This window comes from Haemaphysalis longicornis, unplaced genomic scaffold (assembly GCF_048455015.1).
Source record: "Haemaphysalis longicornis isolate Haplotype H1 unplaced genomic scaffold, Haemaphysalis longicornis Haplotype H1 scaffold_6, whole genome shotgun sequence".
NCBI lineage: Eukaryota > Metazoa > Arthropoda > Arachnida > Ixodida > Ixodidae > Haemaphysalis > Haemaphysalis longicornis.
The window spans coordinates 202451386-202523474 of record NW_027526407.1 but is presented as its reverse complement, the minus strand read 5'-3'; the positions used below and the strand labels follow the sequence as shown (position 1 = coordinate 202523474).

General features: G+C 45.5%; 1 protein-coding gene across 1 annotated transcript; it reads right to left on the bottom strand.

Annotated features, from left to right (window-relative positions):
• Window positions 1–13049: 13049 nt before the first annotated feature.
• LOC144143440 (arylsulfatase I-like) lies at window positions 13050–50987 on the bottom strand. Its single transcript, XM_077675195.1, has 9 exons — window positions 50955–50987; window positions 50135–50294; window positions 38238–38350; window positions 34690–34800; window positions 29208–29333; window positions 27931–28054; window positions 21265–21546; window positions 14454–14896; window positions 13050–13195 (listed from the first exon to the last, which is right to left on the bottom strand). The coding sequence occupies exons 1-9, from the start codon at window positions 50985–50987 to the stop codon at window positions 13052–13054; spliced, it is 1536 nt and encodes a 511-aa protein (XP_077531321.1). The 3' UTR covers window positions 13050–13051.
• Window positions 50988–72089: the final 21102 nt, after the last annotated feature.

Below are 72089 nucleotides of genomic sequence, written 5' to 3'. Positions count from 1 at the left end.
TTAAAATAATTTTTTTTCTAAATAGGTAGTCGAAAAATCACATGAAGTAACATAGTGCAGGGCATGAACATAGTGCAGGGCATAGTGCAGGGCAGAGTATATTCTGGGGCCGTACGTCGGCCGGTATCCTTCATAACACCGGTTGCCTGAAGAAAACAAATATTCTACCACCGGACGCGCGGTTCACCGTTGAAACATCGAATGCGCGGCAGCCGCGCTCCGGCCGGTCTCCTTTCGAACATCATTTGCCGCAAGAATACGCATATTCTGTGGCCGGTCGCTTGCCGTGATTCGGCCGATTACCGCTTCCCGAAGAAAAAACGGATGCCCTAAGGCCGTACTTCGGCCGTTCTCTTTCTCAACATCGGCAGCCGTAAGAGAACTGAATATCTGGCAGCCGGTTAGCTGCCGTTGTGCGTCCGGACACGGGCGGACGGAAAAATACCGAAGCGCTGGTTGCCGAATGTTGGCCGTTCAACGCATGATCAGTGGCTGCCAGAACCTGGAAGCTGGCCGGACATGCCAGAAAGCGGCCATAGACGGGCCGGTCTTGCGGCACACTTTCTGTGCCGCCTGGGGATGCAGTGGTTGCCTGTCTCGTTGCTTCCAAGCCATACATACCGCCTCCGAAACCCAGGAAAGTTTATTTCTTTGATAGTGGAAATTACTCCCGTATTTCTGAAGCGCTCGAGTCAAGCTTCGATATTTTCTCAGAACAAAGCAGCAATGTATCTGTTTCTGAGTTATGGCTGCGGTTTAAAGAGCAACTTTAAAGCTCATTGACTTGCATATCCCCTCTAAGCTTCTTTCTTCGAAACACCGAAAAAATAAACCTTGGTTTGATAAACCTATAAAGGTTCTGCTTAATAAGAGGAATCGTATATTCAAACGGTATAGAAAAAATCCCGATCCACTGCAATTTTCTAAGCTTCGACAGCTTGGTTCCGAAATCAAGGTCAAAATCTCCGAAGGAAAAAAGCGGTATTTTGACTCTCTTCATTCTAGAATTAAAGAAAATCCAAAGCAACTCTGTAAATTGGTGAAATCTAACAGCAAAGACGATGTTGGTATCCCTCCGTTAATCCACAATAATGCAGCTGCTACCAATGATAGAGACAAATCAAGCTGTTTAATGATTACTTTGTCTCAGTGTATTCAAGGCTAGTACCTCCACATCTCCCAGTCTTCTTGAGCAACGCACTTGATGATATGCCGGATATTGCTATTCACTACTCTGGAATAGGCAACCTTCTCCAAAAATAAAACCACACTCGGCACCAGGTCCAGATAGGATACCCAATCTTGTTTTGAAATCCTGCGCACATGTCATTTCAAAGTATTTGGAAGTACTGTATCACAAATCTCTTGAAACCTCAAAATTAACTGAAGACTGGAAGATGGGCGACATTGTTCCGATTCATAAAAGTGGGCCCCGTGACAGTGTCATGAACTATAGACCTATATCTTTAACATCTGTGTGCTGCAAAACCCTGGAGCACATAATTTACACTAACATCATTACCCACCTTCAAAACAACAGTTTCTTTGTTTCTTACCAACACGGGTTTAGAGCTGGTCATTCATGCGTAACTCAGTTAGTGGAATTTACCCATGACATATTTATATCATTTGCTAAAGGTTTACGAACAGTCTGCATACTATTAGATTTCCAGAAAGCGTTTGACAAAGTGTCCCATGTTATCTTACTTCATAAGATTTCACTTCTTGGTTTACCAGATAACATCCTTTTTTGGCTCAAAAACTATTTCACAGGTCATTTACAAGGAGTAGTAATTAATGGCGCAGAATCTGAATATGCATGCGTATCTTATGCGGTTCGGCAGGGTTCCGTCTTAGGTCCTCTTTATTTCTTATATACATAAATGACATTGGCACAGGAATCACTTCGAAAATCCGGCTGTACGCAGACGATTGCGTCATTAACAGAGAAATTAATAACGACTCTGGCCGAGTAGCATTACAGACAGACCTAAATAACATTTTTTCATGGTGTGACAGGTGGGTGGCTAATGTCCCTGAACATATCAAAATGCAGGCATATTTGCTTCACGCGCAAGCGTCAACCGATCGGTACACAGTACTGCTTGAACGGCCCCCCATTATCAGAAACAAGCGAAGCAAAATACCTAGGTGTGACGTTTTCCGCCGATCTGACATGGAATCGTCACGTTTAAAGCATCACTTTAAAAGAAGGACGAGTACTAAATTTCATTGAACGGAACTCTAAGCACGCGCCAATAGATGTCAAGAGAACACTTTACCTTAGCAACGTTGGCCCGATTCTGGAATACGCGTCCGTTGTGTGGGACCCGCACACACAAATTCTTGTCAATAGCTTCGAAGCGATACAGAAACGTGCAGCGCGATTCATAACCGGCATTTACTCATTCACCAGCAGTGTCACAGAAATAAAACGGCTGATATGTTTGGAAGACCTTTCACTGCGCCGTGTTGTTTCCCGCCTCTCTTTCCTTCGAGATGCCGTCTTCAATCGCACACCACTAAACAAAGAGACTTTTCTACAATCACCAACATACATATCCGGGCGCCGTGACCACTTGCTTAAGATAAAAGAAATGTGCGCGCGCACAACCACATACCAAAACTCCTTTTTCCCCGTACGATACGCGAATGGAACCTGCTGCCTCCTAAACTAATCGAAGTTGCTTTTCATGTGACGTTCCCCACTGTCCTTTCAAGAATATATTTATAGATAAAAATGTACTCGCCATTTGAAACTTTCTTTGATATTTATGCTTTGCAATGTTAGCCAGCGTGCTGTGTAAATGAATGTATCTTGTTAACTGGCCGATACTTGTTTTTAGTGCTGTCTCATGTGCTCCCTCAGAATGTACCACATGTGTGATCAGTATTGTACTCACGGTCTGCAGTGTGTGGCTTACTAACGCAAACCTTGTATGTTTTCTTACAATTGTTTTTTTTTCAACCTTTCAAAGAGTGTGCAATGTTGTATTTTATATCGAATATTTGTCCCCCCTACTATAATGCTCAACGGGCGAAGCAGGTATGCAAATAAATAAATAAATAAATTGCGACAGTTGCGGAAACAGTCGGAACTCTGCTTTACACAAACAGTAAGATGCTTACGACGCGGCAGGGACACAGGCATTTCTATGTTTATCTGCAAGAACAAATCTTGGATCCGTCAGAGGGTCATTCAGCTAATGGCCTGGGAAATATGCTCCATCGCAAATTATGACAAACGTGTTTTGTTTCGTGCGCTGTGTGGACTGCGTCCAGCTTTGCAGGTCATCCTTCTTCACAGAGTAGAAAAGCACTAACGTTTTTTACTATTTTTTATCTATTTACGTGTAGATGTGTCAACAACGCGACAGCAACGACGGCTTATCTACTTTTCTTCGCGACGTGTCAGTGGGTTGAAAGAAATGGGTGCTTGCTTGACGTTTTGCCTTGTCAGGGGCGAACTTTGCGTCCCCATGAGGCGGAAAATGTAGATCTGAGAGGAGCGGATGGCTACAAATTTTCTCAGTAGACCCTTTTACAATGACATGCCTACTATAAGCTGTGCAAGAAGTCAAAATCGCCAGCACACCTGGTCCGCACGGGATCACATACCGCGCCATTCGCAACTTAAACAAACCTCCCAAAGACCAACTCTTCGACTGGATTAAAGGGAAAGCTTCTGGAAAGCTTCTGTGTCACCAAATCAGTGAAACGTATCGTGTGCGGTTCGAATACTTAAAAATGGCAAGCCATTCACGCAAATAGGCAAAGTTTGATCTGTCTCTTATGTCCAATGCTAAGAATCAAATAAACAGAAGGATTCTCGCTTTATACTGTGGCATTTAGAAAAAACGGGCACACTCTATGCATGTAAAATGGGCTTACGAAGAACGCTGCGTACACTAGACAGCCTTAAATCACTGTCTGAAGACGTTATCACTAAGGCCTCAACGTGCCTTATTCAAGGAGGAGGGAATCGCTTACCGGACGGGGAGCCACCCGCTGTTTCCACGATCTACGAGATCCGCACAGACGTTGAACCAGAGCATGGCCCATACAGTCCAAAAATTAACTCCATGAGAGTGCCCGAAAGTGCTGTCCTATCACCAAACTTATTAAATATTGTCATGGCTGATCTACTCTCACGCCTGGCCTAAGTTGAAAGCTTCCGTTGCTTGAACTACAAGGTTGATATTATGATCTGAATGGATGGTGGTTTGATCGGCAAACAAAAACAAACAATGCAGCAGGACCTAAACACGGTATTTTCTTTGCCCTCCGTTGTTAGGTTTGCTCGGTCATGACAGAAGATCGTGCCACCAGTTCTAACGAAGATAAGGTTACGACGCAAGCAAAGCAGAGAAAAAACCAATTTAAGCAGACCATAAACTAAGCACCAGTAAAAAGAGACCTAGTGGTGGCATTCTCGATGTGGGTATACATAGGAATGGCAGTGCCACCTTGTGGCCAAAGATAATGACCGCTATATTGCAAAGCACCCATACACTGATCTTCCGGGTTGCGCTAGAAATGTAGGGTGCCCATATACGCGTTCTTCGCAGCCTAATAAATGAATTACATATTGTAAAAGCGATGAACGGGTATAACTTGAACAAAGTAAAAACCAACCCTTATGGTAGTGTGTAGAATACCTTATCCGCCTAGCCTATCGCCTTGTATTTGTTTTTCTTTTTTGTGATGATTTACAAAGCCCACCTTCACGCAATTATACCACCGAATGCAATCGAAAAAGCGTCAAAGTCAAAGCACACATACTGGGAGAACCGTTATTTGGCAACTTAGCGGTTCGGCACAACAGCTCCACTTTGCAGACGTTCTTAACCATGAAAACACGTACACATTGTTTACCACCGGAATAGGACCAGAACCAGAAGCACAGCTCATCCAACAAAAAAGCCAACGAGCACCAACCTGCGTGTCGTGTTTTTTTTTACCTAAACATTTTTAGCGTACCGCGGATAGTGTGCACAGACCGGGCCCTTCAGAAAAATCAGGTTGGCGTTATGTGGTACTTCAACAAGGCCAAAACAAACGGAACCAGGAAAGTCCGGGTAATGAATCCGAGAACCAAAGACAAACTGAGGGAAACTCTACAAGCGACGAGAGAAGCCTACTGAATAGCCGTGAGAAAACCCATTGAGGCGCCAACAACTTTATGCTATATCCCAGCTGCAAGAAAATGGTAAGTGAATGTGATAAGTAGAAAACACGTAGTGTGAACATTTCAAGATTTTCCACACCACAAGAGATCTCGACAGCACGGACAAACAAATACTACACAATGGGTTTGCGGCCGTAAAAAGATCCTTGGTAACGAGGAGGCACATAAGACAACGCGACTGAGTCTTTCGAAACCATATAATTGCCTAAAGTCGCCGAAGCTACGGATCACCGTCTTCACTGCTATCGGCACCTCCAGCTTTGGTGCCTGTTCCTGATCCTGAAGTATAACGAAAGGAACTCGACTGTGAATACGAGGGTGCGTTTTACAAAGTACACGCCGACTGACATGCAGAATTTGTTCTTCGAGTACGTGAAGAAAATTAACCGATCCGATCGGCTTATAGTGCGCGGGTGTGGGTATTTTGGTTAGCCACAGTAACAAAATGCCCCAAAAGGTGTCGCAGCCGCACTTAGAGCCCGGGAAAATTGGATTTCAATAATGAAACATTCACGCTGCTGAACATGCAGGACCCAGACAGGAGAGAAACAGCGTGAGAAGCGCGAGTGGTCGGAGGAGAGATAGGCAAAGCACTTACAAGGCCAAGCGGCGGACGAATATTGTCTTTCCACGATATTAGCAACGATGCAAAAAGAGGGACAACCAATTTTTGCGGATGCTTCTGTGCATCACTTTTTGTTAAATACAAGAACTTTCAGGCAGTTTGAATGGAATCAAATTTTTCAAAGACAAAGAGCTAGTCTCGAAACGAATCCATTGTCGGAATTAGAAAATTGCATTGATGTAAAAGCATTCCTTTCGATTCATACAGTAAGAGAAGTCTGACGGTTGCAAAATTGGACTAAATAACTTCTGGTCCCTGCTTCTTTTAAGACGTGCAGCTTTCTTGTCTTTGAGGAGAGTTAGAAACGAACGGAAACACTGAATTTCTCTCCTAGTCAATCGCCCGCATGACCAAATTTTTTATATGCGGAGCATCTTGTGGTCGAGGCTATAAACCTCCCTCCGCGGCGCAGCGCCCACACCCCCACTGCGCATGCCTGGCCAGGCACCACTGATGATGATTGTGGCAGGATTCCTCTAGGAATTGGCCAAACAAAAAATCCATCATGAGGTAGCTCCGCGATCAACCACCGTCGTCATCTGCCCGTAGGGGAACCCTGAGTACCACACACCAATTGCGCATGCCTTGCCAGGCCCCGCTGATGATGATTGTGGCAGGATGCCCCTAGGGTTTGGCCAACTAAAGAATCCATCACGACAGACAGACTAAACAGACAGACAGACAGACAAGCAGACAGACAGCAAAAGAACTTTATTGAGGTCCAGAAAATCAGTGGCAGTCTTAGTGACTGTGTCCTACGGACGCGGGCCGCACTTGCGCAGGGGGCGTAGGTCCTTGTTTCTCCGTTCTCTCACAAGCAATTTGGACAGCCCTGAGTTGAGTCACGTACTCTTTACTTTTTAGGGCTTCTTCCCACTCTTCTTTTGTTATAAAGTCACCGCGCGGTAACGCAGGACATTGCCAGAGCAGGTGTTTTAAGGAGCATGTGGTGCTACTACATTTTGTGCAGTGCGGTTGGATGTCGTGTACAAAGTAGCTAAATCCTCTTCTCAAGAGGAATGTACCCGTTTGGAGCATTCTAAAGGCAGTGGATTGTGATCGCTGAAACTTTGTGTGCGGAGCTGGGTATTTCTTTCTCTCTAGTTTGTAGTGTGCCGCGATCTCATTGAAAGTTTGTAGCAGATCTCTCTACTCTTCCCAGTCACTGGTCGTCGAGCGTCCTTCACTGCGGCGGCGGGCGATTTCACGCGCGCAGTCGTGGGCCATCTCGTTGGCAATGTGGATGTTCTCGTGTATTTCTTGTCCCATGTGGACAGGGAACCACGTAATCTAGTGATAGTCATCCTCGCTTCTGCTGTTAATGATTAGCGCTGCTTCCTTGGCTGTCGTTCCTTTGAGTAACGCACGGACTGCTTCCCTTGAGTTCAAGTAGTAGTTCGGTTTCGAAGGGTCGGCCATAGCCAGGGCAATCACAACTTGCTCTGCGACAGCGGGTTTGTGGGTAACTACGGATGTTGCGTTCCGTAGTTCGCGAGCAGGGCAGTCACGTCCGCCATGTATATGTTGGAGCGGCCGTATCGTGCTGCATCCACGAACTTCGATGTTCGCCGCACTTGTTGTGCAATTTTCAGTTGCGCCTTGGCCCTGGCCGCCTTCCTGTTTTTGTTGAATTGCGGATGTATGTTGCGAGGGATGGGCCTGGTTTCGAAGGTCTCCCTCATCTTCCCGTCGAGTGTTACTTCGTATGCTTCGCAATCTTCGGGGAAGATCCCGTAGGGCTCCCGTAGGGGAACCCTGAGTAGTATGCGAGGCATTCATCCTTTCCACTCCGGAATTCCTCCTCTCCTCTCCGAAGCTCCTCTCCTCACCGGGATTGCGCAACGAATGTCAACACCTGTGGTAGCCGCTCCATACCACGCTGGGGGCGCCATTGTAGCTCCGCGGAATGAATGACTCATTCCGGTCCCCTCATTCTCCTTCTGGGCAACAGCGCGAAAAAAGACGTGGACGAAAGAAACGGACAGGACGAGCGCTGCGCATGAGACAGCGCTGCCAAATACATGAGACGGCGCTCGTCCGGTTCGTTTCTTTCGTCCACGTCTTTTTTCGCGCTGTTGCCCAGAATGACGCCATACCAACGTTCCCAGCTCACTCTTCTGTTACCCTCATTATCCACCCGTAACACCGTGACGAGTCAGCGTCAACGCCAGTGTCAGCGCCGCGGATGGCGCCACGGAGAAGAGGGCTCGAACCGATGTCACGAAATGGCAGCGGCGACAGGCCGATCCAAAACTTCGGGCTCGCGAAGCCGAAAGAAAACGTCAACGCCACCTAGAAGCTGCTACTTATGCAACGAGGGCTCGCGCAGCTGCACTAAAGGGAACATGACTCGACCCCATGGCTGCTTCGCGTACTACTCAGGTTTCCCCTACGGGAAGATGGTGAACTTTTTTCAATTGGGTCTCTTCGACATTGCTTTTATATGCTTTAAAACAGGTGCAGCCAGTTTCAAACAAGCATCATCGGAAAACAAACGGTTCAAAAAATCATACATCGAATGTTGAGAATCATACCATGAACCCGCGGGTATTATTTAAAAGAAAAACAACCAGAGCGGGAGAAGATAGAGCCACTACCAAACTTGAATTCAGGAAAGACTGTAACAAAGGCTGGCGCATTGTAATTCCATGCGGATGCAAGTTTTTAGGATATTTAAAATATTATATGAACAGAATGTTGTCTCTACGAAGCTCGGAGTGAAAGAGAAAATGTAAGCTTAAAATTCCCAGCGCACGTAACTGTACTTGCATCATATGAAGACGAAAACATCTCCATACACGTCAAGGACTCCTCAGTGCTACATCGCGTTTATGTATCTTTCTTGGCATCGTTTCTTCCTTTTTCAGTGGGAATTAATACGGCGTGATACTAGGAAAATTCGCGCTGCTGCTTCACCAAATTTAGGGTCTTCGCGGTAAGTTGCGCCAAGTCTGCTAGGGTGTCGTCACGTTCACGTGTCAGACAATATAATGTCAGCGTTGCACACACTACAACAAATCTACTTCCGCCGCACGTAACGTGCTGATATATATTTCGAGGTACTGTTGGCCGATTGGGCCTTTACAGGGGCAGGGTAGAAATCTGACAGAACAACTGTCATATCAAGGATACAAATACATGTATAGCCGATATAAAAAAAGAATACATCTCTACATTACATTCTACTTCTTCCATGCTCTTTCACATACATCACAAAATACACTTCACAATACTACATCCTACAACGTACATGAGACAAGTACATGAGAGGTAGACATAGCATGTGTTTGTGTGTGATCTCCAATGTTCTTTTTTTTTCACTCTTTACAGCGCCGGATATTTTTGCACAGGTCACCAACAAGGCTACTATTAACAGAAAAGCTCTTTAGGGGCTCGTTATATCAGGCGATGAGGACAGTCACGCGAGGTGAAGGTACCCCGCTGGGCTGAAAGATTGTGCCACCGCCTCGACAGTCGCTCATGCGTGATCTTGGCACGCGTCGAAGTTCAACCGCCCTATATATGCACCGATGAACTACCAGATATCCGCCTTAGCTTCGAGTGTGTACTTACCACGGCGAGTAGTGTTGTCAGTGACGGCGGCCCCTGCGGGACGTGGCTGCGGGTGCACCAAAGTCAGGTAAGCTGCTTTATCAGATTTTACAGTCGTGGAACTGGCTTTATTTTCAATAATATGGCACTTTTATTTTGGGTGCAGTCGGTTGACCGTCAACTCTACGGTGTCAGTTCGGCTGTTTGAGCGTCTCGTGACACGGTCTTTCGAGAAAGCTTCACAGCATATTTCACGTCGTGTGACTTCGGCGCCATTACGGCATATAGACAAACTTACGTCCCCCATTTGAGGAAAGTCGGCACTTGAAATGTTAAAGCCAATGGTGTTACCTTTCGCCTCTATGAAGCTGTATATTATTTTCATTGTAGCCACTTGGTCGGAGATTTCGTGAGACAAGTTTGACTTACACTCTTGGTTCTAATGATCTCATTGTTTTTGCTCAGCGAGATGTGATGCATATGCCACAATCATCTTTAGTTATCTGCGAATCACCCTGATCAATAACATCGTGCGAAATATCCTGCGGCCACGTTCTACTGAAGCGGACGTTCTGTGGCCCGTCACATCCTCCATAGCTGTTCATGTAACCATGCTGAATTCCATCCTTCGAGGTGAGCATGGTGTTCATACGAAATCTTTATGACGCATAGGATGTGGCCGCGCGTGCTCTTGCGCCTCCAGCTGGATATAATGCGGTGACTGCTCTTGATTGTTTGGAGCACGCCACACCGTGTTATTCCTAACCGTTTTCTTGCAGCTTTATTGATCGATCGCAGATCAATATAAGCCCCTTAGATTGACCGTGCTCGCGAAATTGGGCTCTCACCTCCTCTTCTTCCCTGACGACGGATAACCAAGATAATAGGTCGTCAAGAAAGAATCGCTAGGAGGCCACCTGAGGTAGATTTTACGGAAGGGGTGATGTTAACAGAGTAGCTTGAAAGTGTAGGGAGACGCCATCTCGGATACCAAGCTCTTGGACAAAGCTGGAGAAAGGCTAATTATGATTCGATTCTGCGTAAAAATGAGGGCAAAGTCGCTAGCTACATTTTTGGCAGCCCGTGTTGACAACGTCTTCAGTGAGACCCCAATGACGAGGGCAATATTTGTGGGGGCTGTAGCTACTGGATGTTAAAACTGGGAATTTACAAACGTTGGTATAGGAGTCGTTTCTGCGGTTTCTGTGTACGTTCTCGTGGGTCTAGCTTCGCATTTGTCGGTGGCGAAGATGGAGGCGAAGGAAAATGATTTGTGTTACGGCACGTAACTTTCGCAATTGGTAAATGAGGGAGCGGCTGACATGTATTAGGTTCCTGACATAGAACATGGCAACTTTTCAGCAAGGTTAGGTCATCAATTGTTTGAATAGGATGCTTTGTCAGAACAATTCGGTAAAATATTGCCAAAAAACAAGCAAGATAATCACATATTTCAGAGCAGCACTTCTAAAGCATGTAAATATTTTATGTGTGGAAGTTGGAAATCGATTGTCGTTGCTAAACTGCATAAGGAAAGTACTCCAAAATATTAAGTGGGTAGGTACAAGTTTCTAGCATCAATTCTCCCCGAAAAAGCAAATGTCTATCTCAATGAGACTAGGAAATAGAGAAATTTATTCAATCAGAGAAATCGAGATCCACCGTTTCAGTGGTTTTTTGGAACAAAATCTCCTGATACGTTTCTATGAGCGTAAAATTTCCCATGAAAAGTAGATTGTATGGGTAAATGCGACTAAAATATATTGAGGGGCAGATAAAAACACGTTAAATCACAAGAACTTATATACGGCTCAGTTGATACTGCTTAGTGCTGATACTGCTGCTTGATTCTGCTTTCGCCTCTGCCATTTCATGACAGCAGCTCGAGCCCTCTTCGGCTTAATACTGCTGCTTGATACTGCTTGATACTGCAGTGGATCCTGCATAGTGTACAACCTTGACGCCAGATTTTCGACATTCGTAAGTCTTCCCAATATTTGGCAATACTGTGCCAATACTTCTGAGGAGAATGATTTAAAATTAATAAAAAAATTGCTCCCTAAATTACGCTTCCTGAGAAAGTGATAGAAAAAAATTCACCATCTTCCTGTTGGGGAACCCTGAGTAGTATGCGAAGCAGCCAAGGGGGCGACTCAACCTCCTATTATTCAGCTGTGCGAACCCTCGATGCATCAGTAGCAGCTTCTTGGCGGCGTTGACGTGTCTCTTCAGCTTCGCGAGCCCGAGGTTCAGGATCGGACTTTCGACTCTGCCAATTCGTGACAGTGGCTCGAGCCCTCTTCTCCGCGGCGGTGTCAGCGGCGCTGACACTCGCTGACTCATCGTGCGTTGCGGGAGGAGCATGAGGGGAGCAGAATGAGTCATTCATACCGCGGAACTACAGTGGCGCCCCCAGCGGAGTATGCAGCGGCTACCGCAGGTGTTGCCATTTGTCGCGCTATCTCGGAGAGGAGAGGAGCTTCGGAGAGGAAAGGAGGAATGCTGGAGAGGCGAGGAGCATCGAATACTTTATACCCGTTAAGCGCAGAAATTCCCCGCATTTCCCAGAGGGGAAGAATGTGAAAGTGCGAATGCACGAGTTGAATTTGCGCGGTTCGGTAATGTTTGCGAAAGAGATCACACACACACAACTACAAAGAAAGAAAGATGCATTTATTCACAGACACCTATTTGTGTTGTCGTTGTACTTGATTGCTAGAGCGGATCTCAGCTTTGAAATTTCATGTCAGTACTCCTTTAAGCGGGTGCATTAGCCCTTCTCACGCCCGATTCCTGGTCAATCCCCCACGTGGGTATGTGCCATGTCAGCGGCCAGGCAGCGCGCGCCCATCTCCGCCCGTTGCCAAGGAAGACGAGGAGATTCCTAGCCAATCCCCCACGTGGGTATGCTATGCGGACATCGCCGGTGGACGCAGGTTCAGGGTCGCTTAAGAAGTGCATTCGCACTTAAAAAATAGGGAGGAATGCGTCGCATACGACTAAGGGTTCCCTTACGGGAAGATGACGACGGTGGTTGAAAGCGAAGCTATCTCGTGATGGATTCGTTGCTTGGCAAATTCCTAGGGGCATCCTGCCGTCATCATCATCATCAGGTACAACTACTCAGGGTTCCCCTACGAGAAGATGACGACGGTGGTTGAACGCGAAGCTCTCTCGCGATGGATTCTTTAGTTGGCAAACCCCTAGGGGCAACCTTCCACGATCATCATGTCCGTTTTCTGGCCAGGCATGCCCAGTGGGGGTGTGGTACTCAGGGTTCCCCTACGGGAAGATGACGACGGTGGCTGCACGCGGAGCTATCTCGTGAGCGATTTTTTGGTTAGCCAATCCTTAGGGACATCCTGCAACAATCATCATCAGCGTTGCCTGGCCAGGCATGCGCAGTGGGAGTGTGGAGGCCGCAAAGCAGAGGGAGGGACATAACCCCGACCATAATAAGCTCCGCATCTAAAAATACTCTACGTATTCAGGACGTGCGCCCGAAATTTCACAAATCCAAGTCCCAGAGCGTGGCTACGCGAGAAAGAATGTTGTTCATTTATTCCGGCAGTGTGCACACTCTGGGCGCTGCTGAAATTTTTGCTGTATTGTTGGTTTCAAACATATCAGAAGTCATTATCACATATTGTTGTAGTAGATTTATTGCTGCCAGGTTGAGTTGGCAATCAAACCGACACAGTATGAGGAATCCATGGAGCCCACACACCGTTGTGGTTTTCCGGGAAAGACTTTGGGTCGATTGGTCTGTTAACCATTGGGAGGACGGTCGCGCTGTATGAAGTGAGCTTGGCCAATAGTAGATAAAGAACCTGGAAGAATGAACAAGAGAGTACCAAATGATGAAGAGGCTTTTTTACAATGAGGTAGTCAGATATGTGAGTGGGAGGAAGGCAAAGAAAGAGGACACTACTAAATTTCAATTTGGGAACATAGGTGTATTACGGGCGCATTAATAAGTGCTTTGGTTGAAACGCACCCTTCGGTGCCAGGCTGCTTGATAGAGGCCACTTTCCGGTTTGCATTTGCTACAGCTTAATTAAGTATTGCTTGCTTCGGCAAAGCTTGTTCTGCGTGTGCATTAAGATGGAGGAGGGATATATAAAACAGAAAAACACCGCTCTCTGATAGGCGCACATAGAGCTGCTCTGGAGTCTCGAGTACCCAGTCGTCCCCCGGGGCACCAGCACCGAAGGTTTATCAACATAAGTTTCGACACTCCGAGCAGACAGCAGTACTAATAACATTAAAACTTTAGTGTCCCTACAATGGGAGGTGAATATTAGAAAAAAACATTAGGCGGCAATCTTTTAAGGTGGAGATAGAAATGCATCTGAAGTGCCAATTCTATTAACACTGCCCTAGTATTTCGTGTTGTTTCAACTTCTAGGAATCAGAAAAGCGCCAAACAAGGCTGTTACTGTGCAACGGGGGAATAGGATGCTGCAAGTTCCTCCTCTTTACACATGGACGTAATATAACACAGCATCCTAAATTTGAATGAAGAGAAAGTGTTGGAACTTATGGAGAGCATAATTTAGTTATGTCCGATAGTACGAAAATTTACCGTTTTTTTGGTATTAAAAGTGTTAGAATTCTGGCAGAATTTTGCTGTTCGGTTACATCCTCATCCTAATATTACCACCATGTGGCCACTCATCATAAACTAGATGTGAAATGCCGGTTGCTAAAATCCAAGTTGACTAATGCAAAAGTTATTTGCTTCGAGTCTATAGTAGATGTAAGAAAAGTGTGCTGCTGTGAACTCGGTACAGCTTTATGGTGCATAACATAACTGTGAGTCGCGCCGTACCTGAGTGTCGTTCGGTTTGGTGTTTGTTCACGAAAGCTGTGCTAGAGTGAAGTTGTGGAACTCCTCATATGTTTCTTTTATTTTCGTTAAATGTTCTCGCAATTTCTGCAATGGAAGCTTTTGAAGATAAAGGCCGCCTTGAAATGCGGGTGAACGAGGTTTTTCATTAAACCTGTAAAGTAAATTCCACTCTACATGAACTTCCTTCCGGCCTTTCATCAGAGAAGCTTGGACATAAAATAGATTTGTGTGCTTACCACAGGTCTTTTTTGAGCAAGGTTGCGGAGTTCACAGGGATCTTGAGAGACATCGAACAGGTGATAGTAATGACCAGAATCAACGGTGGTGCTGCAGCTCTCTCTGCAAGATATTGTTGCATTCTTCCTAAAGAAGCAGCCTTCGCCGTTCATGGGACACTTTGTTGTATAGAAACGTGTTAGCACAGATGCTGCTTTGGACCCATGCACAAGGCGATTCAGGTCATTGTACGGGTGATTTCCAGCGGGAATCTTGTGATGTGCGTCCCATATGTTCCCGCTTATGCCAACCATCAGCTTGAAGTCCTCGTAACGGAGCGCGGCTGTGCCACCAAAGTTGTCGATGTTGTGGAGGATCTCTGTGCGCGGTGAACGTCCACCTGTGGAGAGGGCCTGCCACATGTCCATGCCATCCAAAGAACCGAGTTCCGCAGTATCGCCTCCTGTACAAATAAGTAAGGTAAATGAGGAATATTTTACTGGCTGGATGTCTCACAGGACGGTTTTATGTTGTTCTTTGACCTATAGGGATTATTAGGAAGCAAAGGTGAAATATAGTAATTTCTTTAAAGACTTTCTCCAGAGTATACATGTTCTTCACCGCAATGGCTGCGGTAGCGTAACAGTTGCACCTGAAGGGCGCACATTTGCTGCGTATCTCTAGCGGTGGTTTGGGAACAAGTGTGGCCCCTCTTTCAAACTGTCCACCTAGATGGGGTTGAAGATGTAGCAGGCCCCCAACTTTTTTTGCTCATCAGTAAAAAGGAATGTCACACGTAAACTTCAATATCGAACTACCCTTTAACTGTACCGGCTTTAAGGTATGCTCTTGCCATGAGGGTCATTTTGCAGTACCTACGAAGGTACAGATACAGAGAGAAAATTGGCGGCATATCTGTTCACTTGGCTGCAAAATTTGTCAAAGGACCGTACGCTTCTCCTGAAACTGGCACGCAAGTGCCTCCCTTCGCGCGGCCGGCAGCCTCTCACTCGCCCCGAAGAATAAATAATGCTTAGGTCGATCATGCCAATTTAATTTTGTGCATCCGATGATGATTGATGATGATTCCTATTGGTTTCCCCTTTGAAGCGGGGTGATGACATGTCATCTTACCAAAAAGAACTAATATAACCATGTTTTACACTCTTGGTTTAAAATCCGCACTGCCTGCTCGTTCGCCATCTATTGCAACAATTCGTTACTATTGAACGTGGAGTACCGTCTCTATATCTTGGCTCAGGCGCGAGACCTTTTTGTATTTTAAGAGAAAACCGTGTTTTCAACGCTTTCTTTATTTACTATATTTAAACTCTAGTATATATTACTTCATATCACTGCTTGTGGGATTCTTTGTCTCAAATATGCCTAACGTTTCCTTATTATTCATTGATGTTGACAATTAAGAGGAATATTATCGGAGCTGGTTGTTTAAAAACGCTTTTCCCCTATCAACCACTTGTTCAGGAATTCCTTTACCTTTTAGCAGAAAAGTTAAAATGATAGGACAGTGAGGCATACATGCAGAAAAAGCAACATTTCCTATTTTCATTAGGTTAAGAAATACTACCCCTTTAAAGCTTTGTTTATTTCCGCAGCCGCCGTCTAAGACGCCACGCCGCGGCATTTTCTTAATGATACCTGCGGCCTTTACCTTGGTAAATCGGTTAAAGAATGAATATATGAAAGTATTTTTTGTTGACATGCTGATGTGCCGAAATGGAAGGTACGCTTATTTTCGACGACGGAAACAGAAACAGTGTGTGGAGAACGGCCACGGGTTCGCGCATTCCAGCAAGTGTTTCTGACGGTCAAGGGTTCAGTAGCACTGCGATTTTGCCAAGACGCCGTAGGAACCATTGCGCAACATGACACTCTCAATGCGCCTGGGGAGGCTAAGGGCGATTTTCACTCACGGAGCACACTGTAGATGGTGTGGCCTGAAGCTTCCTTCGGTTTTGTCGTTTGCTTTAGCGACGGAGTTGGTGCTTTTTTTAAGCAGCTTCTCGTTCATTGCGCGCTTTCTTTGCACGGCTTGATTAACTTGTTCGACTGCGCCTCCTGTGTACCCCGGAGCCGACAGAATTAAGTGATCGTACGGCATAGATGTGTTAGGGATTGTTTTGCACGGCGGGAAAACAAAATGTAGAGACCACCAACAGACATCTGGCTGCTTGAGAAAAGCCACCTTTTCTGCAGTGCTGTCACGAATGGGACTGCGAATACCAATTCCGTTGTGTTTTTACAGGTATTACAAAAGACGAATGGAGCAACTAGTTCTGATACAGAGAGACTATCGAAGTTCCGTAAACTTTCTCGTAATTATTAGACTTACTAAACTATTTAGTATAAATCTGTAAAAATGAGAATCACTAAGCTTGTCTTGCGCGGTGGTGTAGCTCCGAGCCAGGACATCGCGATGGCAGGGTTCTGCTGTCTCACCCTTTGAAACACTCCCCTCTGCGTATTCTTTCTTCCGACACACGGCTGGGCTTCAGCGTCGGAGTCCACTGGTCATGCCCGACCGTGCCCGACGGTGCTGCGTTCGGGACGGCGCGCGCGTTAACCCCAGGTAACGGCTGGCAGAGCCTCTCGTTTTACTCTTTCTAGAGGCACGTGTGTGAATTCAAGTGACGTCGCATGTGGGATTGTTGTCTGGGTCGTTCGCAGCTTTCCTTTCCAACCACATTCACAGCGTGGATTGGAGCCAATTTTGTAAACAGCGGAACTGTTTAGGCCGACACAAATTCGTCGGACTGAGACAGAAAACATAAAGTGCACGTCAGCGCGTGGCTTGCGGCGAACGCCCCGCGTGTCCGGTGCGAGGCGCCGGTCAAGACCTTCGCGCAGTGGCGTCACCAAAAAAAATCACGCCATATCCACGGAATGAATGATGATAAGTGGGGCGAAGCTCGAGAGGGGGAGATCATCGGTAACCTTAACTCTCCCGTGAAAGTTCGCCCAATTCATCATTAAGAAAGACGTAAGACTGCGTGCGTACATTGTACAAATCAGCGTTTATTTTCGGAGTCAATGCTACCAGGCCCAGACCTGGTGAAAGACCCTGCTCATCGAGGACTACCCCGCACCTCTACCACAATTTGTCACGTAGGATGGGACACAACGGTAAAGAAAGAACTTTTATTTAGGGCGAACTTGTGCCCGAACAAGACGAGAGGAAACGAGCAAAGGTCCTTGCGTCTCGTTCGATCTCCGAGAACGGCTGCCTGCGTTCGTGGCGTGATCACTTGCGTGATCTCCCCCTCGCAGTGCACGTGCGCTCGCGCCTCCGTTGGCGAACACAGACAAGCTCGCGCTCCCGGTGCCGAGTTTGCGCTGCCGGTTGCAGCCGGTTCTTGCGCGTGCAACGCGGCCCGCTTTGCGACATCTCCGAAGGCATGCGGCGGTCACGTACCACGAGAAACAAGGGACGGACAGACCCATGACTTAAGGAGCTTCACCCCTAAAAAAAATTACGGAGTGCACGTGCGCCCGTGCCTTGAATCTTTGCAAGTAGCACTTAGTAGCCACCACGTTACCGTTAGCGAGTGTGGTGCAAAGTTGTATTATTTTATCAATAATAATACACCGTATCCTAGTGCTTTGGTGCTTTCATGACAATGCTTTTACTGAAATGGTGCGCGTTTGTTTCTGTAGTGTGCTTCACACAAATACAATATGGTGATCTTCTCAATGCTACTTATAAATGGTTGTTTTATAAAATACAAAGCCCCTGAACAGCTTCTCGGAACTGCATTTACATCTCACGATGAGGATGCAGTAGTCATCACATGTCACTAGTTGGTGGAAGGGAACTTTGCTGCGTGGATATACATATGATAATTACGATAATCACGCAAGTTACACAGACTACATGACAAAATGTTCAACCTCTGACTTCTTCTGCACCATGTTGTTACTGAAACAGCGCATTGATTGTATAGCCTTTCTTTCAGTGAATTCTCTTATGTGTGGTTAATTACTCTGAAATGTTGTTTAAGTCGTCTCTGACCCATACTAAATTCCTAATCTGTTTTCCTTCGGCCGCCTTGGTCACAAACTGTCAACATGATTGACATATTTATATTTCACCACTGATACGATTTCACTGCTTTTTCTCAAGGGCGTGTTTTCCGCGTTCACACATATCCGTTCTTTAAGTATATTATTATTTATCCTTGCCCTATGAACTCAACTTTCCGCCTGGAGTTCCTCCCTTATCTTTTGATGGTCTTCTCCCATTTGTCTTGGTAAGATGCGGTCACCCGCGCAGCATTTGTGATATAAAAATCCCATTTATTCATATCGCTGATTCTTCCAATCAGCTTCCTTATTTAACACACCGCACCTGCTACCATCCCCTCCCCCCCCCCATACCCCAACCCCAGACCCGGCGTTTAAATATTTTCACTGAGATGGCGTTTTTTGCACTACGCCCTTGAAACAAGAACATCGCACCGCTCCGAGTTTTGCCCATCCTTGTTACAAATTTCTAATGGCGTCCAAGAGCTGTACGTACATAGTTAAATCCTGGTGCATCCTCACTTCTTCCTTCATTGAAGAAGATTTCACCTAATTCTATCTTTTCTTTGTTCTTTGTATAAGGCCAGAAAAATGGCTTTATTTCACACCAGGTGTGTGTGTACTAAGACGTGTATTGAAAAAATGTGATTCCGTTCCTGAACCAGCCCATTGACTCTGGTGTATGAACTCTCAGGGGCAGCTGATACGGTCAGTTAATACCTCTTATAAACCCATTGAACGAGATAAAGAGTAGGCTTGTGGGTCGGTAATAGGTGAAACAAAGTGAAGTAGCTTTTGACCTTTTTTGGGCCAGTGGTTGCTCTGTTTTGGTGACGTATACTGAGTGTATTTTTCCAAGGTTTCTTATAATCACGTCCCCCCAAGCTTTTCGCGGGTGTGCGGTACTCCACCAGTTGAGTGTTTGTCCAAGTTAATTCTTTTCCACACCTTTTCAACTTGTGTTTACTTGATCGTGGAACCTCGGGACTAAAGGTAGTCATTTACGGCTCCTCTACTGACGTTGGCGGTTTTGAAGTGGTCACAGAACCTTTCCACACTCTTTTATTCACGATGTTATTCATGGTATGGGTTCTATCTGAAGAATGAGCAAGGTTGATTTTTTTGTTCTCACATTCCCAACTTTCCTTAACGTTTCGTTAGTCCTTGCCGTGTTGTTCACAATAATGCCACAGATCCCGATTATTTTATTGATGCCTGAAAACTTGCGGAATTTTATTTTCTTTATTGTTTTAGGGGTGTTCACATTCTAGCACTTCTCATTCAGACCCTTTGTTTTCTAAGGTACTGTACCAGTTCTTGGTTTAATTTTAAGGTCTGCGCCCAGCGGTGGATATTTAAAATGGACGACATTCTCAATCGCAATGCTGAGATCACTATGCCCAATCCACACACTTTATAATATTGCCGCAAACCATGCATTCGGTTTGTTTGTTTGCTTAGGTTTTGTTTTTACTGCCCGGCCGCGCCCGGCTGTGTTATTAGTGTCCCAAGAGAAGTCCGTGTTCCATTATTTTATTTTTATGCCGCACGCCTTATCTCGTTCCCATAAGGATAGCTTTTCGCTCTAACTTCATCAGCCTAAATGAATCAACGGTTATTAATCTTCTTTGATCTACAATGTTCTGGATGTATATCGACGGTTCTAGAAACAGTCACGTTGGAAGATAAATGTGTGCACAGAAGACGCCGCCATATTCGAGTCCCCGACGCTCGCTTGCGCACGGCACTTTGTTGACTGCTGGTGCGCCGCCTGTATATTGTTTAAGTTGTTAGGGGAGCACGAGTTCGTTCTAATAAACTTGTTTTCCTTGAAGACAAGTGCGTCGTCTCTGCCTTCGCTACAATATGTGAGTTGTCTGTTAGGAAAGCTACAAAGAAGGTGAGATTTCATTCGCAGTATGGTTTGTAAGCTTTTGGCTATATTCGGTTGGTGCAAGGACCGTAATGAAACATTTTGGGCCAAGTAAAACCTGATAATCGTTCCCAGAACTTCATGGACACAAATGCCGAGCACACTGAAGACACGCGTCTTTTACTTTTTTGTGTTGTGGTACAACTTAAACATGGGAAGGAATCAGTTCTCACGGCATTTGTGCAAGAGTGGATACATCTGAACATGCATGGTTGTCCCCCAACTAAGTTAAAGAGCGCTACAACAGTGTTTTTATCTTTTACTAAATCCGACATGGTTTCAGAACTTCGTCGACAAGTGCCTCTACAATTCAGAATAGGTTGTCACAAAGGACCTGAGACATAATTACTGCTCACCAGATGACGTAATAAATACCCAAACCATTTTTATTACTTTCTTAGTATGAGCATTGCTCACCCGGTCAAGCGATGCCCCTCAGCTATATAGCGGCTATTGGCAGGCTTCCTTTAGGTTATAGCAACGATGCACTGGATAAGCGTATAATAAAAACTGCACCAAAAGCAAATCAGAAACTTGAAAGTGCATCTCCTGGGTGTGGAAATCCCGCAGTGACGCTCTCTACCGAAGATTATTATAGCTTTCGCAGTGCCTTCAAGAAGGAAGAAAGGACTCAAAGTTCTTGTTCGTAATCTTGCAGTGATTATATAAACATAAAGCTCGATGCTCTTACTTATTGTTGTGATAATTAGAATGGGTATTTTAGAATAGGTGTTATTAGAATGGTAACTAATTAGAATGTTTTTGAAAACACCATTACCGCTTCATCCTTCTCTTTCGGTATAAACACATCGCCATTTTTTTTGTGTAGGCCCAGAACTGAAAGAAAGCCTCCTTACCGGCTGACGTGTACAGTGTTGGAAGCCAGTCCGTGATGTGCATCATCTGCTGGGAAACCCTCCTGCGTTTCACCAGACGCGGACTCCAAACAAAAGCCGCTGCGCGCACGGCGCCTTCCCAAAGGGTTCCTTTGATTCCACGAAGAGGCCAGTTGTACCCGGCGGCAGGAGGAAACCCGCCATTATCACTGGAGAACACGATCAAAGTGTCTTGCAGCATGGAAGCTCTTTCTAACGCTTCCATGAGTCTACCAATTGACTCGTCGAGGGCGTCCACCATGCCTACAAAAAAGCAAAGTCGATGTTGTGGGGTCTCGCGGCTCATTGCAAAACCATAAAACAAAATTCAACCTTGTAGAGCTTCCTAGAAGTAGAATTTCGGAGCTTACTCGGCGCTGGTCAAGCAACCAAATACGTTTGAAACGGAAAAACCGCAAGAAATACTACTTTGGAAATTCACTCTACAGTGAGGTATAATAGGCCGGCAACATAATACTTTGATCAATGCGGTAAGTACGCCTTAGCGCCTTGCGCTGCTTAGCGAAAATAGAGGCCCCTCAAATGTCTCCCTAGCCTTGTTTCTTTGCGTTGATTTGGGTTGGCACTCACAAAGCGCAAAAACAAGATTCTGTTACCAAAGCACGAAAACGCGGGTTCTATTCCCGGCCGTGGCGGCCGCTTTATGATTGAGGCGAAAAGCGGAAACGCCCCTCTGTACGAGATTTTGGCGCACGTTAAAGATCCCCATGTGGTCAAATTTAATGCGGAGCCCTCCACTACGGTGCGCCTCATTGCCTGCGTCACTTCGGCGTGTTAAACCATAGAATCAATCAATCAATCAATCAATCAATCACAGAGATCTCACTGTAATCTTTCCAAACATTCGCCACGGTTTAATATGTTTTGTTCAATATCACAATATCTTGTTTGAAGTTTATATGAATATGATATCTTTTGATCAGAGAAACTTTAATTTCCATGCATGGTTCCTAAGAGTGAAAAGAAAATGCGATGTGGGGTTGAGTGAGCACCTCCTTTAGCAACGCACCATTTTATGCGGTGAAAAAGATTTGTCTTTTTTTACACAAAAACGTCCGCCGCGCTGCAAAGTCTTCCGCCTTAGAGCCTTGCAATCTTGTACAGAGATTAAAATTCTTGCTTGTTGTGACGTTTGCGTATGATTGAGAACAAGCGAAAGTTGTATTTAGTTAAAAAAATACTCTTACAAAATGGCGGTGGGCGGTGTGAAAAAAAGTGCTCCACCCATTCACTGGAACCTTTTAATGTCCGCTAATATTCAAGTACACTGGTAATGACACTTGCGTCCGTATCCGCCAAACGCACAATGCAATGAAATATAATCTTAAGATAGTTGTTTTATTTTTTTGTAGTACGTACTGCCAGCCACATGTTGGCAAAGAAAGGAATGGTGCATTGTGGTTACTTGAAGTGGTATAACACACTATAAAAAGCAACGACAATCTACGGCACATAAGACTCAAATTGGCCTCGTGCCTGCACGCTTAGCTGCAAATGACGCGAAAGACGACATATCGGCAGTCCCTCTCACCTACCTGAAATTATACTCTCCCCTGCCAATCTTTCACGCTGGGCCCCTCCTGTTTCTGCCCCCTAAATTGAAACAGTAGAGGTGTGTTAAATTGAATTCAATTCTACCGCGTTTTCACTGATGGCGCGCTATCTTTTGGAACATTTTGTTACTGTTGGGCATAGCGATTTGGTCACGAGCTCCAGCATTGCGTTCGACCATGTTACGTATTTTGTATGTAAACATTGTTTTTACGGGTTTCTGGCTTTTGCTCTCTAACGCTCTTCGACTTGCCCAAACCAAAGCAGGCCGCGCGCTCTTTGGAAATATTCAATGGTTATACCCCGACCAGACGTACCTGGTCACCATCCCCGACACTTGGCGCCAGTCTATTTTTGTGCTCCCCATTTCCAGAAATATGCACCCGGATCTCCACCCTGGTCGTAGAGAAGCCCGTAGCAAAGCCCACGAAAAACTTTACAGCAGCCGATCCGACGTAATTTACACAGATGCGGGCAGTTACCCAGTTAACCAAACTATGGTGGCAGTGGTAACATCTAAGAACGCCCTCATCACCACCGCTTCAATTAGGACAACTTCCTCCCTGGACTCTGAAGAATTAGCTATTGCGCTCGCCCTTACCCAAACCACCTCCAAGATTATATTGACGGATTCGCAAGCCGCCTGCCGCAGGCTCTTGTCGGGACGGGTGGCCCCCGCCACATGCCGACTTCCGCCTACCCGTCGGGTGGACATTGTGTGGACTCCCGCCCACTCTGCACTGACGGGCGAAAATTTTGCTCATCAACAGGCTCGAGACGTCACTCACCGAGCCGCTGAGACCGGGGCTGTTTCCGCACCTCTCCTCACCTACCAAGAAATCACGCAATACTACAGAACCACGACGCCGACGTTCCCCAGTCCTCACACACCTTTGAACAAAAGTCAAGAAACCACACCCAGACAAATTCAAGGAGGTACTTTTCCGCACCCCATCCGTATGCATTTACTCTTTCCCACAGAGTACTCTGATAAGTGTAAATTCTGCCACGAACCAGGAACTCTGACACACATATTATTCGACTGCACAAAAAACTCGGACCTTGCGTCCCTGAACCCGTCCCCTTCCCCTGAGCAGTGGTACATACTGCTGTCCAGCTGTCGACCTGAGGACCTGCTCTTGCTTGTGGTCAGGGCTACGGCAGCCTGGACAGGACATGGGCTCCTGGACTGAGGAACCACTCTCGCATTATTGCGTAATAAAGTTGTCTCTCTCTCTCTCTCTCTCTCTCTCTCTCAAAAATTACGTCCTCGACTATTTTTACTTAAGAGAGCGGTACATGCATAAGCTATGTTTTTGTGTTTTGCTTCAAATAAGCCTTCTTTCTTTTCTTTTGCATTACAATGTAGACTAGTATCAAGCATACAAACAGATTTAGTAGTTTCGGAATGTTTGCCTCAGGTGTTCTTCAAACTTTTTAACGGGCAACTGAAACGAGGCACTGACAGACAGAATGGCAGAACAGACCAACAGGCTTACAGCTGACATACAGGCGAAAATATTTGCGTGTAAATATCCGAAGGAATACTATTGTGTTTTTAATATCGACAAAACCGGTCATAATAACAGGACTGCGCGAAACATGTACTATACTTGGGCCGCCAGACTGCAACCGATGTGAATTCAACATACAATTGAGCGCCATGACACATCCCTAACCCGTACAGCACAACAAATGTATTAATTGGAATCCCGTACACTCGCCCCGGCAGTGTTTAGTAAATGTAGGCAGCGACGTCTGAACTGGGTGTGTCTGTCCATGCATTTTTTGCTGCATCATGCGGAAGTTTATTCAAACCAGACAATCGCTTGCGGAAGAAAAGAATATCGAAGAGAATTTGTTTGCGTATGGGGCTATCAAATAGTTTCGGTTTGCGCATTCCTTGTTTATTGCGATTTAATAATCTCCTGCATTGAAGTTTAATTCAAATTGAATTGAATTGTTGAAATGAAAGGCTTCAATTACTGCAATATACTGCAACTGTAAGCTGTGTAACGTTCTATGGGACTCTAATGCAGGAAGGATAGGCGTGTCGCAGAGTTTAGTTTCTGAAGCGTGTCTTCCATATGCGGGTAAATAAACCAAAATTAATTCTGTTGGCTTTGCTCAAGGCTGTTTCTTTTCGGTTGTGGTGTGAGTATTACAAACAACGTTTGCATATTTGAAGAAGGGCGCCATCGACGTATACAAGTTTTTCTTTGGTTTTGGTATATTTATGCGACCGAATTGAAGACAGGCAATTGCATTGTTACAATTTATAGCATGAAAAATTTTTTCAACTTCCTTTGCACAGACATTAACTGGCTTCCTTAATCTCCTTAACATGGCTTTTGTGCAAACGGATGCTTATTCGTTATAGGACTAGAGCTCTGGGTGAGACTGCTCCAGAAACGTTTAGGTCTGTATTGATACGTGAAGAAGTTTCCAATGATCATACTGGTAATTATTGCTGTTCAAGAAAGGTGACAGGTACTAAGAACAAGACCGTATCTTTTTGTCTTGCAATAACGACATCATGTGAATAAAACTATAATTTCTACAAGAAACTTGGGGAAAAGTGGGAATGTGCATGTCGCAGCAGCAGCAACAATTTATTGTAAACTAGAGTGAACTGCTTTTTTCTGTGGACAGCATTAGTTTTATAGTGGTTCCAACCGTCACTGCAAATCCAAAGCTTTGCAAATATAATGTCCATAGAAACTTAGAAAAATGGCGAATGTGCGATTTGGAGAAAAAATTTGTTGTAAATTCTAGTGAACTGATTTGTGCGCTCGACATCAATGGTATTATGCAAACGTCAGTGGAAATCCAAAGCCTTTTTTTGCCATCAGGCGTTTTCCAGGACAGCTGTTTAGGCATTTAGTCCCGCCATAAAGCGTTCCAGAAAAATTACAAACAAAAAAGATCAAGCGCAATTGACCGTGCGCCTAGTGAGGAGCAGCCGGCGTCGGCAAGCTACACCTCCGAGAACACTCTTCCCAGCATACGTGGCGGAACCTGTCGCGTGCTCTTCTACTCGCGAGATCACGTGCTTCATGCGTGAAAAGTGGAGAGTTCGCGCTACAGACTCCAAGTTTGCAAACCCGGTTACCGTGGGTTTTAGCTAAGGTGTTGATGTAGTCCACTTTGGGAGATATGTGAAAGGCTGCGGCCAGAAAGATCCGGGCCCGACAGTAATGGAGAACTTTCATGGCCAAGTTGGTAAATCCACCCGAGGTGCGACAGCTGGGTCTCCGACGAAAGAAGAGGGGACGCAGTTCCACTGTTTCTCTGTCGTTGCAGCACTAAAGCCAGCTGTGCCAACTTTTGTAGAGTGCAGTGTACATAAACGTGCATATTGAATCACCAGCAGGCGTGGAATTGAATGTGACTTTTGAAACGGATTGTGATTTACCGGTTTATTCAAAAGTTGCCTAGCTGCACCAATTGTGCCTTAAGCTCCTAAATTCATGACGTCAGATATTTGTGTATCGCATCTCCGCCTTCATTGCCCACAATACAAGTAATGGATAGATAGACAGGATTTTATTTGGTTCCAGTAAACAACCGATGGGCCTACTAGACCGTAAAGCTCGTCTTGTTGAACACTGGAGAAAGAAAATAAAAAATATCGCACCCCTCAGTGAAAAGACGACGGTTGTTGAAAGCGAAGCTTTCTTTTGACGGTTTTCTTAGTCGGGCAATCCTACACGGCGAGTATGTGCTGCTCTCAAGCTACCAACCAGTTTTCTAGTGTAGAGCACTTTTTTATAATTACCGCGGCAACTCTCCAGTATCACCTTTGTAGGCCTGACGTTTGGGTTAAGGGTCTACGGCATGAATCGCTACCGGCTGCTTGGTGTAGGCTAAGTACTTTTTTGAGTAGGTGCTAGTTCAAGGTGTTAAACAAGGAAATTTTATGACTGGTATAACGTCCCGAACCTGGAAATGCGAAGTAATACCTATCCTCCTTCGGGTAAGCCTTGCCGCATGTGTAGCAACGTTATTTTCATCACACCACGAGCTGTGAGTAACAGCTGTCGATATTCACCTCAGACTGTGACTTTAGGCCTATATGCGTTGGCCATCGCGCTCTTGCGTCACGGCCTCCCTCTGCTGCTCATCAACGTTCCGAATATCGCCTAGCGGAACTGTTGCCAAGCTTCGCAACGAAGTGTAATAATTTTGCTACACTTCACCCGCGATCATCATCAATGTCAGGGAAAGCTCGACATCCTGCAGTGCGTTTTCGAGTACGCACGCCATCAGTAAGACGCAGAAAGCTTTGCTTTAAAACACAAGATAGAAAATATAATTCTACAATGTACAAATATACATTTACATTTCAGTCACAAAACAGCAAATTCGGCTATAAAAATAACAAGAGAGTATGAAGCAATTGCCACTGCAAAAACCGTCATTCGCTACAGACATGGGACTGTAAGTTTCTTTTAGATGAGTCATTGGAGAGGGTATAGGAATGTCAGCTTTTTAAAAAAGGTAATCGACCACTTAAAGGATTATCCAGATGGGGCGCGTGACTGTAACGCAACTGTAACAAAACTCATAACAAGCAGCGCATCGCAATTCTTTCATCGGAGCATTAACACCAATAATAATTTCGGTCAAAGAATACAAGACCTACATCTGAAGCGTTTCAAAGCGTCACAGGAAAAGACATCATTCTTACAAACCCAAAAATAAAGTGAAATGTTGATCAGTACTTGGAAATTGCATAAATGTGCGCAGCAATTTCCACGGTGTTACTTTGTGACATTTTTTCTGAAGAAATATTGTTTACTTCTGTTGTAATCACTGCCGGTGGCATAGTAAAGTGACATTATCAGTGCAAATGCAAACGTCAATGCAACGGGGACAACTCGGGGGCCGGATAAGTTGTGTAAGTGAACTGAAAAAATACGGTTTTATGACATGGGTGGAACACGTGTGTTTAGTCACGAAGCGGTTCAAACCACCCACTATTTCATCCTGTTTTTATAAACATCCAATCTTTTAACAATTTGAGTTAGTGAGAGAAATTATTACACCAACAAGAAAGGAACGAAGCCCACTTACCGGCGTAAGCCCTCCTCTTTTCATCTCTAATGTAGAAAAACTTGTCGATGTTTTTCCGTGGAGCAGCGGGTGTCTTACCCGGGACCCCGTGCGTCGCTTGGTGGGCTAACAGCAGAAACAGTGGCTGCGTGGAGGAGTAAGGTTTTTGGCTTGAAAAAACGGCGCAAACTGATTGGTACTTCAAACTGTAAAAAACAATGTCTAGTGCAGAAAAAAATCTCAGTCCCAAAATCGCAATGATCACATTTTATTTTTTCACATCAAAGCCCGAATAAATAAACTGCTTTTTGCGCTGCGGAGAAACCTGTTCCGGAAAGTGCGATACAAGCAACGACGCCGTCAGGGCCAACCCTAGGAGAGCTCCTCTCTTTAAAGTGGTCATTCTGCTGGGTTTTGGGAATCATCCCTGTGCTCTGCGTCTAAGCTATCGGAGATCCGGAGACATAAGCCAATGTTATTTAGCTCCATGGCGCAACCATCCACCATCAAAAAATCACATTGGCAGTGCAGCTCCAGGTCCTGAAGTGATAGATTATCTTCGGTTTCTTACAAAGCTCAAAAGATAAGACCTTTTAAGTCGTGATTTTCGTGCGTCATGATGTCCTGAAAAAAAAAAACGCCTGATATACGCTGTAGCTGTCGTGTATCTCTTCGTGTGTCTTCCGCAGCTAATGGCCATAGCCGTGGTCCTCATGGTTAATACGTTTAACAGCCTTTCTAGAACAATATGCTCGGACGCTCCCTCGTATGCTTGTGAGTGCAAGTTATTTATTGATATAGAAAGTGGAAAATAAGTGGACTGTGGATATTTTAAACTCATTTTGGAGTTCACCAGTATACAACCAGCATGGGGGAAGGGAGAGGGGAGTGAAAGGTGGTAGGTGAGAACAAATGGGCACAAAGAAAGAGGGAGAGAAAGAAAGAGATAATGAGCGCGTACGGCTGACCTGCTGGCATTGGGATACAGCCGTTGTATAAGGTTCACCTTTTCGAGGAAGGCCAGGACAAATAGGAAGGCAGGAAGCCAGAATGGAGTTGGGGCCCGTCGGGAAAACCAGGTCCTTTAGGGTGTGTCACTCACTAACGCACATACGTTTAGCATTTATGACAATAAATTCTGCATGTAGAACCCGTTTTTTATGGTGTAGAGTCTGTTGTTCTGATAATTCCGTTTGTTTCTATAAATAACCCCTGTGACGACATTGTGTGTATGACACCGCATGCAGTGAAACGTAACCGGCCGATTAGAAGTACTCGTAATAGCGCAATTTCCTCACCTTTGAAGTGTTTCTGTTCGCTATGATGTGTTCGGCTCGCTCTTCGAAAAGCGTTGTCAGGTATCGGCCACGTACAGATGCCAATGGTTGATCGTTTTCCCAGAAGTCGAGTCCACGGTGGCCCCCCTGCACACCCATAAGAGCATTTTCATGGGCGTGAAAATATGATATAGCGCTAAACAAGCCAGGTTAATCAGGTACCAGCCGGTGATGCTGACAGTGTTCGTATTGCAATACCATTGTGTGAATGTTTAGTAATGTGCAGAATTTTTGAAGGAATTTGTGTAGTCACACGACTGTGTGCTAGTAATTCAGTGAGGTTCTCCAAAGTTTACGCTCACAGTTTTTATTGTAGCGGTGAAGCGACAATTTTTATATAAAAGTGTTTGAAATTTCTTCATACGGTGCAGAGAGTAGTGAGAAATGGTGGCCGATAACTTGCTGTATATAACGCATAAGCTACATGTGAGTATAGTGATGTGCTAGGACCAGCCAACAACGCAAAAAACAGAAGTTTAGGCCAAGCATATAGAAAATTGGCTGCTGCCCTTTTAACGTTCTTGCATATTCATAACATAACGTGATGAGTAAAGACATCAGCCACCCTTTCTTAGGTCCACTACAACGTAGCACAAGTGCTGGACCCTCTTTACAGGGACTCTAAAGGCTGAACAAAGTTTTACCTAAACTGAAACATCATACGTTTCGTAGCTCTGTTGCCTTTTGTTCGACGAACAAAGATGCGTAATTTGCTCAGAAATAAAAAAATATAGCTTGAATTTCTGTATCCCAGTTCCTTTTCGTTCTTCCATCACGTACCCATTGCGCCATAAAGTCGGAGCGGGGCACCGGTGTGGTATAGATCCTGAACTGTGGGTGCTTCACGCTCTCTCGATGGCAACGGTAACTTTTAATTTTCTAAGCCATGACCGACTATGACAACGTTTGTCGGGTAGAAGACGCTGGCTTGGGTTTTTAGGATTTGTCACTGATGGAACGAGAAATGCTTTTAAGTGCTGGAGCGGCCGGGGTCCCCGCCTACACCGGCCAATCCTACCCCGTCGAGCGTGGCCATCAGCGAAGCCTTTTAGATGCAGAGCATCTGATTCACTCGCCTTGTCCCTCCGGAGTCGTCGTCGTTGTCTTCGTCGTCATCGTCGTTGTCGGCGTTGTCCACCCCTCCCCCATTCTCCTCACCGCGCCAGCTGCGCTCTCCGCCGCTCACCCCCTCTCCTCTCCGATAGCGAACACTCTCTCGCGAGGGGCATTGGATAGGATTCGATTGGATTGGATTGGATTCGCTTGGCTTGGCTTGGCTTGGCTTTGATTCGATTTGGATTGGATTGGATTAACTCTTTCGTTACCACGCCTATTCAAATCGATCACCGGTGATCGATGATTTATATTGCCTATTTTCAACATGTTGTAGTCGTTTCTCGTACACCTAATGCGGTCAGTAGTTAGTCTAGGCACTGTCCTTTTATAATCAATTGAAATTTTCCCGCTCCGGCGACGTTGAGATTTTTGGCAGCGTTTTTTGCGAGCTGTGGTGCGTGTGTTTTTGAGGAAGGGGGCGTGGCTGCTGCACTTGAGAAAAAAGGATGCAGATCGTGGTTAGGTTGCATTACCATAATATTTTTTTGTCAAAAGGCTCCTGGCAAGTCAAATACCAAATAATGCGGTCAGCTTTGTACTCCGACAGCGTTGAGAGGTGATAATTACTTGAAAATGGCCCCAGCTATTCACTAATGATCTTTGGTTCGGGCAAACGGCAGCTTTATTCCCCCAAAGCTTATTTCTGATGGTCCCCCGCATGTCTAGCCAGTGTGCCTGCCATTTTAAACCAGTTTCCAGCAGTTTCGGTTTCGTTTTTGCATTGCGAAATTCATGTTTGGCGCTACTACGCAGTTAACCAACTACAAGCTCATTTGCCATGGTGCCTCCGTTGCCCGCTACTGCTCCTCAAAACAAGCATTCCGCTCGCGCTTCCAATTTATCTACGGCTTGCTTCTGCGATAAGAGCTTCCGCTGAAAGTCAAACGGTAACACCATGTCGTCGGGTATCAGTTCAGACGAGGAGAACGCTTCCAATTGGCCTTGAACACCGCCAGCTGTTCACCGGCCAGTTTCGGTTTCACACGAGGGTATTTCCGGAGGTCTAGTGTCGCTTCTTAGTAGTACTGCCTATTCTGACGAAGTCTCCAACAGCCTTGTATTTGTTTCTTTCCAAAATTGTTAGGTGGCGCTGCCATGTAGTAGGCTCGTAGTGCTGAACTCGCTTCACAGCCCGACGGCGGCTTGGTGAAAGCTTGCTGGGCATGATTCTAGCGCATCGTACCCTATTCCTGCAAGCAGGGCTACCATAGCGAGTCAGAACATGATAATAAACCGCAAATGAAACTTATCCACCAAAGAGTTTGGTTCTCAACTCCAAGCGGATTTTAACACATCGCTTGCTTGCCTTCAATATTGTGCCGGTCATAATCATTGACAAGGTGTTTTTACATCACGTGCAGGCTAATTTGGGCCTTTAATAATGTGAAACCACCAGATTTCTTCTAGAGAACCATCCAAAATAGCAAAATTTGAAATACTGGTTGGGCTTCACCACATGGCACGGGCACCATGCAGGCTAACATTTTTTTTTATATCTGACAAATTGTACTGCGCAACTCAATTTTTTTTCTAGGAAGGGTTTTTGATATGTCAACCTACAAAATGTATATTCTAAATTTTTTCTACTCCTGGTCGTTTATTATACACAACTTAGTACTTTTTTCTTATTTTCTTCCACGCGTGGACAAAAATTTCGAATTCAATAATTTTTTTCGCAATCATTATTTAGGAAAACATTATTAAAATTGGTGTCATTGGAAAGCGCGTGGAATAATCTGCATTTTATGTCACTGCAATGTATGCCTAACCAATATGTATACCACAAAAAAATATTTTGTTTGACCTCTCAAAATTGGTCAATTTCCCGCGGTAACGAAAGAGTTAAAGTGCATTGTGTTGGATTGTGTTGCGTCACAGCCGCGGCACGTTGCGTCATAGCCGCGGCAGACGCGCTGGGGCCAGCGCATGTGCAGTACTCTCTCTTCCGCGGTTTCCTCTCTTCGGGCGCGCTGCGCATATAACCAGTGTGCCATTCTCCGGCGAAGCAACATCCACGCTTGGCTCAAACACCTAGAGTCCACGCCGCTTTACAAGTACGGCCACGTCGTCATCGACTGGGACCGGCTTACGCAGTCCCCTCAACGTTATGCGCGCTATAAAACGCGGTCCCTTCGCCGCCCCGCCTATGCGTCGCATCTACACAGGGGTTCTCGCGAGGGGAGGTGGGAGTTTTTCTGTAGCGACAACAACCGTTTTAAATGTCTTGCAAGCGCGACTGCCCGGCGCACTGTTGAGGCGGCCGCCTTCAATTCCCCTCGTCGCTATCATGGCAATCTCATATTGCTTCTGTCTCTCGAACGTAGCTCAAAATAAGCACTCTCTTCACGGCAGCCGTGTCGAGTAGTCCTCTGGGGCCGTCGTCTCCCGGGCCTAAACATAAAACGAAATGTAGAGCCAAGCAACACACGCATTTATGTGATGTTTATCTTCAGCGGGTCACGCCGAACATAAGATAACTAGGTCGGATCGGTCGGATAAACACTCGCAGTAAGTACCCTGTACCGTTTACGAGCGATAAGTTTCCAAACGGCTCCAGGCACTCTTTACCGATAGCGATATCCGCGCACGGAGACCGACCGGCGGATCGCTTAACCACATGTAGTTTCTGCAGCTTCCTGCCGAGGGTATTGCTTGCAGAAGCTCGGGAGTAGCCGTAGTAGGTTAATGACGTCGCTAATTGCGAACCAATGCTTGTTCCAAAACAAAAGTGAAACCATGGTGGTCTAGTGAAGCGTGAGGAAAGCAGCCTGTCTCGCAAAGGATCAAAGCTTTAGCCTGTTTTTAAATGCAGAGCATTTCTTAGCCTCGCCTCTTCCTGCGTCAGACACCGTCCACAGCTCCGCGTCCGCAGCAGGTTCGCCTCTCCTCCTTCCCTCCTCTCTCTCAACAGCAGCTGGCGCGCGCATGCGTCATAGTCAGCCCGTTCGCTCCGTCGCGGTCTCGGCGTAACAGGTGCGTGATAGCAGCGCGGTTGGGCGTGGAAGGGCGCGCTGCTTGCGCATGCGCACTCTCCCCCCCGTACTGTTCTCCCTCTACTGCGCGCGCTGCAAATATAAAGCGGCTAGCGGTCGCTCGTGCTTCAGTCACTGCGTTGCTCCTTCCTTCCTTGGTTGACGCTCGCTCCACCCTAACGCGACTTTACTCTCCGCTCTCTACCCCAAACCAACACCAACGCAACTACGACCATACTACCCACCCTAACGCGACTTTACGCGGCGTTAACGACCCCTAATGCACTGCATTTACTCATGTTCCCCTGACGGGCAGGCGCGGGACTTTTTTATTACATTTGCTCAAGAAAAGCATTTATTTACATACATTAACAGGAAAGCTGTTCACCGTGAGGAAAGCAGCCTGTCTCGCAAAGTATCAAAGCTTTAGCCTGTTTTTTCTATTACATTTGCTCAAGGAAAGCATTTATTTACATATATTAACAGGAAAGCTGTTTACCAAATCGTACTTATTCTTGCCGGCAGTTAAAAATACCGAGAAATCTCGGAGCTCGCGGAAGTGAGCGCGCGGGCCGCGCGGCTGCCTCTCGGCAGGTGAATTGCTAGCGCTCGTGTTTGCTAGCCTCGCGGCGACGGCCCTGTGTGGCCGGCGTGCGTTTGTTAGCCTAAGCATACCCACTTAAAAGAATTGGTCAGGGTATGCAGGAAACAAACTCCAGCGTCCGCCGGAATCATAGCAACACTTGCTCGGAACGAGAACGACACGTCATAGCGTACACCCCCGCCCCCACCCCCAAAGGTAATGTCCAAGGATAATCACTTCGAATAGAATGAACGGAGCTCACAATAACGCCAACAACGACGGAGTAACGGCCGTTGCGGCAGCAAAGAAGAAACAAATCGGCTGCAATCGTGGATTCTAAACTTGCGTGATGGTTGTGAAGGTTGCGTTCAGCCTCGCTACCTTCATGTCTTGGAATTTTTCATTCGCTCAACCACTTCGTAACTGTGTATTTCAAGAAAACACTTATAGAAGCTTATCCAAGGTGCTCTCGCCGTTCTTACCCTTTGTGACGTCACAAACCGTAGTACCCAAAGGCTTACGGGGCGTGGACACCTGTGTCTACGTTTCTGGCACTTTCTCCCCCGTTAAACACTGCCGGTTGCGAGAGTGGAGTTTTTGCATTCTCGGCATCGTAGCCACCGATATAGGTGAACTTGTTTCCAATCTTTATTGTCCCTTTAAAAGGTGGGAATACTTCTGACACAACATTACTAAAGCTCCGTTCCGGTGAAATGTTTTTTCCGAAACGCCTCATTTGGTGATACCCCAAATGCGATTCACGTGTACTTACCAATTCCATTTCGTGTGTATAGTAATCAACAGGTCCAATGTAGGTTCCATAGAATGTATCGAAGCCCCGGTGGGTAGGGGTGTGGTTGACAGTGTAATGTCCTATGCCCCACTGAAAAGAGGGAAAAGCCTGTTAGCAGCGTTTTTTATTTCAGTGGGAAAAAGCACGCGTCTCACGTAAAACAAAGCACTCAAGCGAAACCTTAAAACACATATTCTTACCGCATAAGCAGTTAACGCAGTACCCGTCGTAGATATAGCCACGTACATGAAAGCACCTCATCAGACAAGGAATATGATTGCTGTTACTGGCGCTGTTATTACAAACGAGTAGGAGTTGCAGAATGGGAACACTGTATTGCACGCATTAGTACAGGGCTCACGTACGCAGGAGAGAGAGCAACGCTTCATATACGGTCAGAATAAAGTCTGGAAACATATGAAATGGGGAGGAACGTATTCTTTATCTTCTGTTGCAATACCCACGTGAACCTCTCAGGACCCGTGTATTACGAGCGGCAGAATTCTTATATGATTGCCGGAGTCTTTCATCGCTTTTCGGTAAGTATGTTTGGGAATACTCTTCCTGGCGGGATGGAAAAAAATTTGCCTGAAATCCTGCTGGTTTGCTTTCAACGTTCGCAAAAACAATCATAGTTGCCTGCGTAAATGACAAGTAACTGCCTTTCCTTTCTCTCCGTCCGAACAATGCTTCTTTTCCTCTCCCATCTGTCTCGCACCTAATGAATGCTTTTCAGGCTATGCAAAGATAATTGCAACTTTCCGCTTTCTAGATGGGGACGGCCGTCTCTTGGCAGAGCGACGCGTGCATAACTTTGCCTGTCACGTCAGTCGCCTTCTAATGACAGCAGTTGAGACACCTGAGTCGTAACCGCCGCAGCGCGCCGCACCACAAGATCAGCGGAGAAACTACGCGCCCTAGGGTCCTTAAGCATTGAGGCGTCGGACCACCATCTTTCGAAGCCCGGACAAACAATGTAAATTGGTCCGTACAGTTTTCGTGAAGTGGCACTGCCCAGCAGACGGTACTCAGGCCGGCAGCACGTCCGAAGGATAGCGAGCGGTGAAGGAAAAGGGCGAGTAACAGAGAAATGGCTAATTCACCGTTTTCTGCTGCCGCCATTGCGAATAATATAAGGCGACGTTAGTTTGAAGGTGCTGCTTCTATTTCTTCTTTTCTTTTTGCTTACATTGGAACTGCTCGTGCGGAATCTTTATACTTGTTTGAGTTTATCTCCCTCTCATTTGCGTTGTTAATGCGTAGTTTTTAGGGGCGAAGTTCCTTAGGGGCTGCGGATGTTGGCGTCTCCTCTCGTCATTGTAATCTTCGTCTTATGTAGTCACGGTGCTTAAACACCAGGCGCTCGTTTACGCCTCGTACTTGAACGATTCGTAACGGGTACTGAAAAAGAGCACCGGGACACTTGTTTACGCCTCGTGCTGAAGTGCTTCCTATCACGTGATAAAAACACTGGGACACTCGTTTACGCCTCGCGTTAGAGAGCTTAAGGCTTGAAAGACACGAGAGTTTTACAGCAAAGCTGTATACCTCCACTCCCGCAAAAATTTCATCTCCGCTGGCGAAAACGCCAAGGGGCTAAGAATACACTTACACACTGCATGCTTCGCCCCCCTCCAGGTTTCACAGTAATGGAGATAGCCCGGGACTTTTGCCTATTCTGAAACCTATTAAAATTTTATTTTAAGAGGCCTGGTACTACTGGTTATGTACTCGTATTTTGCCTCCTACACCCACGGTTTCCTTTCCGTTGGATAATGTAACATTTTGTACCACATAAGAGCAGCCTGAATTGTTTGGGACTTCCTCACTATATATACTGCACGCTTCAGTTACATACATACCGACACTTAGACGCACAGCCAGCTAGCCAGCCAGCCAGCCAGGCAGCCAGAAAGACAGACAGACAGTCAGACAGACAGAACGACAGCAGACAGACAGAGAGACACACAATCAGACGGACAGACAGACAGACAGATGGTTGGGTGTACAGATGGTCTTGTGGACAGACAGACAGACGGACGGACGGATGGATAGACATAAAGATAAACAGAGCAAAATGTTTGCCTTTAGCAAACCGAAAAAAGAGTATCGCTTTTAAACATTAGTGTTCTTTAGACCCGAACCTACACATGGGCAATGAGGAGCATCGCATCGCATCCCATGGCTACCCTATAACTAAAGCCAGTAGAGAATTGGTGGCGTGCACCGAAATGTGTACGCAGGAGGATTTGTAGTACTGGGCCTATACCAACCGAATCCGCGAGGGGCACCGGACCCGAGTTGTTGCGTTGGGCCCGGCAACGCTTTATTTAATGAACTAACAGGTGAATATGTGATGGAAAGCTGGGAGTGCTTGGCATTGTAGTTGTTTTTTAAACGAGAATAAGAATAAAAGTAGAGGTCAGACATTTACTTTTTGCCGGCTCTTTCGTGTGTTCCCTCTTATTTATATCATCACTGCAAACATGCCGGATAAAAAAGCCCCATTTTTTATTTTCAGTAATGCAAACCCGTTTGGAGGTTCATTATTCTTAACCAGCGGAAACCTTCTCTCGTGGTGATATTTCTTCACACTCCCACAGATACCGTTCAACCCCAAGTTGCTAGTATTTTGCCTGAGCACCGCTGATATTGTACAGGAGACTGGGTTTACGGTAGTCGGGAGTCAAACATTTAGACGGAATAGCAAAATCACACAGTTCTCCAAACGATAGTGCTTTAAGACATCGAGTCGACTCAAAGGGAAATACTATCCCAACTGCCCCAAGCAATCTTTATTGAACAAAACAAGCCTGAAAAAAAGTCCTTTAAACGCATCCGACATTCAGGCTGGGGAGGTCCAAGAAAGGTTTCTGCTTAAATAAAGGCATCATCTGTACCTACAAGCAATGACATCTTTGTACTTACAGATTGAAAGACCACAGCACCGAAAACCCAATACAGCCAAGACATTTACATCATAAAGGACTCTTTTGGCATACCTCAATTTAATTGCGGAAAACTGATTAACATTACTATGCTGCAATAGAAGCTAAAACACCTTCTTTAAACAGTATGGCCGTAAAGCTATTGCTTACAAAATATTCAATACAATTTATTTTTATTCTACTCTGGAACTTTCCCGTATGCAGATTCCAAGCATTAATTTGAATATAATATTTGCTGAATACGCGATGTCTCATGCACTTCTTTTCTTTTCCAATACAGCGAAAAAACAAACACGTCGATATTTCGTTTCCCCTGAAAGTACCATATAACAACAGTGTACTGCAGTAAACTTCTTATTTTGTCACTAAACATGCTTGGAGATGGTTGGTTATAATGTGGTGAATCAAACAGCTGCTGGGCAAGATTCAAAAAGCAGTCGCAGAGACAGTTATGAGTTTCTGAATTGATCTGTAATGACACAAAGCATGAATGGTTATCTATCCCTTGATGTTGATGTTGGCTAATTTTTATTTTTATAGCCGATAGGCCCTTTACTTTTACTCTTACTTGGTGCTTACCTTTCCCACGCAGTGGGTTTCGTATCCCAAGTGTTTCAGATGTTCGGGAAGAATCTTCAGGTGAAGCGGTAAGGCAGCTGGTTCCATGGGAGATAACGTGCGGTGTTGCATACCTTTTTTAAAATATAAATTTTGATACAAGTGTTAGTATGAAGAGAACAGGGACAGCTTTTCTGGTAGTACAATGTGTAGTAAGAAGACAGGAAGTCTTCCCCCGAACTTCTTGGCGCGAGAAACAAACTTTACGAACCGCTTCGGGGTATTTGAAATAAAATAACTATCCGACAAAATTTAAAAACTGGCAAAGGTTCTGTTCACATATTCCAATGTTAAGTGACAGCGCCCAAAAGAAAGAATACTGCTCATATGTTGTGCAAATAAATGAAAAATGTCAAAGGCATAAATGATGTGTACTACTTCCTAAAACATCAAGATCCTTGGCACGACATTCAAATGACACCGCAAATCATCCGTACTATTCAACTAGCTCAATCAAACCACAGCACAAGTAAACCCCTGATGAGGCGCAGCTACGCCACTATGTGAGGCACCAGAAGGAGAGCGCGCTCGCACTGGTCCCGGCCAGCATCATATCCCACATATTGTACTCTAACCCCTCCTCGGCCATATCGACGACAAAATTCAAAGTATAGTTTCTTTATTACAGTTGCTTCCACAACCGCAACAATGAAGAAACGTTTTCTCTTGGCGGCACGTTAGGCCGCGCACTTGCAATCGACGTGTTGTAATCTTTGTAACGCCGCTAGCAAGCTACAATCTGTACCATAAAAATCCCATGGATTATCTCAAGTTTGCTATAAACGTGCAGACTTTTATGAAGAGCAGTCTCTCTGTATAGACACCACCGACGACCCAACACGTCTATCCGCCGCTTCGTACGTAAACTCGGGGTGCTTGAACACCTCGCCGTAATTACTGGCAAATTAGGAATTGTTAAGACACCTTCAAAATAAAGCTACGCTGAAGGCAAATCACAATTTAATTGTCTGAAGCCTGAGGGAACGGACGACGTTTAAAATGATTACCAAAAAAATATCCGATTGGCACAGTTGGCAATGGCCACGTGGTACTAGAGGAAGCAAAGTATAAAATGGTGAGAATTAATGCCATCCCTATGATATATAGGTGTTGCCAGTCTGTTTAGAAAACCTTCGAGGTGAGTAGAAGCTTCAGGGGTGTCAGAAAGATTAAAAATAGAGCGCCGACATTGTTGATACTGCACCCAAAATCGCAATTTTTGGGAAAGCGTTATGTCCTAACGAGGAGAAAAACCCGGCATTCTAAGCTGCTGTTGACCCAAAACTCCACTCACCCGAAATTTAATATATTGGTTAAAGGAACGGAATTGAAAGCCTGGAGACGCGAAGTGACACGCAAGATGATTTACCACTACTATGCGGCTACACCACATAGAAATTGGCACAGAAGGATGACTTAGGTGTGCTTGCGTGTTTAAATGCGAAGGCATGGTAAATTTTCCTGGAGTTATATTTCACCAGGGTGTCGTGCTTGTGTAAGGAAGCTACAAAATAAATTCCTATCTGCTAAAGAGGCTATGAGGAGAACATAGAACTTTATTTGAACCAGGTGGCTCTTGGTAGCTCACTCAGCTTCATTCTGGCCACAAAAGACGGTTTAATCAAAAAGGCGAGAAATATTGGCAAAATCCTTAATATCATGCTGAAGGGCTGCAACATAACAAGGGAACAAGTAGAAAAGAGCGGCATTTAAAACTTCAACGTTCAAGTGATGCAAGTAAAGGAAACAAGAGGCGTCACTCCAATCGTGAACTCATGAGGAATGTTAACAGCGCGAATAGAATCTAATGGAGGATTAGAAAACAGGTGGGTCACAGAAGAGCGCTGTGTCCAAAGATACATGCAACTCGTTTCATCGATTGCATACGCGACGTGGTTTACGATATCCCACTGAATTGTGGCCATTTATTTATCGGACAGCCTTTCCGATGCTTCAATGAGCGGCCCGCAGTCTCACCGGAGTACTCACATGTTTAGGCGGTCACACGAAATACCAGTGTTAAAGATGCGGGTATGAGCCACTACCGCAAAAAAACAATGTTACTGAAGCGACCCGGCCATAAACTGACTAAACAATTATGAAGCGAATTACATAAAAAAAGCGAATGACAAAGGCATAAGCGCACCATCCTTGTCACTGGTTGGTAAAGGCATCACATTCTTTGACGGGTTCCTTTAGTTATGAAATATGTTTGCGTGATGTTTTTTACATAGGTTCCTTGAACTCTGGGGAAATAAACAGTTTGTATATAGAGCCCATCTGGGTCATACATGTTTTCAAATTCTCCATCGCACTTTATTGGTCCCCTTACAAATTTTTACGACCATGAGCCAACTAACTGGCACTTGTCTCGCTACCTCTAGTTTTGTTTCTTAGTGGCGGCTTAGGCGGGTGGCTGCTAATCAGACAAACCATATTCTGTGACGTCATAAAGCAGGGGAGTAGCCACTGCTTTATCTGGTTCCTTTAATAAATCGCTTATTTTTTGGAAGATCGCAATAAAATTGGCATCTTTCTTATTGTGACTACATTCTTTAAATGAGTGAACCCTCTACCTTGAATTTATTTCCTCCTCAATAAGAAAGTTCCGGAAGGCCTTTTGTCTGGTTACCGTAAAGGCATAAGAGAAACCGTAAAGACAAACCATAAAGGCATAAAAAAAGAAGCGAACAAACGCACGCTTGTTGAAGGAATAAGCGTCTTGACGTCTGACGTCATCATTGGGTTTAGCATCGCTGACGCGGGTTCTAAGCTTGAGACTACAGTACTAGGGTCATCAACAAGAGTGCGCGGCCTGCTGTAAATTGATTGCGACGTTGCTCGATGCACAGAAAACGAAACGCTAACGTTACCTAACGAAGATTCTGATTGTGTACGTACCAAAAGTCCCAAATAACCACTCAAGATGAAGATGGCAGTCCATTTAGATGGCAACTGCGCTTCAAAACGCGCCATCAATTCACATATTCGCTGTTGGAGGCGACGACAACGCACATACTGTAACTACCCAAATCATCAATCAGCGGGATTAGGTCACGATAACAACGCTGTTACGGGCTCTTAGCCGATTCGCGGATTACGGTTGTATAACGTTTTCGCATTCAAAGAGCATCAGCAGACGCACAAATGCCTAGAGGAATTTTTTTCTGCTGATAAGGAAAGAATGGCATACATTTGGAAATTCTTGCTGTGGGCTTTAAGGTGAAGAGAGAGCTAGTGAAAGGTAAAACACCAACCTCAGCACTAAGTTTTTGCAACGAGAAATTCCTGTGCCAGTGGAAGGCAAGCTTGACAATTGCCGACAGAGGTGCAGCGTAAAAAACACAGCGCATGGTGTCACTGTAAGCGCAGAAAATCGAGCGTCTTTGCTTCTGCAGGGCTACTGTTTCTTAGATTATTTTAACTAATATCCCCACCACTATCAGCATATCGCCGGCCAGCTCCATGCTGATGCCTACCTTATGAAGAGGCCCCCTTACGAAGGTTTACACTGTAAAAAATAACGTGCATCGGCACACACCGATGCTCGTGGGTGTGTCCTAGCAACGCGTTTCGTTGCTATAAAACCTTCCCTTCTTCATTATGAACCCAGACACTTCCTCGGTAGCATCGCAGTTTATTCGTGTTGTTAGTTTCAAGTCATTTTCAATTTGAATTGTTTATTCCTGCTCCGAATAGCAGTGAGTATTAAAAATACAAGCTTCATGGGATTTACAATGTTTTGGTGCGCTACAGAGTACAGGAGCGTGCATTTACAACGATGCAAGCCAAAAATTGTGTGACTTACGAAAAGGGAAAATGACAGTGCTATTGCATACAGAAAATCAAATATACTACACCGTTAACCCAAGGGCCAAGGAAATGAAGCTCAGGTGACTATGCATGGATTATATAGAAAAACGTGCACTCTGGCAATAAAGAAAACACAGAAATAAACACACAAGGGAAAGTGCACCAGCACCACAATTTTCAATGATCAACGTTTTGGGAAGCGCAACTTTCAAATATATAGCGAAAACACCTCTTACAGGTGGAAGTTAGGGGAATAAATGCGCAGGTCTGATAAGGAGCATGAATAAATATCTAAGACATATCTCTCTAAGCTGTTCTAAAGAGAATGAAAATTATAAGGCAGCATTTGTATGCCCTACATTGTCCGAGGAGTCACTACGGTTAGGGTTTAGAAGACAAGCTAATTACAAGCTAGGGCTCTGAACGTCTCATGCCGCCGTCGTCTCATGTCGTCGTAGTTTATGTAGTCACGGTACTAAAACAACGGGGCACTCGTTTTCGAAGGACTCGCGCTAGAACGTAACGCGTACTAAAATGATACACCGGAACACTCGTTTTGCAACGCCTCGCGCTTGAACGTTTCAGCGCCGTTGGAAAGGCGCTCAGCAAAAGAACACACAGGGACACGCGTTTTCTAGCGGCTCGCGCGAGAAGGCTTCGGGCTTCAAAGACACGAAACTTGCAGCAAAGCTGTATACCCATACCTCCAATGGTTTCATCTCCGTAGGCTAAAGTGTTGAAGTAATAAGCGTGTTGAAGGAATAAGCTAAGAATACATTTATACACTGCATCCTTCGCCAGTCCCCCGGTTTGAAGTTACGGTTTTATCTCTGTGGCTGAAAACGCTAATGTGCGAAGATTACACTTATACACTCCTTGCTTCGCCCTGCCTAGGTTTCACGTTAGTGGAGATGGCCCGGGATTTATTAGTGATCCTTGGCACACGTCTTGTCAACTCCACTTGCTCCCATAATTTGATAGGTTGCCTTTTATGGCCTTATGCCATAAAACAACAATCATCATAATCAGATGTCAGTTAGGTTGGTTCTCATCAACTGAGGATAACCGCAGTTGGTACGCACAAAATATTGCGGTACATTGGCAGGTTGAAAAAGCATGCTGTCGAGTGATGGCCCGGTATAGCATAAATTAAGGTTAAAGTCTTCTGAAAAAAATGGGCACTTTCTCGAGACTCGTGTCTTTAGCTGTCTCCTAGACCAGAGTATGAATAATTCAGTTGTGACATAAATAACGATTTCAATGAAAGCAATTTGATCTTAAAAAGAGGCGCGGAAATACGTTGACTGATAAGACAAATACACAGGACGACCCATCTCTTCTTAGTCAACGTATTTCTGCGCCTGTTTTCAAGATGAATAAACACCAACTCGCCGAACTTGCCATTCTGTTAACCAATTTGTTCAATTCGAACCTCTTTAGTAGAAGTATTTATAGTGATAGATTTCGTCGCACATGTTTTACTTTTTCGGGGTACTTGATCGTTCCCATATGATTGAAAGTATTGATAAATGGGCAAATATATTGTATTGGCTGTCACAGTGTACCATCAGGTTCAGGTACGGCCGATATGAACTTTGGTGGCAAGTGGTGGGTGCCCGTGCCGCTCGTCATTTTTTCTCTTTTTCCAAACTCACTCTGTTTCCTCTCTCCGCTCGCATGCCACGTGCACAGGTGCAATACGGTTCATGCAGCTTAAAGCCAAAGGCTCTCCCTAAAAACAAGACGTAAAACTTGTTCGGGATATTCTATACTCGTTAGCGTTGAAATAGATACCTTGTCAATATTTTCCACCCACAAGCAAGAGCAGCCAGCTGGCGTCATTATGGTGCGGCGCAGTGCTCTCGCGCTACAACTGGAGGAAACAGCTTTGCACTGGGCCTGCTATAAAACACGATACAATTGGCGTTGTTCTTTTTTTGTATCCGGTTTATCTTTCCAATTAGAGTGTGCCCTTTTATCGGCGTCGTGCAAACATTTATTACACACAGAGTAATGGCTCCATCATAGTTTTATGGGCATAGCTAGTTCATAGCATCACTCTCCTGCGAGGCACACAATGCGCTTCTTCTCCTCTTTGTGTTTGCATTGATGGATTGTGGAGTTTAACGCGCCGTAGTGGAGGGCTCCGCAGTAATTTTGACCAACTGGGGATATTTTCGTGCTCCGAAATATCGTACACAAGGTGTTTTTCTTTTCGCCTCCATCAGAAAAGCGGCCCCCACGGCCGGGAAGTTTGTGTTTTGAGTGTTTTGAGTCGTTTCCTCTTGCAGTTCGACATAATTCAAGACCAGCTCGCTTCCCGTCGTTGGTTCTACGGGCCGACTTCTTAGGGTAGTGTGAAGCTTGAGACAGTTTAAAATATTTTGTATTACCGTAAAACCCTTCGCATTGTCAGTTCCCAAGAAACAACGGTTCTAATGGCTTACATCGTTGGCATCAGTTTTGAAACCAATTCGGCGGAAACACCCAAAACTGCGAGCGACTTCGCTGAGCTATCCTTAACACCCGCCAAGGAAAAGCAGTGGTGAAATTCGGCAGCCGAGCAAGGGCACCAGGTCACCAAGGCACACCTATACTGTGTAGTAGCCATTGCTCAGATCATGCAACTTTCCGTACGATTAGTGGTGACACCGATACCAACGACCGTCATTTTTGACGTTCGATAATTGGTATAAGGCGTTGCATAGTTCTACACGTTCGACTGTAAGACATTCCTCTGATAAACTCATTAGTGTTGTCTCTTCTTAGTCAACGTATTTCTGCGCCTGTTTTCAAGATGAATAAACACCAACTCGCCGAACTTGCCATTCTGTTAACCAATTTGTTGAATTCGAACCTCTTTAGTAAAAGTATTTATAGTGATAGATTTCGTCGCACATGTTTTACTATTTCGGGGTACTTGATCGTTCCCATATGATTGAAAGTATTGATAAATGGGCAAATATATTGTATTGGCTGTCACAGTGTACCATCAGGTTCAGGTACGGCCGATATGAACTTTGGTGGCAAGTGGTGGGTGCCCGTCCCGCTCGTCTGTTCTTACGCTTCTTGCTGAAACTGTTGTTTAGATTGGTACAGGGGTTAGCGCAAAATTAAGAAGGAGCAAGAGTGAAAGCTCTTCTCACAGAAGTTTAGTGTAGTTAGAAAAATATAACCCACAAAGGCCCAAATGATGGTTCAGTTCTTCTCGTTGCTATTGGGTTCAAATGTCGCTCACACGTGGTGGCCTTACTCTTTCCTGCTTCCAGAACTTTCGTTTTAGAAAAGAGGGGTTATCTTATCTGCCTTAACAGTGTGAATGCATGAGGAACTTATACGCCTTCATGCTGTCACGTAGTAAACTTTTTTAGTCAGCTGTAGACAAGTGCCCGAATGCAGGATTCATGTTATGGTCGTCGCATTGTAAGCTAAAATCTTCAGATTAGCTGTGATGATGTCCGCCAATATATGCCGCTTTAGTTACCGCAGCCATGGGAATTACAGAAGGGTAACATCTACGATAACCATCGCCTTATTTACCATCTTGCAGGTTGGGTGGTATTCGAACAGTCGCGGTTACGAGAAGCGGTTTCTTCGTAAACCACACACTTAACCTTAATCAATAAACAAGAGCACGTGGAACGAACAACCTACCCTTTGACACATGTCCGTGAGAACTGACAGACGTTCTGTTAAGAACAGTTTAAGGACAATGGCCAACCATGTGCTGCACCATAAAGAGCGCGTTGTACCCAATCAATTATTTCGCGAAGGCATGTTTTAATAGGCCGGAGGTTTGGCTCATAAAGTCGGGGTCTTTTTATAACTTCTTCAAATTGCTGCCACGCACTGTCACGCTTCGCCGTACAGCCTTTAGTGGTCGCACCGCCGTGTGGGGAACGCGTATTTTGAACTTGCTTGAAACGTGGGATATGTTTTTTTTTATAATCGGGAGTGATAAAATTATGTGCGCTGGAACTTCGGAGAAAACGTTCATGGTCCGTAGTTCGAATGAACTGTTTCCTCTGGAACAGGGTGCTGATTTCCACCCACAAAATCATCCAGTTAAGAAAAATATTTGAAGTGTAGCCATTCAACGACCACCTTTTAAACCAGCCTTTCAATCCATCCTTTATACGCCAATAAAAAAAACCGGCAAGAAGGGTGACTCGAGTTGTAGTGGCTCCTCCGGTTTTGTTCGATTAAACCATGGGAACTGCAATGTGGAGTTTCCCAAGAATATCTCTTTTCCTTGTTTATTCTACGAGATCCCTTCTGACATTATATCTCGGCAAATTAGCCAATCTCGCATTTTGTAGCTTCAGTAGGTCGGGAAAAGTACTCGAGGCAGTAATTAAATAGTTAACAAACGCCACTTTTATGACGTAAACACCGTTGCACTTTGTCTTCACGGTATCTTGGAATTTCATATGTCCCTTTATTACAGAAACAACAGAAATGCTGTGAGTACTTCATGCTTTAAAACATTTGAGTCAGTTTATAAATCATACGAATTCTTACCACCTTCATTATCTAGTCACTGTAGCTGCTCTGCTGTTATGTCACGCCTGAAAATAAAAGCAGTCGAAGGCACACGTAGAAATCACGTGACACCATTAAAAAATATCTTTTTAGCAGGCAACTTCGTCATTATAGAAATTATACCCCAGCATAAAAAAACCAGTAGTCCTACGAATATTCACTGATTCTTGGAGGATTTTCAACTTGCTTTGGGAAGCTTTTAATCTTGATAACTATCACATTTTGCTGGCTATTCTCTAGACGCAAGGAGTTTCTTCATAACTTCAACAAAGGGCACAGCGCGTGGATATAAAAATCTACTACTCCTGTATCGAAACCACAACAAATGAGGAGCACGAAGCTTGGAAAAATAAAATCCAACAGCAAATGATCCAACCAAGAAGCAAACACCTGTTTCTTATCGGCAGGATTTACAGGGTTTTCATTAGGCTCTTTAGTGCTTTACTGGTACGGAAATTCCATGGCTTTCCAAAGATTTGAATCAGTGTCTTCGTTAGGCGGATTGGAGTATTTTCTTTCTAATGCTTTACGTCCATGCTACTCTCTCGAAATCCAGACTCCGCGACCATGGTGGGAAGCGTTTTATTTTTCTTCACTTCACCCACGATCACCATCATCGCCAAGGAAACTTGGCTTTGCTGCAGTTTGTTTCGGGTGGACTATAGTCGTCCCCAGTCCTAGGCTTGCCAGTGCTTTGCATCCGCATGCCTACCTCTGTCAATGAAGGGACTATTCTATGTCTCTCTCTGTTCCTTGTTTATTTCAATAAATATATATTAATCTCTTGTTATAACGAAATCGATTTATTCGAAATATTGCTTTATTTGAAATTTCTTCTGGTCCAAACCCAAGAACATGCATTTTAGGCCGCATCACTCGAACCCCACGAAGAGCTTGACCCGCTTAGAGTAAAGTGGCGAGTGGGGGCGTCGCCGAGCGGCGGAGACTCAGTGGTTAGTCAGGCTGTCAATGATGGCGGGTCAACGCAAGCTAGTGTTTTGCCCGCGATTTTCTCGGGCCGGTCATGATGAAATCGCCCCATCCTACTTTAGACAAACGGTCCAAATGCAGGATAAGGCCATTGAATTTAGTTTCTAGACATTGGGCAATGGGGTGGACGAGATGGTGTGCGAACACCGGGTCTCCTTCCATGAAATCAGCAGTGTCGTCGACAGCAGGGCACAAAAAACTCTTGTGTTGCAAACTTAACGGCTCAACAGCTCAGCGAAAATTGCCCAGTGATCACGCAAAGCCCCTAGCGCAAAGCCGTTCGGTTTCCACGGTTGCGGTCACTCAGCGCAACCGTGAAAACCGGTGAATCATTTTTACCTATATGACCGGTGAATTGTTTTTAGCTCAACAAAGGCAACCTCAAACTCGAGCTATAAGTTTGTGGCGCTTTCCAGCGCGAAACTCTCGTGGCGTTCCGTGAAGCCCGCACGCCACCTATAAAAGTGGCCACTGCCACTGTCACGTTTATGTACGGCGACCACAGCGTCATGTTTTTCTTGGACAAATTGGAGCAGAAGATGCTCGCTCCTGGCGAGAACTTGAAACAGGCAAAGCTCACGGCACATTTTTAGGCCCTTTTTAAAGTTTTTCTTCACTGAAGACATTGTGCTTTGATTCCGCGCAGCTGTGGCGCGATTAAAGCTCACATCCTGTAGCTTTTCCGAGTTGTCGCAAATATAAAAACACTGCTTATAACGGAATTTTAGCCATCCCGCTGACTACGTTATAACGAGGGAGTACTGTATACGTGGCGTGGCTTAACCTAAATAATGGTTTAACTGAACACTCTTCAGTTTTAAGTGCGAATCCACTTCTTAAGCGACCCTGAACATGCGTCCACCGGCGATGTCCGCATAGCATACCCACGTGGGGGATTGGCCAGAATCTCCTCGTCTACCTTGGCAACGGGGAGAGATGGGCGCGCGCTGCCTGGCCGCTGACATGGCACATACCCACGTGGCGGATTGGCCAGGAATTGGGCGTGAGAAGGGCTATTGCACCCTCTTAAAGGAGTACTGACACGAAATTTCGAATCAAGTACAACGACAACACAAATAGGTGTCTGTGAATAAATGCATCTTTCTTTCTTTGTAGTTGTGTGTGTGTGAAATCTCTTTCGCGAACATTACCGAACCGCGCAAATTCAACTCGTGCATTCGCACTTTCACATTCTTCCCCTCGGGGAAATGCGGGGAATTTTTTGTTCTGGAAAAACAGAGGACGAGAACGAGATGCAGGCAATAAAACACTTGTGGATACAGGAGGTCCCGCCGACATGAAGTGCCTAAAAGTAAGCTCTGATCAGGCAAAGGATCTTCTGCGATCCCCAAGGGTAAGAAATTGAAGAAACCGAACATATGTCTCGGCGCCGGTGCAAAGGTATATGATATAAAAATTCTTCACGATATGTTTTGCAAACACTTTATGTCAAATACGCACATCTATTATATTGTTTCTGAAATGTGCTCTGGATATGGCATCATTGCAAGAGCGACGTGCATTTTTCTTGCTATGGTCAATCTTCTGCTCTACAACATCCACGCTCTGCTCCAGCAAAACATCGCCTCATTACTATAAAATAGTTTTCGCATTTTATATATTGTTTGACGCTGTGGTGGTGGAATTAAACCTGTTGTGGTGGAATCCCTGGGGGAAAAAAGCGAGACCCACAATGCGGGCGATAGAAGAAACCGACTCATTGGGAGAGTCATACGAGGTAGTCACGGTTATTCTATTACTGAATAATGCTATCGAAGTTGCAGGAAAAGGTTGTTTCCTCTTTATTCTACACGGTACATAATAAAGGGGAAGGGAAAAAAAGAAAGAGGACGAGCAAGTTATTTTTATTTCTCACGAGCAACGACATGCAGATTGTTGAGTGGCGGTTGGCAGAAGATGACGGGTAACAATATATCCGGGTGAAAAGGACATTGTACAGTTCGCACCATAACTGGCGTAATAAGCCATCCTTGTTCAACGACATGGTCGACAAGAAATGCTCGCTGTGAGTAGTAAACTTGAAAAACGTTTCTCACATTGAGCGTGAAGATTAAAGCACTGAAGTGTAAGAAAATATGATCGTTGTTCTTGAATCTTCTGGCAGCTGGACAGCCTATTTTTTCCCCGCACCCATTTTCTGGGAGCTTGATAGCGCATTGTTAACACAACACACGTTTGCTGTTTTAGCAATCAGTAAGTGTTCCCCCTAAAATAATTGGGAACTGCGTGCTGTGGAAGAGCGGCCGCTCCGTATGAGTTTTCTCCGTGCCAGTGCTTGTTGCATAGGCCACATCTGCGGAAATGCAGAATCTATGCAGGTCTCATAATTTCTTTTGGTATACACCTTACTTTATCGTAGAGCAGTTCGCTGTAGAAGATCGTGACACAATTAGAGCACTTATATGGGGTTCTTTTCATTAAAAATCAGCTTCCCAACTTTGCATGAAGGGCTTTCATGCGCCGGTTATAAGAAGAAGCGACACCTCACCAACCTGTGTGGATGGGGTAGAGTCCAGACATAAGGCTCCCCCTGGATGGAGAACAGAGTGGCTGCACGTAGTAGTTGTTCAGTATCACCCCTTCGCTTGCTATGGCGTCCAGGTTGGGCGTGGGGATTTGAGAGGAGCCGTACACGCTGACGTCGGCAATGCCCTACTAACACCAATGACCATTACCAACCAAATCGCGAGTTCCTTCGAACAAAAAGCACACTGTTCTACTGTATTTGGATCTATGCTTAACTACAAGCAAAGGATTGTTCTGCTGACGTAACGATTCAGGTCCCACATAAAAGTTATGCTCTCTCACTCCGCGATAAGTAAAGTATCATCTTTTTATCAGTGATTAGAAATAAGAAATGCAGATAAGCATCGAAGTAAATATCGCGGATTATCCTTGATATATAAGGAGCGAATCGCGCCGTAGGATTGCACTTATGCTTTTTATGAGGAACGGTTCGGATAAGCACACACATTAAACACAGCCAACGTAGAGTACAGTGAGTGTCATCTTTTTATCAGTGATTAAAAATAAGAAATGCAGAGAAGCATGGAATTAAATAGCGCGGATTATCCTCTATATATAAGGAGCGAATCGCGCCGTAGGATTGCACTTATGCATGTTACGAGGGACGGTTCGGATAAGCACTCATTAAACACAGCCACGTAAATTACAGTGAGTGTGAACGTGAACATTTGACAGATTTCTGTGTGGTGGGAAATTTACAGCTAAGAAATATGACTACACGCTCTAACCGAGGGCACAATAAATTCAGAAGCTGACGTTTTGAAACCAGAGCGATTCCTTCCTTACGGGTGACTTGGGCCACGCAGAAGCGGCGTCCATTACTTTTTTCAGCGAGGTCGGGAAAGATATTAGCTGTGGAGGATAGCCCGTGCGTGTATATGTACGGCATTCTCGCACTATAGCAATTAAGGTTTCGTGGAGTTTGTTGAATGTGCCACGACTCAAATTGAAGCCTCTCCCTCGTTTACGTTCAGTCCCCGGGGACGGCCGTTCCGCCAGAATGAACTCTGTGGTCGGATACATCGCAGTGCTTGGCGACGGCGCTGCATTCTGGTTGGCAAGTATGGATCCGTGGTATGGACTGTTGGGCAGTTTGGTTATACGCAGTCGGGCGAGCTGGTCATCCACCTTCGCACGCCGGGATGGCTATTCGAATGGTTGAGTTGAGCAAACATCGGTCAGGGTTATTATTGAGGATAAATGTTGGCTTTCGTACATGAATCATGAATTGTGTGCAAGAATATTTGCTGTTCCGACTCGGCTTTCGTCGAATTTGTTTCCACTATACATTGCACAATAAAAGTTTAAGAAGTTTGAACAATAAAAGTTGGAAAATTTGGAAGTTATGAACCAGTGGTACCGCAGTGCATTTGGAGCGTCTGCTTCTGGAACATGCCTTCCGCCTTTGGCGCCTCTGGCGTGTGAAACCCAGACTATAAAGGAACCTGTAACATGGCTGATAAATGCTTTAGATCATTTCTTTATGCCTGTATGTATTGTGAAAGCTGTAATTATAACCAGCATATAACCGCTCTGCGTAATTTGCTCGTCGCGCAAGGCACACCTTCAAATTTATGCTGTGCTTCTGCGGTGGGTTTGTTCAAACTCCCGATCAAATGCATTTATTGCGGCAACTGAAGGGGAGCCAGCCGATAATGGCGGCATCACTTGAACAACGTTATTCAAGTGCTGAAGCATCCCGGCCGCCAAGAAAAGGTGGAAACATATTTAAAGTAAGTTTCTTTCTTTTCAATTACGCGGAGAGGAGTATATCTTGGTGTAGGTACCTCTGGGCCTCCATTCTGCGTACTGGATGCTCTTTTTCACTACCGTTTAAAAGCGTGTAAGGTTTCGAATAAAGTTCAAAAAAGTTTGGCAGTCTGGTATTGTCTTGGTGGTTATTCTTTTGATGGCCGTGGCAGGAAGAAACGTAGTGGAGTGTGATCGGTGAACCTGATGAGTGACTGCGCTCGGATGGTTGTAAGGCTGGCATAGAATGGTTAATTGATTGTGGTGACTACCTGCAACGATGACGAAGTTGGCGATAAAACCTGAGTAGCCTCATCTTGTTAAAGACGCTTACCATGACTGTATCCTGAGTAGCCTTAGTGATTGTCTGCTCAGTGGCCGGAGTTGGAGGTAGATAAGAAGTCGGCGTGTAAAAGTAATTGCAAAAAGAGAGCTCTTTCTCTGGACCAGCAGAAAGAGGATGCTGGTCGGGGCTCTAGAGGTGGGGCTCAGTTGGGGTGGCGGCCACGGCAAATACGGGACACCAGAGGGCTCTTAGGAAATTTACTTTGAGCAGACGCCGTTAACGAGGAAAATGCCTTCACAGCACTTGGCGTATTGGGCGGCCAATAATGGCAGTACAAAGTGTTTCAAAAGACTCGTACGGGTATCTGTACTTTAAGCTAGGAAAATCCGAACCTGGGAATTTCTTTCATCCAGTGTACAAATCATGCCCCAAAAACGAACTGGGAAAGTGCTACTTTTAAAACAAAGTTTGCTTTAGAGCCAGCATCACTGAGTCCAAAGGGCACTGCCGCACAGGCTCTTTTTGCCCTCTGGTATGTTTAGCGATTAATGTTATCTGCTTCACGCGCTGCATTTACCAATCGCGCAGGTTTTAATCAGCGCAACAGAGTAACCGCTGCGGACAAAAGACCACTAGTTATACAGAAAAAAAAATCTCCAGCAAACGCTCACAATGAGTCTGGCAGCGGCCAATAATAGCATTTGTAGCAACAAAATGACTAATGACACAGCGTTACTTACGAGATCATCGGCAAGGATAAACACAATATGGGGTGGCCTGGTGTTATGTCGAATGGAAGTCACCATTGTTACCCCGAACAAAAGTAGGAAGGCCGCCATTTTTCTGAGCGACATCTTCTGAAATGGCGTCAACAGAATATTCAGACAGAACTTGAAGAGGCATAACAAATAACGTGGTGAAGGTGGCAGAACAATTTTAGGCAGCATAAACCATCCACCTTAAATATAATAAAATAGAACACCCAAGTGCTGTAACAGTAGGCACCATGGGGGTTACGGCAGTGTCAGGGGCTTTATAAAAGAAATAATGCCTAAATGTGTACTTTAGTCATGAGGGGTGCGTAAAGGGCCTTGTATACATCATTCAAACACTGAGTCTTCACCATTTTTTCAAATACAAGAATTTGGCGTCAATGTTCATGCTTCGCAGCAACTAAAGGCGGTGACCAATAGCGTTTTTGCCTCTGTGTCAAGTAACACCTCCTCGCCTACACGCCCTTCAGGATCCTCAGCCTTGCTCCTTTCGATCTTCAATTCTGCCTCTTTCGCCGACCCCTTATTTTTCCTTCCATCCAGTCTTATCACATCTTATCCATCACCTGCCACTCTACTCCTTTCTTTGTGCATCCCACTAACGGTAAACTATTATACTGAATTTCTGACTAAAACTAGCCTGTCGTCTATCGTATACTGCCTGGGCATGCACACAGAAGCCTAACCTTCCCCCATACCCAATCCACCCTTGCTTCGTAGGAAAGGAGTCTGGCCGACTCTAGCGAGTAAGTACAAAGGAGACTCGTCGAACGCCAAGAGAAGGCCCTGTCGGCTATTCCGGGAGCTCCGGTCTAGGGGATCCTTGTGCAAAATAAAGTTATTTTCATCTTCTTCCTTCTGTTGCAGCTCCACTCCCTGTATAAATGATTGATTCATTACTCGCAACGAGTGCCATCCCAAAAAATAGTCGATGTTGTACGCTTGCCCTATTTGTAGCGCTGGTAATAATGACTGGTTCAAAATAAGCATTGTGTGTTTTACAGGTCGTAGCTGTCCGTTGCTGTTATTCCCCGCTTTGCAATTCCTCTTAGTTCTCCTGGTGGTCAACTCAGATCTCCTGTTAGTCAATTCTTCAGCGTTGAAGTTCAGTTATGCGCTGCGTCTAAACCGTAGGGCTTCGCGAAGGCAAATATTTCCCCATGTATCATTGGACGAATACGGTGGAATTCTCACAGGATGTGCCCGATTATTTCTATCCTTTTCCCAGACATACAAACATACGACTATATTGCGCGTACTTTCCTCATGCCTCTCCCCCATTCACTTATTTCATATGCCTTTGTATCACCCTTTTTTCCCCTGTCGCATTATTAACCCCGCTGTAACGGTACCAAATAATCCCTCTTTTTGGTCCTCACTTGATTACCGGTGGGCATTCGCAATTTGTGCGTCATACGTCGAGTGGTTGATGTGTCGCCTATAAACAACGTGACCCACTGTGACCCCATGGCGAAGAACGATTGAGGCACTGGTCAAAAATCAGAAATGGTCACTTAACAGTGACTCTGATTCAACGACACACTAAGGAGCAGATACTCTAATAGCCTTTCTGGCTGATTCGCCCCAGCGACAGACAGAGAGTCAGAAGAAAAAACAAACGTTCTGAGGGACCGACTGACGAGGACTAAAATTACCCTACATTTTTACCCAGAAGCATTTCCGACGTCGCTTGCTGGTATCTTGACGCGGTAAGCAATTGGAAATTTCGTTTCCAAAAAAAGGTCAGGCTTACCCGTTCCGCAATTATCGCGTTACTGCAGGCGCTAGGTTATGTGGTGCACAGTAAATGCATTGTGCCATGTGATATCGCTATTGCTTTTACTGCGAGTGATTTCATCTGAAGCTTCAACTATACCACGCTTTATTGCCCGCAACCTCCACTGAAGATACCCAGACACAATGTGAATCCGAACAGGACGTCTCGCCATCGTGAGAAGGCCAGGATATCGGGGGGTAGGGAATGGCTGGTCTTTTCCGGCGCTCAAGATGACTCGTATACGGAATGAAATCATACGAGCTCAACCCTCGCTACCTTACTTCCTTACCCTCGCGGGTTACTGGCATTGCTCATAAAAGCTAGCCGCCACCATCATTGGTTGACCTCGTAACGCCTCCAAATAAAATGCTAGACCTAAGGTGACACACACCCCACGGTAGCTGCTAGTATTGCAAAAAAGAGAGACATATGCACGGGTATTTCGTTCGGAAAAGGTGTATCTCAAATGCTTTAAAAACGTGATGCCTAATTCAGCATGAGTGAAACAACCAATGAATAATAAAATCACTTTGAGCGCAAGCTGTTGGAGTGTCGATCAATAAAATTAGTGTCTGGGCTATGAATGCTATGTGCGTAATCTGAAGGCAATCCATGCGTTACAACCCCGTGATTAAACCACACGTGCAATGTTGCATTGAAAACACCTTGTAGGCAGCAATGTAGGTACACCGCATTCGCACGATACAGCGTGGTTCTTCTCAGCGAAGCCATGTGTTTTAAATTTTGCATCACTGATCCCGCTGTCTTCATAGCTTCTTATGTGTTGCTTACTTTATCGAATGTGGGAACACAAATTGCTTGGTTACAGTCTTCGTCGAACACACCGAAATATTCAGACAAGAAAGTGAACTTCTTACCACAATCCCCCTTCGGCCAGGCATACCTAATTCGGCGCTCCCACAAGAGCGCAATGAGTGAACTGCACTGTTTGCGTGATGGTGGCAGGATACGACTGTTTTTGGAAACTATGAGAACGCAGCAAGTCAGCGCACTTCTTTAGCACAGCTGCAAATCGGAAATGGGTGGGAGTTTTATTTCTAAAATTACCTTTCCCGGATTTCCAAAGCCAGCCGATTGCGGTAGAGGCGCCGCCATTAAATTGTACTCGATGCCTCGATACAGATGTTTAACAATCGGTCCCTCATCCGGGCCAAGCGCTTTAAAAAGCAGGCACAAACTGCGCAACAAAAAAAAGTTGCAGGTTTTATCTACGTTTTGGTCTTAAGATGTATGACGCGCTAGAGTTACCTAGGCCTCGAGAGGGCGTTTTGTAACGGAGTTGCTGTATTCACCATTTGTGGTTTCCAGGCAGTGAAGTTCAATGGTGAGAGCTGGGCTAGCCGCAATGCTTTTAATCACTGCAGAACAGAAAATTTAGGGGTCATCACGCTTTCGTAACTTAAGATGTTGGCGTGAAAAATTGAGGCCACGGGCTGTTGGTCAGTTCAAGAGAGAAAGTAACATTGTCAACGTTTAAAAGGGTTTATCGTGGTGGCCCGACGGACCTCTTCGGTTTTTTTATAAGAGAAATCGACAGCGCGCGCGAGAGAGAGAGAGAAAGAAGGAAATATCTTTGTCGAGTAAGATTTATTGAACGTTTGGGGTATGGGGACAAAGAGATGGTAGACGTTATGGGTAGAACCAGAATTTCATGACCCGAGAACAAGCTCACGCTGACCTTGAGGTGAGAAGCTCGACACAGCAGCCTGTCATTTGTCGGTAACATTTGGATATGTATTGTTTGAGTTGCTCACTCCTGAGCATATGCTTCAATATGGCCAGTTTTCACAGAGTACAGAGGGTTGTTTCTCGTATTTACCACAGATCTATGTTATTGTAGGACATTTCCTAGCAAACATATTCACCTATCTAGATTTGCAGATTGTATTTCTAGGATGATGTTCCTAGGCGTAGAATGAAGAGGCATTTTCCATATTTTTCGGAAGGGGACCGTGATAGTCGTGGCGAACAGGGAGCATGGTATGAGAGTTTAAGTGGATCTTTGCCAGCTGTGCCTCTGCGTTCCAGACCCGTTTGTTCGAGTGGATTGATTCATTGAAGATACGTTTATTTCATTTTCTTGCGCTTTTTATTGTGAACTGTTACCGTTGTGAGAATCTTTCTCAATCGTTAGGTACTTTGCCTGTAGTAAAGAGGCTCTTGAGCGTGTGTAATATGTTTAGGCATGTATTTCTATTCCTGCAGTGGGATCGCAAAGAGAATTCAGTTCCCGTGCGTAGGAGGGTAATGCAATTACTGCGATTGCCACGGTACTCGCGCAGGACAGTCGTTGCCTTTCTACTTAGGAACGTCCACGCGCCGGCGCATACTGTTTTTTTTATGGTTTTGCAAATTTTTTTTAAAGCAATTCGATCGTTGCTTGTCACCTGTTATCGCGTGGTGTCGGATGTATACTTTTCAGTAGGAAGAGCGCTTTTATGGAAAGTCGCCGAATTGGTGACGTGTCCATCGTGGCGTCCACCCGTTTTTTTCTGGAGACGTGCCTATATTTTATAGCATGACTGATCCTCATATTGTTTTTCCAAGGCATTCCTTTTGTGCTAGCATAGTGGCGAGTGGGCTAGGAGAGTGCGCCAGATGAATGAGGTCTGCAAATGTTTATAAAACACAATGTAAAGGCCCTTGCTGTGACTGAAAATAGAGAGGGTCAGGGCGGCCCTATATGCTGCCCTGATAATGGTGTGTATTCGACCTTTTGCAGTCCAGGTAAGTAGTTTCTGGTACTGCTGTCTGCACGATATCCGGCTCATAATTAATGCCTGAACAAGGTTAATCTTCTCTCGTCTTGCACTTGCGCTGCACAGGAGTTTTACAATGTTGGCTAAATGGTTAAAGATTTCATGTGTTTTGGCGACGGTGGGATCGGCTCTTCCGCTTCTCTGTAGTATTATGCCAAGGACTCATACGTGAATTCTTTCGGGGTTCACGTGCTAGCCGATATTTAGGCTTTTTTTATGTGTGACGCAATTATTCGACAGCAACAGCGATGCCAATACAAAAAGTTTTAAGTTGTTTTAAAATTCTTGTAAATAAGCACCATATATAATTGAATTTCTTTCGAATTGTGGTACATTCTAGTTCGTCTCTGGTTACAATGTAGGCTTCTCTCGGGTTTTAAAAGTGGTATTAATTCTTTGCCCCCCACCCCTTTTATTAAATTTAGTTAGATGACACAATGTTGGCACCAGCATCAACTTAGGCCGTCGGAGAGGTGCTTTGGTGGTTGCATATGTTGCGGGCACGGCTGCCAACCGTGTCTGTTCAGCAACGAACTTCAGTGCGCAGGCGCGACGCGTGCTCAAATTCCGCATCTTATTTGTTTTCGCTTTGGCCGTAGTATCATTTTCTTCTTTTCAACAATCCAATCGCCGCTGCTCGGCATTTCTGATTCAGGCGAGCCTTTGTAGCTGGCTGCCTCTGTTGTAGTTTCCTGTTCGCACTGATTACGCACTTTCGTGGACGCTTGATGATCACAGCTGATACCGAACGGCTAGCAGCCACGCCAAAATCAAAAAATGAGCCTATAACGCTACCGCGTTAAAATCAGCACTAATTCACTCTGTGAAGGTGTGTGGCCAGGGGAGGGAACCTCCGCCGATTTTCTGTCCCATTATTGCCGCGATCCTACCGTTTTCGGGCTGTACTACATACGAGGATAAATGAACGTTGTTGTTGCATTTTATATTTATTACCAGGTTACTTATTAATTACGGAGTTTTTAATATGCAAGTGAACTTAAAAGGTGCAGTTTGAGATTGCAAAAATACGAGTGCCACCCGGAGTGGAAAACTTGAACCGCGCCTTTCAACTTCGCACCGCTGAAAAGGGGCGTTTCTTGTCACGCCCACAGGTATGCTACGATCCTAGGGTTATGGGTTTTTCTATTTCTAACAAGTTTTCTATTTCTATAACCTAGTGCCGTTTTTACTACCGGAAAGTTTGTTTCATTGAACCAGACGCATGAATGGATTCGCGCCGTCATCACAGATCGTGCTGTGCTGAGTGGTGTCAAAATTCTTCACGCCAGGCCGCATAAAATTCTTTTGGATGCTGGTGGACAAAATGTACGATCGGCATGCTGCTCGTTTTGCTTTTCTACGCCTGCACGAGATAGCAGGGTGCGGTTGCAGCAGTAGCTTTATAATTTAAGTTGGCTACACGTGCACTATTTGTTTATTACATTCTGATCGTCTTCTTTGACCTTTTAATTACGCATGAAATGCGTGACAGAGCATCTGACAACCAATTCAGTGTCTACATTAACTACACACGTTTGTTTATACGTGCGTGGTTGATTTGATGTGTTTCGATCGTGTGTTTTGCATTTTAGCGCAAGTATGCACGGTATGCAGAAAAATGTATACCAGGCAACATATACAATAACTAATGGAACAGTGTGATCCTATCTGCAATTTTATTAGGTTTTGATTGCCTGCGTTGTTGTTATTATAGTGTGAAGATTATAAATATTACCAGTAATATTGTTATCGTTATTATTATCAGCCTATGTATGTCTACAGCCGGGTGACGGCATCTTCCTACACTTTTGGCTGAAAGGGTGGGTCCATAGGTTTACATCGTCTTCTTAGCACTATGTTAACTCAGTAATGACTACATACACTATTTTAATATGGTTCAATTGTGTGTTCTGCATATTCTCTTCACGTGAATCAGCGGAACATAGAAGAATGAATTTGTAGCAATAAATATACAAACTAAGCAATTACTGTATATGTTTATATAATACAATCATAACTATAATTCCACCACTTATAATTTATAATTTACGCTTCAGATCCGTGCATCGAGTTTCAGCTTTAAGTACAAGAACAATATATTCACAAGAACGCAGTTACAGCTATAAGGCGATAAATAATTAGACAATGCAGGCTTAACCTTTGCTGGCAATTTATTAGAGGCTCTTAAATAAGGTTTTTATATCCGGTTTACTCCAGGGCCCGAGAAATACTTGAAGAATACACAGTGCGCGAAAGAATATATGCATGAATAATTTCCCAGCGATTTTAGTGTGGGATGGCTGCTTTTGTTTGCAGAAATGTATTTTGGATTAGGAGGAAAGGTGGGTCGTTGCCCCCGAACATTATGATAGCACGAATAGAAAAACGTATCCGCGTCTCTCAGTAATAAAGGCTGATTTTAATTTAAAATGTGCCTTTACGATTGGTGTTGTCACAAGTCGTCTTTGTAGCCAAAATTATTTTAACAAAGAAAGATTCCAAACATATCAGATCACGTTTATTTCGCACACAGATGCCAGTTTTCACTCAAAACTATGTGCGCCTGAAAGCAGCATTAAAGCTAGTATTCATTCTAACCCAAATACACAAACGTGCTTCTTGACGTTCCAGATCTCGCGTTTGGCTGCAGTGTGAGAGGAGGCAGGACCCGGCTCCTTTACCACCATGACAGATCTACAGCAGCTACCGGCTGTCCTGCCGATTTTACCAGCAGAGACTATGTGGACCTTGGACAAACAAGGCACTGGACACATATGCGCTGGCTGGATACCTAGTTAATAACATGCGGCCAAGTGCCATACACTTTTTTTTGCGACTAAAAGCGCAAAATATCCAAGTTGTGTTTTTACTGTATGAATGGTACATTTAGGCAATAAAAATGAAAATACCTGTACTCTTTATTCTTGTCTAGATTGTGTGTACTAACAAACCAAAACAAAGTCGTACTTAGAATAAGTGGTGCAAAAAGAAGTGGACGCGCAAAACTTCATCAATCAGAACAAAACAATTGCCCTTTAGATAATGTGGCGGGTTGCGCAACAGGAACGAGGTCGTGCGCTGGCCATCTGAATATAGTTTACTCGCTCAATTTACCTTGCATGTGCATCCCAATTGAATTTGGCGCTAAATTGCCCCCCCCCCCTCTCGGCTTTTCAGTCCTCATTAAAATGGCGTTTCCCAGTGCATGTCTGCAACACGCCGCCATGTTTCTAGTACCGCCCCCAAACACCAGTGGTTTGTCCGGCGCTGAGAGCGAATATCGCGTCCCATGCAAGGTATAGGAAGTTTCACTCCCCTGGCGTGGCCACCGGATCTTGATTGCTTCACTTGCAGCGGTGAACGCGACACACGGGAAATTCCCAAAGACCTTGCAGTTAGCGAAAGTTTCCGTAATTTATAAGAGTGGTGATATCTATGACATGTCTAACTATAGACCTATATCAGTACTGCCAATATTTTCTAAATTAATCGAAAAGTTGATTCATAAAAGAATGTCAGCTTTTATAAAAAAACCTACGATCATTACCCATTTGCAATTCGGCTTTATGAAAAATCGATCTACTAAAATGGCAATAATATTACAGAAGGAGATAATACTAGAATCTTCGGAGAAAGCAACTTATACTTTGGGAGTATTATTTGACTACTCGAAAGCATTCGCTCAAATGAATAACAACACTGTTGTCTAAAAACTTGACAATTATGGTTTTCCAGATACGTTTCTTTCCCTTATAAAGAGTTATTTGTGTGAGCGGAAACAACAAGTAATCATAAAACATTATACATCAAATTTTAAGACTTTGCTAGGTGGTGTACCACAAGGTCGCATCCTCGGGCCACTGCTATTTAATTAATACATAAATAATATCGTAAACATTGACAAATGCTGTAAAATAATTGTATATGCTGACGACACCATTCTATATTTCCAAGAACCAACATTACATGAACTTGAAATAAAGGCTTTTAAATACGTATAGTATAATTAATTCCTTAAGCATAAACGTTTTTAACACGAAATCGGTGCTTTTTCGAGCCAGAAACAAAAGAATTGACTCTGATCTTCGTTTAACAATTGGGCCATGTAATGTGGAGCTGGTTAAACGGTAAAAAATCGTTGGGTTGTCTTTCACGAACACGTGTTCTGGAATGCTCACGTTGGCGCCATCTATTGTTGGCGTGTTGTGCCGCTTACGTTTCTTGTGACCCCAATATATAAAATTACCCACTATATAATTCTCTTTTCTGGTCAACATTACGCAATTCTCTTCTTGTGTGGGGTACCACAACCGTTACAAATCTGGATAACATCCGTTGACTACACATAAGGCCGCTAGGGCAATTGAAACTGTAGCATGTGACAAGCACACAGGCCCCATTTTCCAGGAACTAAACATCATTTATGTACATGATTTGTACAATTTGGTATTGCTCGCGCGATACACACTATATATCAAAAACAACGACCTATACTTAACGCAGCTCGCTGGATTAACAAACCGTCCTCGTGCCTACGATACTCGTTGCACGCACACATGGAGTATTCCCTACACACGCAACAAATACGGTCGACAAATGCTTAAACATATCCTACCGACCACATTAAATTCCTTTTGAGCTTTAAAACCCCAGATTTATCATATAGTCCGGTTTAGTATGATGATGATTACTGTTATTTCTAGAGACACTAAGAAATTTTGTTCGACTTTTTGTTACCCTGTCACTGGCTGTTTTTTTTTAAATGTACTTAAGCCTCTTTGGGTTTATAGATTTTATAGGACTAAGCGTGCCAGGAAATTGCTTTTAAATTGTTTTAAATGGTTTTTATCTCGAAGACAATATGAGTTTTAGTTCAATGTATGTATTATGGCTAAGTGTACCAGAAAATTGTTTTTTCTCCCAACGTACTTATGCCTGTTTCTTTCAAGTATACTGTGAGCCGGCGCACCGACTACTAGCGACACCTGCCCGACACATTAGAAGCCAGCGCCGCAAGCGCACAGACTACGGCGACACCTGCCGGCCACATCGAAAGGGAGCACGAAGCCGAGCAGAGCGAGTGTGCGGCGCGCGGCCGGCGGTAGTAGCTTGAGAGGCTCCTCGAGGCGTCTTGCCTCGCTAATAAAGTTAGTTTTCTGCCTTCGAGTGCCTTGGTCGCGTCTCGGGCCCTCGCTGGCCCGCGTCGCCCCTCACAACTGGCGCAGTCGACCCCGAACCGTGCCTGGAGCATCGCCCCGTGAAGTTTCGTCGCCCAGCGCTCCCTCCGTGTGCAGGTGCTACCGCCCACTTCGCCGGAGCCATTTCGCGCTTCGCCCTGTGTTTCGCCGACTGTCGTGTTGGCGCCTGCCCGCCCGATGAAGTAACCTGCCTTCAGTGCCCAAACCGTTCGCCCTACTCGCCCTCTCGTCTCGTAGCCAGTTTGCTGCCGTGTACCGCCATGCCGCTCGTGAATTGGAACGAGTCTACGCCAGAGGACCTCGCAGGCTTTACAGCAGATTATCTCCGTGAAGAGTTGGCTCGCCGAAACCTGGACGCTACCGGGCCGAAGGAAGAAGTAATAAACCGCCTTATCACCGACATCGCTCAAAACCGCTCAGCCACGCCCACTTCCCCAGACTCCGCGGCGTCCACCCAGCGCCCTGACACAGCACCGCCTCCGCCGAGCTCCGATGCAGCACAAACTACCGAGTTGCTGACAGGTTTACTTCAGCAGCTCCTTCATGTGTCGCAACGCGCTGCAGTCCCTGTTCAAGTCACCACTCTTCCAGACCTGTCCGCATCGCTTCCTACTTACAGTGGGGACGGCGGCATTTCAGCGTCCCACTGGATTGAAGAGTTGGAGCGAACTTAAAACCTTGCTTCGTGGCAGCCTTCAACACTACTCGCCGTCACCAATGGTAAAACTTCGTGGAGCGGCCGCTGATTGGAAAGTCGTGATTGGCCGTCAATGCCCGACGTGGGAAACGTTCAAGCAAGCGTTCCTAGAACAATTCAGCGCCAAGCAGACCTTGCTGCAGTGGCAACAAGCAGTTACTTGTCGCGTGCAAGCACACGAAGAGAATCTTGTCAACTACTCTCTGGAAAAGCTGAAGCTCATCTCTGGATGCCCAGTCACTCTCGCGGACACTCAGCGCATAGAGTGTGCCCTTCAAGGCATTGCCGACTCGAACCTGGCCACTACTATAGCAGCACAACGCCCAGCGACCGTCGCAGAATATGGACATTGTCACTCAGCTTGATCAAACACTGAACCATTCGGCCATTTTCACGCCCAGGGTATCTAAACGCCACACCACCCACTCCAAGCCTACAGTCGCCTTCCCGCAACTCAGTGTACATGAATCCTCAGGCTGTGTCAGACAGAACGAGCCGGCCACAGCGAATTTCAGCCCTGCCACCAGACCAACAAGAGTTCCGATACCACACCATCTCCGCTTAACATGGTGCTCCTGCCTACCGTCCTGGACAGAACTTGGCCGAAGCTGTGTGCTTCCAATGCCTCCAAAAAGGACATCTCGCATCCAAGTGTCCATCTAGAGCTACCGCTCCAACGTCTAGTACACATTCTTCCCCAGCTCTCCACAGTACCCCTTCGGAAACCCTCGATGGATCACTGGTCCAGTGTGCCCTTGTTACCACCACAATTGCTGGGATTGGTCAAGTGGATGCATTTCCCGACAGTGGATCGAAAGTGACGCTTGTTTCCCGCTGCCTGGTCAGCTCTTTGCCCCTCTTGCCCTGGACTAGACCCCCTCTAGTCGTCGTCGGTGGAGAAACAGTAGCTCCAGCTGGTGCCGTATGTTTGAAGGTTTCTGTCGGACCTATCACCGCCTTGGTTGAAGCAGCCGCCCTCCATAATAATGCTGTGCCACTTATATTAGGTGAAGACTGGTTTTCTGCAAGCCATGCACAATTGGTGTTTCAGCCACCCATGCCAACTGAAATTCGCCACGCACCCACATGAACGATTGTTCGGTGCCATGAACGACTGTTGCCCAGGATGTCGAACGCTGTTATGATCCAGGGGCCCTCTTTCAATCACCATATGCCTGGACATCACAGATCAGCAGGCCTCCAGCGTTTGCCACTCCCGGGACCAGAAGAGCAGCCGTGGTTACCACTATCTTGCCAAGATAATGTTCCAAACACCTACAGCCCCTCTCCGGCATGCAAGCAAGCTGCTTCTCCAATAGTTGAGCAGAAACGCAGCCAATCCAAAAGCAAGTTGAGCAAAAGTCGCAGCAGCAACAGCACAAGTGGCAGTTCCCGCAAGCCCTCATCCTCATCGAGCAGTAAAGCGCACAAGAGCAGTTCAAGAAACAAGGAGCGGCACAAAGATCCACCCCAGGAGAAAAACAAGTCATGTGACGCCAAACCTTAATCTGCAGGAGATGTTGAGCACAATGCAGAGCACAAGCCACCCGACCTAAAGCAGTTGGAAGCCAAAATTACAGAGCCAAAATTATCTGAGGCCAAAAGTTCATCGTCAGAAACTGATTCAAGGCGAGCAGACAAGTCATCGCAAAAGCACCGAGACAAGTCGAAGGACAAAAGCTACAAAAAGCGTTCCTCCAAGGGGCACAGTTCTCAAAAAGAAGCAGCATTGAAAGTCTCTTCGCTTCCACCGCCAGCACACGCAGAACCCGCCTCCGCAAAGCCTTCAATGAGCAGCTCCGTTCTACGTCGTCCACCATCGTCGCCGCCTCCCCCTTCCAACAAACCGCGGAAGCAGAAGTCAGAACGGAAGAAAAAGGAGTCTTCCAAATTGCATCAGCCCAAGAATTCGGCCAAAAAGCCCCGGTGTCGGCAAAGCAGAAGCCACCACCAGAACCCTCGGAACGGAAGTTACGACCAGAGCCTCTGGAGTGGAAGCTGCCAGCGGAGCCCCTGGAGCGGAAGCCGCATGAACCCCCAGCGCCAAAGGCGCCTACCCGAGCGCTTGAAGGATTATTCCCTCTCACAATGAAGGCAGCAAGCAGTGCCACTTCCGTGGCCAAAGGGACTTGGTCCAACAGAGAGGAGCCGGATGTGAGCCAGCGCACCGACTACTAGCGACACCTGCCCGACACATCAGAAGCCAGCGCCGCAAGCGCACAGACTACGGCGACACTTGCCGGCCACATCGAAAGGGAGCACGAAGCCGAGCAAAGCGAGTGTGCGGCGCGCGGCCGGCGGTAGTAGCTTGAGAGGCTCCTCGAGGCGTCTTGCCTCGCTAATAAAGCTAGTTTTCTGCCTTCGAGTGCCTTGGTCGCGTCTCGGGCCCTCGCTGGCCCGCGTCGCCCCTCACAATACTTATGGCTAATTCTACCAAAAAACCGCCGCTGTATAAAAACGTTCTCTTTTATCTTCTTTGAATTAACCTGCCAAGTTGTATGTTCACTGTACAAGAATATTCATTGCAACTGCTGTTTGAACTGTATAAGGAACGCAAGCCTCGTCAAGCCCAAGATGCCTTTTTTGCCTGTGCCCTTAGCAAGTCAGCATATACAATGTTGAAATAAACACTGACCTTGACTTTGACCTTGACTTCAAATTTTACATGTATTTCAAGTATGCAGCCCTTTCGGGGCCCGGCTTGTCGTCGTAGCTCACTCTGGATCATGCTGTCTAGCCATGAGAGAAACGCGCCACGCGGCCTCACGCACCCAAACAGAGGCTTCAAAAAGATCACCGCTTCCCCTGGTCGGGATCGCAGCTAGGCCCCGCGAGTTACGAAGCCGGATTCATTCTCATTGCGCAACAGCGGCACCAGTTACTTATATGCAAAATGTTGGGAATAATCTTCGTGCTGCGCCATTTCGATGGCGTCTGCTGGTGCTAGGCCGCAAGTAAGTATACAGTGATATAAAATAATCCCAAAATCCTGAATAAATGCATTAATTACCACAAATTAATTACATCTCCATCCAGTGTATGTCTATAAGACTGCCCGCACGGGGCACCTTGAGTATTTATGGTGACGGTGAGCAGCGACACCTCGGACCCCAAGCTCCCATACATAAGCGGTGTCCAACCGTGGCGAGCTGTTGAAAGGTGAAGGATAGAATCCGCAAACGGTGCCCGTCGGAGCCCTGGCCAAGCTCCGGACGAATGGCTCCCTGTCGTTCTACCAGGCAGGCAGCTCCGGGACATCATAGACTACCAGGGTAAGGTCAATGAAGAATGAACCACCGTTCCATGCTTTATACTACGGCGCATGGTATTTTCAAAACCCCACTCTTCAAATGATCGGGCCCGAAAAAGTGCCCGCACCGAAGCTATTTTCAAGCCTATTTTAAACCTGCTTTTTACCAATCGCGACAACTTTCCACGCTTCCGGATAATGCAGGCAGCTGATAAGGCAACGCCGATTACCAGCAGGTCTGTGCTCTTAGTATCAAAGTTAATTGAAAGTCTCGTAGGCAAAAACTACCGAGCGAAAAAAACTAAACTCTGGAGACCTGCTTATCGAAGTGAACAACACGGAGCAATCGAAGACGCTCCTGAAGCAAACGAAGTTAGCCGATTTTGATATCACTGTAACTCCCCACCGCACCCTCAACAGCTGCCAAGGTGTCATTTCTGAGGCAAAACTGATAAATGAAACTGACTCGGACCTCCTTGAAGGTTTGCGCGAGCAGGGGGTTACCGCTGTTCGATACATCACAATGAGACGTGACGGAAAGGAAATAAAGACAAGGCATATCATATTAACCTTTGATCGTTGCACGTTGCCAGAGTCCGTCAACGCTGGCTTTATTCACTGCAAGACCTTAGTGTATATACCCAACCCACGCCGTTGCTTAAGTGCCAACGGAATGGGCATGACACCAATGGGTGCCAAGTTAAACAAACGTGTGCTAAGTGCGCAGGACACGACCATCTGCCTGACGAGTGCAAGTCAACACAATTCAAGTACAGCAACTGTGATGGACCCCACGCAGCATATTCTTGATCTTGCCAGAAATTCAAGCAAGAAAAAGAGATCATCAACCTCAAAGTCACCCAAACTCTGTTATTCCCAGAAGCGCGTAAACGGCATGCACTGCTCCCTTGAGGGAGCTACGCCGACGCAGCCCGCCGGGCGGTAGGGCGGGGTCCGCTTTCCGCGGGTACTCAGGTCAGCGAAGCTGACTTGGCCCCGCTTCCGCCACCCGATGCGCTACATTTGATAGCCCAAAACACTGTTGCAACTCCTGCTGCGGTTGCAGGTGTTGCCCAAGAAAAAAAAAAACATTAAAACTGGCGTTTCCGTTGCCGCCACCGAAGCACCAGTGGCAATGGATGTGGAAGCGCGAGGCCACTCTTCCGCAGCCATCTCCAACATAACAAAAAAGGTGGCGGCGGGATCTCCTGCCCTTCCATTAAACATGTAGCGGGGTGGGCGTCGTAAGATGTCAATCTCGTCAACGCCTCAAAACTCCGAAGACGACATAGAGACTACGCCATCTCGGCCTGCATCCCCGTCGTCAAAAGAGCATCGCGGCAGTTTTGGTCGCGGGAATAAACCCTGAGCTCCCCGAGTCACGGGCCCTGATTCAGGCTCAGTTACGTAGGTAGCATCACTCAGAAAACCCCATACACAGCAACGTAATACTCCTCGGCTTTTATTGTAACCCAAAGTATATTGCAATAAAACTGTAGGGGCCTAATGAAAAATCTTGATGACATCTAGGAAATCCTCCACAAGCACCAGCAAAATATTATGTGCGTACAAGCAAAACACCTAAACCCCACACAAACCAACTTCCTCACTCAAAAAACAGTATTCAGGAAAGACAAATGACAGGTGCACTCACTCCTCTGGTGGTGTAGCGATTGTCGTGCAAAAATCTATCGCCTGGCAATTCCTTCAGTTACTTACTCCTCTCGAAGTAGTGGCTTTCCAGGCAATAATTTTAATAGGGTATTACAGCCTGCTGCTTGTCATTCCTCCTGACTACTGCCTATCAAGTTCAGCTTTCGAGACGAGCTTCCACCAACTTTTTTGTTAGTACTCGATCCTAATGCTCATTGTGAACTCTGCGGATCTGAACGTACAGATACCCGGGGCCGCTTGCTGGAAAGGTTTCTTTCATCATCTGGTGCTTGCCTATTCAACAAACAATAGCCGACATACTACTGTCAAATACACCAGACATATTCTCACATCAATCTGGCAATTGGGTCTTCCAATCTTTTTCGGTCGGTTGAATGGGAGTTCGACACTAACCCCTATGGAAGTGACCACTTCCCAGCTACCCTCAGATGTATAGAAACAGGCTCCGGCAGTTCCATCTCACATAAAAAGTTCAGAGAATCCGGTGCCGACTGGGAAAAGTTTAATGAAAAATCAAAACTCTCTTACGCAACCTTCAGTCACTTAAGCATCGATGAATCTTGTAGTTTTCTTACTTGTCATATCCTTGAGACTGCCCGAAGTTCCATTTCCCAGGCATCTTGTGGTACTTCTAATCTGAGGAGTCCTTGGTGGAATGAAGAATGCAGGCTTGCAGGACAAACACAAAATAATGCCTGGGGTGTTCTTCGTAGATTCCTCACTCCCCAGAACCTCATAGATTTTAGGCACGCCAAAGCCATGGGAAAGGGCATCTGCAAAGAAGCCAAAACCAACAGTTACAGGTCTTTTATATCATCTATTAATTGTTACACTGACACAGCCAAGGTTTAGAATCGAATAACGAACCCCAAAAGACACAAGACAATCAATTTATCCGTTGTCAGCACCAGAGGTAACACGCTTGAGCACCAGGCAAACACGCTTGCAAAACACTTTGAACACGTATCAAGTTCGTCACAATACACGAGCACATTTATGCAGTATAAAAAGTCCGCTGAGCACAAACCCATACGGGACAACAAGCAATCGAAGGGCTGTTACCACTCCCTATTCTCGCTCCAGGAGTTTTATGCTGCCCTGGCCACATGTAAAAAATCAGCACCTGGCCCAGACCAAATCTCCTACAAAATGATATGAAACCTCGACGCGGAAACAATTGATGCTCCTCTTTACCTCTTTAATAAAATTTGGTCTCTTGGACTCTTTCCACGGGCGTGGATAGAGTCAATAGTGATACCAGTTCTGAAAGAAGGCGAGGATCCTTCCTCCCCATCTAGTTATCGTCCCATTGCCCTTACCAGCTGCCTAAGCAAGTTGTGGAAAAGAATAATACAGCACGACTTATGTACTTAAAATATCACAGAATCCACGATAGCTGCCAGGCACGATTTCGGTCAGGCAGATGCACGACTAACCAGTTGGTGGCCTTGGAGTCGTACATGAAGGATGCATTCGTTCACAGGCACCACTGCATGTCTATTTTCTTCGATTTAAAAACGCGTATGACACTGCCTCGCAATGCGGTATCCGGCATGACCTGAAGTCATAGTCTGTATAAGGAAACACGCTGAACACACTAGAAAGCTACTTGTCTGAGCGTATGCATCTTCTGAGTAAGAGTTGGCGCAGCACTTTCGGAAATACACACACAAGAAAACGGAGTTCCACATGGCGGGGTACTTAGCTGTACACTATTTATCATTAAGACGAACACTCTTCGATAGGCACTGCCGCCAACTATTTATTACTCCGTGTATGTGGATTATATACATATTAGTTTTAAATCATGTTTGAGCGGCAGGTCCAACTGGGTGTGAACAGGCTTGCCAAGTGGGCTGATGAGAATGGCTTTAAGGTAACACCCGTAAAGAGTACCTGTGTTTTGTTGTCGAGGCAGCGTGGTATGAGGCCTGACCCTGATATTATACTCAATGGGGCGGCCATTCCGTCAAAAAAGAAACATACATTCCTTGATGTTGTGCTAAACGACAAGCTTACGTTTATTCCGCACATTAAACAACTAAAAAATAAATGCATCAGGCCAATGAGCATACAGAAAATCTTGCCCCACCAGTCCTATGGAGCAGATAAAACGTGCCTTCTGCGCCTCTTCAACAGTTTGGTGAGGTCGCTCCTGGGCTATGGCAGTGTACTATATGAATCCACCACTAAAACAGCCTTAAAAATGTTGGATCCAGTCCTCCACCTAGGGCTCCGGCTTGCGTCGGATGCCTTTCGGACAAGTCCCATCCAAAGCTTATATGTTGAGTGTGACCAACGGTGCTTAGAGCACCCGCGGACGTATATAGCAATAACGCATGCTCTCAAGATTGCATCGTTGACTAATCCTCCATGTAATATTATAATCACTGACGCGACGGCTCGCAATCTCTTTTTTAACCATCCATCAATCACCATGCCATTCCTCTTCCGAACGAGAATGCCGGCACGGGAACTTGGGGTCTCATTTATTGACTTATACAGGACTGCTCCCACCGACCTCGTAGCTCCTTGGGACCTGCGCTGCGTCCAGTGTCCTGTGATGTATCTTTTAGATAAATCAGCAAAAGAGATGCGCAAAGAGAAGCTATTTTACAGCACTTTTTACACTTACAACACACGTACCCTTACACTACTTTTTACACACATGCTTCGAAGTCTGCTTCTGCTGTCTCATGCGCTGCACATGGCCCTACCTTCACTACTACAAAGACACTGAACGCATACTGCAGCAGTTTTACAGCAGAAGCATACGAAATTTTCAATACGGTAGAGTACATCACCGAAACAAATGTGGAAGTCAGTTATCTTTACAGATTCTCTCAGTGTCGTGATGGCATTACATTTGGCAAAACCAAGTAAAAGCCGTGTATTAAACCATCTCATTAGGAACATAATGTCGGCTCATGTTTCAGATATGAGGATAGTAGTTTGCTGGGTGCCGTATGGGGAACAAAATCGCCGACTGGTATGCTGCGGCAGCTGCTTTTCGCACTCACGTGGATGAAGCTGTGGTTCCATATTTGGACATGAAACCAGCTATACGACGGAGACTTCGTGAAATGTGGCAGCAGGAATGGACCAGAGAATCCAACAACAAATTACAAACAGTTAAACCTTACATAGCTAAATATCTCACAGCGAAACAAGGCAGATTCACAGAGGTATTCATTTGTAGACTGCGAATACGCCACACACACGCCTCACACGCACTCCCACAGTTTGTGAGAAGTGTGGGAAACGGCGCTCCGATCTCTACGTGTTCACTCAGTGTACGTCCACGAATGATGCCAGAAAACAACACTTCCCTAAACCCTACACACACAATATTCAACAACACCCTTCACTATTCTTAGGAGACGAGCCGATGTTCTCTTACAATTGTCTTTTTCTTATCTTGCAGATGTTAATTTCCTAAAACTGATTTCATACAGGCCGTGACTTTACACCTAAGACTCTCTCCGATTTCAGGGAGGTTCTGAAGAATGTTTTGGGCGCACAGGGAGCCTGGCTACGCAGCATGCTCTGACGCTCCAGGCGTCGTCATGTATCAACCATTGTTCCTCTCCTCCACCATTATAAGCATTTTTATGTTTTACTCTACGGGCCCTCAACACCCATATATACATTTTTTAACCAGGGCCATATCCATGCTCATTTCCTACACATTTTATGCACAAACGTGACATAGGCGGATCATTTGACATAGTCTTGGC

Coding starts and splice junctions, on each gene's coding strand:
- LOC144143440 (XM_077675195.1), bottom strand. CDS start 50,987: ATGGACGCCGCTTCTGCGTGGCCCAAGTCACCC. Junction 38,351..50,134: donor ACTCTACCCCATCCACACAG/GTTGGTGAGGTG, acceptor ATTTTAAAAAAG/GTATGCAACACCGCACGTTA. Junction 29,334..34,689: donor ATACACACGAAATGGAATTG/GTAAGTACACGT, acceptor ATGGGTGTGCAG/GGGGGCCACCGTGGACTCGA.